Genomic DNA, 72089 nt, shown 5'->3' with positions numbered 1-72089 from the left:
AATCCTAACCCGTACGCTAACACTAACCCGCGCCCTCACACGCACGCTCCCCCTAAAACGTTGCCGTACCCTCACCTGGACCCTAAACCGTCCCCGTCCCCTAACCCTAACCCTAGCCCGAACCCTAACCCTAACCCTTCCCCGAAGCCTGACCCTCAGCCGTGCCCTAATCCTAACCCGTACGCTAACACTAACCCGCGCCCTCACACGCACGCTCCCCCTAAAGCGTTGCCGTACCCTCACCTGGACCCTAAACCGTCCCCGTTCCCTAACCCTAACCCTAGCCCGAACCCTAACCCTAACCCTTCCCCGAAGCCTGACCCTCACCCTTCCCCTAATCCTAACCCGTACGCTAACACTAACCCGCGCCCTCACACGCACGCTCCCCCTAAAACGTTGCCGTACCCTCACCTGGACCCTAAACCGTCCCCGTCCCCTAACCCTAACCCTAGCCCGAACGCTAACCCTAACCCTTCCCTGAAGCCTGACCCTCACCCGTGCCCTAATCCTAACCCGTACGCTAACACTATCCGGCGCCCTCACGCGCACGCTCCCCCTAAAGCGTTGCCGTACCCTCACCTGGACCCTAAACCGTCCCCGTCCCCTAACCCTAACCCTAGCCCGAATCCTAACCCTAACCCTTCCCCGAAGCCTGACCCTCACCCGTGCCCTAATCCTAACCCGTACGCTAACACTAACCCGCGCCCTCACACGCACGCTCCCCCTAAAGCGTTGCCGTACCCTCACCTGGACCCTAAACCGTCCCCGTCCCCTAACCCTAACCCTAGCCCGAACCCTAACCCTAACCCTTCCCCTAAGCCAGACCCTCACCCGTCCCCTAATCCTAACCCGTACGCTAACACTAACCTGCGCCCTGACACGCACGCTCCCCCTAAAGCGTTGCCGTACCCTCACCTGGACCCTATACCGTCCCTGTCCCCTAACCCTAACCCTAGCCCGAACCCTAACCCTAACCCTTCCCCGAAGCCTGACCCTCACCCGTCCCCTAATCCTAACCCGTACGCTAACACTAACCCGCGCCCTCACACGCATGCTCACCCCAAAGCGTTGCCGTACACTCACCTGGACCCTAAACCGTCCCCGTCCCCTAACCCTAACCCTAGCCCGAACCCTAACCCTAACCCTTCCCCGAAGCCTGACCCTAACCCATCCCCTAATCCTAACCCGTACGCTAACACTATCCCGCGCCCTCACGCGCACGCTCCCCCTAAAGCGTTGCCGTACCCTCACCTGGACCCTAAACCGTCCCCGTCCCCTAACCCTAACCCTAGCCCGAACCCTAACCCTAACCCTTCCCCGAAGCCTGACCTTCACCCGTCCCCAAATCCTAACCCGTACGCTAACACTAACCCGCGCCCTCACACGCACGCTCCCCCTAAAGCGTTGCCGTACCCTCACCTGGACCCTAAACCGTCCCCGTCCCCTAACCCTAACCCTAGCCCGAACCCTAACCCTAACCCTTCCCAGAAGCCTGACCCTCACCCGTCCCCTAATCCTAACCCGTACGCTAACACTAACCCACGCTCTCACACGCACGCTCCCCCTAAAGCGTTGCCGTACCCTCACCTGGACCCTAAACCGTCCCCATCCCCTAACCCTTACCCTAGCCCGAACCCTAACCCTAACCCTTCCCCGAAGCCTGACCCTCACCCGTCCCCTAATCCTAACCCATACGCTAACACTAACCCGCGCCCTCACACGCACGCTCCCCCTAAAGCGTTGCCGTACCCTGACCTGGACCCTAAACCGTCCCCGTCCCCTAACCCTAACCCTAGCCCGAACCCTAACCCTAACCCTTCCCCGAAGCCTGACCCTCACCCGTCCCCTAATCCTAACCCGTACGCTAACACTAACCCGCGCCCTCACACGCACGCTCCCCCTAAAGCGTTGCCGTACCCTCACCTGGACCCTAAACCGTCCCCGTCCCCTAACCCTAACCCTAGCCCGAACCCTAACCCTAACCCTTCCCCGAAGCCTGACCCTCACCCGTCCCCTAATCCTAACCCGTACGCTAACACTAACCCGCGCCCTCACACGCACGCTCCCCCTAAAGCGTTGCCGTACCCTCACCTGGACCCTAAACCGTCCCCGTCCCCTAACCCTAACCCTAGCCCGAACCCTAACCCTAACCCTTCCCCGAAGCCAGACCCTCAGCCGTCCCCTAATCCTAACCCGTACGCTAACACTAACCTGCGCCCTCACACGCACGCTCCCCCTAAAGCGTTGCCGTACCCTCACCTGGACCCTAAACCGTCCCTGTCCCCTAACCCTAACCCTAGCTCGAACCCTAACCCTAACCCTTCCCCGAAGCCTGACCCTCACCCGTCCCCTAATCCTAACCCGTACGCTAACACTAACACGCGCCCTCACACGCACGCTCCCCCTAAAACGTTGCCGTACCCTCACCTGGACCCTAAACCGTCCCCGTCCCCTAACCCTATCCCTAGCCCGAACCCTAACCCTAACCCTTCCCCGAAGCCTGACCCTAACCCATCCCCTAATCCTAACCCGTACGCTAACACTATCCCGCGCCCTCACGCGCACGCTCCCCCTAAAGCGTTGCCGTACCCTCACCTGGACCCTAAACCGTCCCCGTCCCCTAACCCTAACCCTAGCCCGAACCCTAACCCTAACCCTTCCCCGAAGCCTGACCTTCACCCGTCCCCTAATCCTAACCCGTACGCTAACACTAACCCGCGCCCTCACACGCACGCTCCCCCTAAAGCGTTGCCGTACCCTCACCTGGACCCTAAACCGTCCCCGTCCCCTAACCCTAACCCTAGCCCGAACCCTAACCCTAACCCTTCCCCGAAGCCTGACCCTCACCCGTCCCCTAATCCTAACCCGTATGCTAACACTAACCCACGCTCTCACACGCACGCTCCCCCTAAAGCATTGCCGTACCCTCACCTGGACCCTAAACCGTCCCCGTCCCCTAACCCTAACCCTAGCCCGAACCCTAACCCTAACCCTTCCCCGAAGCCTGACCCTCACCTGTCCCCTAATCCTAACCCGTACGCTAACACTAACCCGCGCCCTCACACGCACGCTCCCCCTAAAGCGTTGCCATACCCTCACATGGACCCTAAACCGTCCCCATCCCCTAACCCTAACCCTAGCCCGAACCCTAACCCTAACCCTTCCCCGAAGCCTGACCGTCAACCGTCCCCTAAACCAAACCCGTACGCTAACACTAACCCGCGCCCTCACACGCACGCTCCCCCTAAAGCGTTGCCGTACCCTCACCTGGACCCTAAACCGTCCCCGTCCCCTAACCCTAACCCTAGCCCGAACCCTAACCCTAACCCTTCCCCGAAGCCTGACCCTCACCCGTCCCCTAATCCTAACCCGTACGCTAACACTAATCCGCGCCCTCACACGCACGCTCCCCCTAAAGCGTTGCCGTACCCTCACCTGGACCCTAAACCGTCCCCGTCCCCTAACCCTAACCCTAGCCCGAACCCTAACCCTAACCCTTCCCCGAAGCCTGACCCTCAGCCGTGCCCTAATCCTAACCCGTACGCTAACACTAACCCGCGCCCTCACACGCACGCTCCCCCTAAAGCGTTGCCGTACCCTCACCTAGACCCTAAACCGTCCCTGTCCCCTAACCCTAACCCTAGCCCGAAACCTAACCCTAACCCTTCGACAAAGCCTGACCCTCACCCGTCCCCTAATCCTAACCCGTACGTTAACACTAACCCGCGCCCTCACACGCACGCTCCCCCTAAAGCATTGCCGTACCCTCACCTGGACCCTAAACCGTCCCCGTCCCCTAACCCTAACCCCAGCCCGAACCCTAACCCTAACCCTTCCCCGAAGCCTGACCCTCACCCGTGCCCTAATCCTAACCCGTACGCTAACACTAACCCGCGCCCTCACACGCACGCTCCCCCTAAAGCGTTGCCGTACCCTCACCTGGACCATAAACCGTCCCCGTCCCCTAACCCTAACCCTAGCCCGAACCCTAACCCTAACCCTTCCCCGAAGCCAGACCCTCACCCGTCCCCTAATCCTAACCAGTACGCTAACACTAACCTGCGCGCTCACACGCACGCTCCCCCTAAAGCGTTGCCGTACCTTCACCTGGACCCTAAACCGTCCCTGTCCCCTAACCCTAACCCTAGCCCGAACCCTAACCCTAACCCTTCCCCGAAGCCTGACCCTCACCCGTCCCCTAATCCTAACCTGTACGCTAACACTAACCCGCGCCCTCACACGCATGCTCACCCTAAAGCGTTGCCGTACCCTTACCTGGACCCTAAACCGTCCCCGTCCCCTAACCCTAACCCTAGCCCGAAACCTAACCCTAACCCTTCCCCGAAGCCTGACCCTCACCCGTGCCCTAATCCTAACCCGTACGCTAACACTAACCCGCGCCCTCACACGCACGCTCCCCCTAAAGCGTTGCCGTACACTCACCTGGACCATAAACCGTCCCCGTCCCCTAACCCTAACCCTAGCCCGAACCCTAACCCTAACCCTTCCCCGAAGCCAGACCCTCACCCGTCCCCTAATCCTAACCCGTACGCTAACACTAACCTGCGCCCTCACACGCACGCTCCCCCTAAAGCGTTGCCGTACCCTCACCTGGACCCTAAACCGTCCCTGTCCCCTAACCCTAACCCTAGCCCGAACCCTAACCCTAACCCTTCCCCGAAGCCTGACCCTCACCCGTCCCCTAATCCTAACCCGTACGCTAACACTAACCCGCGCCCTCACACGCATGCTCACCCTAAAGCGTTGCCGTACACTCACCTGGACCCTAAACCGTCCCCGTCCCCTAACCCTCACCCTAGCCCGAAACCTAACCCTAACCCTTCCCCGAAGCCTGACCCTCACCCGTCCCCTAATCCTAACCCGTACGCTAACACTAACCCGCGCCCTCACACGCACGCTCCCCCTAAAACTTTGCCGTACCCTCACCTGGACCCTAAACCGTCCCCGTCCCCTAACCCTAACCCTAGCCCGAACCCTAACCCTAACCCTTCCCCGAAGCCTGACCTTCACCCGTCCCCAAATCCTAACCCGTACGCTAACACTAACCCGCGCCCTCACACGCACGCTCCCCCTAAAGCGTTGCCGTACCCTCACCTGGACCCTAAACCGTCCCCGTCCCCTAACCCTAACCCTAGCCCGAACCCTAACCCTAACCCTTCCCAGAAGCCTGACCCTCACCCGTCCCCTAATCCTAACCCGTACGCTAACACTAACCCACGCTCTCACACGCACGCTCCCCCTAAAGCGTTGCCGTACCCTCACCTGGACCCTAAACCGTCCCCATCCCCTAAACCTTACCCTAGCCCGAACCCTAACCCTAACCCTTCCCCGAAGCCTGACCCTCACCCGTCCCGTAATCCTAACCCGTACGCTAACACTAACCCGCGCCCTCACACGCACGCTCCCCCTAAAGCGTTGCCGTACCCTGACCTGGACCCTAAACCGTCCCCGTCCCCTAACCCTAACCCTAGCCCGAACCCTAACCCTAACCCTTCCCCGAAGCCTGACCCTCACCCGTCCCCTAATCCTAACCCGTACGCTAACACTAACCCGCGCCCTCACACGCACGCTCCCCCTAAAGCGTTGCCGTACCCTCACCTGGACCCTAAACCGTCCCCGTCCCCTAACCCTAACCCTAGCCCGAACCCTAACCCTAACCCTTCCCCGAAGCCAGACCCTCACCCGTCCCCTAATCCTAACCCGTACGCTAACACTAACCTGCGCCCTCACACGCACGCTCCCCCTAAAGTGTTGCCGTACCCTCACCTGGACCCTAAACCGTCCCTGTCCCCTAACCCTAACCCTAGCCCGAACCTTAACCCTAACCCTTCCCCGAAGCCTGACCCTCACCCGTCCCCTAATCCTAACCCGTACGCTAACACTAACACGCGCCCTCACACGCACGCTCTCCCTAAAACGTTGCCGTACCCTCACCTGGACCCTAAACCGTCCCCGTCCCCTAACCCTATCCCTAGCCCGAACCCTAACCCTAACCCTTCCCCGAAGCCTGACCCTAACCCATCCCCTAATCCTAACCCGTACGCTAACACTATCCCGCGCCCTCACGCGCACGCTCCCCCTAAAGCGTTGCCGTACCCTCACCTGGACCCTAAACCGTCCCCGTCCCCTAACCCTAACCCTAGCCCGAACCCTAACCCTAACCCTTCCCCGAAGCCTGACCTTCACCCGTCCCCTAATCCTAACCCGTACGCTAACACTAACCCGCGCCCTCACACGCACGCTCCCCCTAAAGCGTTGCCGTACCCTCACCTGGACCCTAAACCGTCCCCGTCCCCTAACCCTAACCCTAGCCCGAACCCTAACCCTAACCCTTCCCAGAAGCCTGACCCTCACCCGTCCCCTAATCCTAACCCGTACGTTAACACTAACCCGCGCCCTCACACGCACGCTCCCCCTAAAGCATTGCCGTACCCTCACCTGGACACTAAACCGTCCCCGTCCCCTAACCCTAACCCCAGCCCGAACCCTAACCCTAACCCTTCCCCGAAGCCTGACCCTCATCCGTGCCCTAATCCTAACCCGTACGCTAACACTAACCCGCGCCCTCACACGCACGCTCCCCCTAAAGCGTTGCCGTACCCTCACCTGGACCATAAACCGTCCCCGTCCCCTAACCCTAACCCTAGCCCGAACCCTAACCCTAACCCTTCCCCGAAGCCAGACCCTCACCCGTCCCCTAATCCTAACCAGTACGCTAACACTAACCTGCGCCCTCACACGCACGCTCCCCCTAAAGCGTTGCCGTACCCTCACCTGGACCCTAAACCGTCCCTGTCCCCTAACCCTAACCCTAGCCCGAACCCTAACCCTAACTCTTCCCCGAAGCCTGACCCTCACCCGTCCCCTAATCCTAACCTGTACGCTAACACTAACCCGCGCCCTCACACGCATGCTCACCCTAAAGCGTTGCCGTACCCTCACCTGGACCCTAAACCGTCCCCGTCCCCTAACCCTAACCCTAGCCCGAAACCTAACCCTAACCCTTCCCCGAAGCCTGACCCTCACCCGTGCCCTAATCCTAACCCGTACGCTAACACTAACCCGCGCCCTCACACGCACGCTCCCCCTAAAGCGTTGCCGTACACTCACCTGGACCATAAACCGTCCCCGTCCCCTAACCCTAACCCTAGCCCGAACCCTAACCCTAACCCTTCCCCGAAGCCAGACCCTCACCCGTCCCCTAATCCTAACCCGTACGCTAAAACTAACCTGCGCCCTCACACGCACGCTCCCCCTAAAGCGTTGCCGTACCCTCACCTGGACCCTAAACCGTCCCTGTCCCCTAACCCTAACCCTAGCCCGAACCCTAACCCTAACCCTTCCCCGAAGCCTGACCCTCACCCGTCCCCTAATCCTAACCCGTACGCTAACACTAACCCGCGCCCTCACACGCATGCTCACCCTAAAGCGTTGCCGTACACTCACCTGGACCCTAAACCCTCCCCGTCCCCTAACCCTAACCCTAGCCCGAAACCTAACCCTAACCCTTCCCCGAAGCCTGACCCTCACCCGTCCCCTAATCCTAACCCGTACGCTAACACTAACCCGCGCCCTCACACGCACGCTCCCCCTAAAACTTTGCCGTACCCTCACCTGGACCCTAAACCGTCCCCGTCCCCTAACCCTAACCCTAGCCCGAACCCTAACCCTAACCCTTCCCCGAAGCCTGACCCTCACCCGTCCCCTAATCCTAACCCGTACGCTAACACTAACCCACGCTCTCACACGCACGCTCCCCCTAAAGCGTTGCCGTACCCTCACCTGGACCCTAAACCGTCCCCATCCCCTAACCCTTACCCTAGCCCGAACCCTAACCCTAACCCTTCCCCGAAGCCTGACCCTCACCCGTCCCCTAATCCTAACCCGTACGCTAACACTAACCCGTGCCCTCACACGCACGCTCCCCCTAAAGCGTTGCCGTACCCTCACCTGGACCCTAAACCGTCCCCGTCCCCTAACCCTAACCCTAGCCCGAACCCTAACCCTAACCCTTCCCCGAAGCCTGACCCTCACCCGTCCCCTAATCCTAACCCGTACGCTAACACTAACCCGCGCCCTCACACGCATGCTCACCCTAAAGCGTTGCCGTACACTCACCTGGACCCTAAACCGTCCCCGTCCCCTAACCCTAACCCTAGCCCGAAACCTAACCCTAACCCTTCCCCGAAGCCTGACCCTCACCCGTCCCCTAATCCTAACCCGTACGCTAACACTAACCCGCGCCCTCACACGCACGCTCCCCCTAAAACGTTGCCGTACCCTCACCTGGACCCTAAACCGTCCCCGTCCCCTAACCCTAACCCTAGCCCGAACCCTAACCCTAACCCTTCCCCGAAGCCTGACCCTCACCCGTCCCCTAATCCTAACCCGTACGCTAACACTAACCCACGCTCTCACACGCACGCTCCCCCTAAAGCGTTGCCGTACCCTCACCTGGACCCTAAACCGTCCCCATCCCCTAACCCTTACCCTAGCCCGAACCCTAACCCTAACCCTTCCCCGAAGCCTGACCCTCACCCGTCCCCTAATCCTAACCCGTACGCTAACACTAACCCGTGCCCTCACACGCACGCTCCCCCTAAAGCGTTGCCGTACCCTCACCTGGACCCTAAACCGTCCCCGTCCCCTAACCCTAACCCTAGCCCGAACCCTAACCCTAACCCTTCCCCGAAGCCTGACCCTCACCCGTCCCCTAATCCTAACCCGTACGCTAACACTAACCCGCGCCCTCACACGCACGCTCCCCCTAAAACGTTGCCGTACCCTCACCTGGACCCTAAACCGTCCCCGTCCCATAACCCTAACCCTAGCCCGAACCCTAACAAAACCCTTCCCCGAAGCCTGACCCTAACCCATCCCCTAATCCTAACCCGTACGCTAACACTATCCCGCGCCCTCACACGCACGCTCCCCCTAAAGCGTTGCCGTACCCTCACCTGGACCCTAAACCGTCCCCGTCCCCTAACCCTAACCCTAGCCCGAACCCTAACCCTAACCCTTCCCCGAAGCCTGACCCTCACCCGTCCCCTAATCCTAACCCGTACGCTAACACTAACCCGCGCCCTCACACGCATGCTCCCCCTAATGCGTTGCCGTACCCTCACATGGACCCTAAACCGTCCCCATCCCCTAACCCTAACCCTAGCCCGAACCCTAACCCTAACCCTTCCCCGAAGCCTGACCGTCAACCATCCCCTAATCCTAACCCGTACGCTAACACTAACCCGCGCCCTCACACGCACGCTCCCCCTAAAGCGTTGCCGTACCCTGACCTGGACCCTAAACCGTCCCCGTCCCCTAACCCTAACCCTAGCCCGAACCCTAACCCTAACCCTTCCCCGAAGCCTGACCCTCACCCGTCCCCTAATCCTAACCCGTATGCTAACACTAACTCGCGCCCTCACACGCACGCTACCCCTAAATCGTTGCCGTACCCTCACCTGGACGCTAAACCGTCCCCGTCCCCTAACCCTAACCCTAGCCCGAACCCTAACCCTAAAGCTTCCCCAAAGCCTGACCCTCACCCGTCCCCTAATCCTAACCCGTACGCTAACACTAAACCGCGCCCTCACACGCACGCTCCCCCTAAAGCATTGCCGTACCCTCACCTGGACCCTAAACCCTCCCCGTCCCCTAACCCTTACCCTAGCCCGAACCCTAACCCTAACCCTTCCCCGAAGCCTGACCCTCACCCGTCCCCTAATCCTAACCCGTACGCTAACACTAACCCGCGCCCTCACACGCACGCTCCCCCTAAAGCGTTGCCGTACCCTCACCTGGACCCTAAACCGTCCCCGTCCCCTAACCCTAACCCTAGCGCGAACCCTGACACTAACACTTCCCCGAAGCCTGACCCTCACCCGTCCCCTAATCCTAACCCGTACGCTAACACTAACCCGCGCCCTCACACGCACGCTCCCCCTAAAGCGTTGCCGTACCCTCACCTGGACCCTAAACCGTCCCCGTCCCCTAACCCTAACCCTAGCCCGAACCCTAACCCTAACCCTTCCCAGAAGCCTGACCCTCACCCGTCCCCTAATCCTAACCCGTACGCTAACACTAACCCACGCTCTCACACGCACGCTCCCCCTAAAGCGTTGCCGTACCCTCACCTGGACCCTAAACCGTCCCCATCCCCTAAACCTTACCCTAGCCCGAACCCTAACCCTAACCCTTCCCCGAAGCCTGACCCTCACCCGTCCCGTAATCCTAACCCGTACGCTAACACTAACCCGCGCCCTCACACGCACGCTCCCCCTAAAGCGTTGCCGTACCCTGACCTGGACCCTAAACCGTCCCCGTCCCCTAACCCTAACCCTAGCCCGAACCCTAACCCTAACCCTTCCCCGAAGCCTGACCCTCACCCGTCCCCTAATCCTAACCCGTACGCTAACACTAACCCGCGCCCTCACACGCACGCTCCCCCTAAAGCGTTGCCGTACCCTCACCTGGACCCTAAACCGTCCCCGTCCCCTAACCCTAACCCTAGCCCGAACCCTAACCCTAACCCTTCCCCGAAGCCAGACCCTCACCCGTCCCCTAATCCTAACCCGTACGCTAACACTAACCTGCGCCCTCACACGCACGCTCCCCCTAAAGTGTTGCCGTACCCTCACCTGGACCCTAAACCGTCCCTGTCCCCTAACCCTAACCCTAGCCCGAACCTTAACCCTAACCCTTCCCCGAAGCCTGACCCTCACCCGTCCCCTAATCCTAACCCGTACGCTAACACTAACACGCGCCCTCACACGCACGCTCTCCCTAAAACGTTGCCGTACCCTCACCTGGACCCTAAACCGTCCCCGTCCCCTAACCCTATCCCTAGCCCGAACCCTAACCCTAACCCTTCCCCGAAGCCTGACCCTAACCCATCCCCTAATCCTAACCCGTACGCTAACACTATCCCGCGCCCTCACGCGCACGCTCCCCCTAAAGCGTTGCCGTACCCTCACCTGGACCCTAAACCGTCCCCGTCCCCTAACCCTAACCCTAGCCCGAACCCTAACCCTAACCCTTCCCCGAAGCCTGACCTTCACCCGTCCCCTAATCCTAACCCGTACGCTAACACTAACCCGCGCCCTCACACGCACGCTCCCCCTAAAGCGTTGCCGTACCCTCACCTGGACCCTAAACCGTCCCCGTCCCCTAACCCTAACCCTAGCCCGAACCCTAACCCTAACCCTTCCCAGAAGCCTGACCCTCACCCGTCCCCTAATCCTAACCCGTACGTTAACACTAACCCGCGCCCTCACACGCACGCTCCCCCTAAAGCATTGCCGTACCCTCACCTGGACACTAAACCGTCCCCGTCCCCTAACCCTAACCCCAGCCCGAACCCTAACCCTAACCCTTCCCCGAAGCCTGACCCTCATCCGTGCCCTAATCCTAACCCGTACGCTAACACTAACCCGCGCCCTCACACGCACGCTCCCCCTAAAGCGTTGCCGTACCCTCACCTGGACCATAAACCGTCCCCGTCCCCTAACCCTAACCCTAGCCCGAACCCTAACCCTAACCCTTCCCCGAAGCCAGACCCTCACCCGTCCCCTAATCCTAACCAGTACGCTAACACTAACCTGCGCCCTCACACGCACGCTCCCCCTAAAGCGTTGCCGTACCCTCACCTGGACCCTAAACCGTCCCTGTCCCCTAACCCTAACCCTAGCCCGAACCCTAACCCTAACTCTTCCCCGAAGCCTGACCCTCACCCGTCCCCTAATCCTAACCTGTACGCTAACACTAACCCGCGCCCTCACACGCATGCTCACCCTAAAGCGTTGCCGTACCCTCACCTGGACCCTAAACCGTCCCCGTCCCCTAACCCTAACCCTAGCCCGAAACCTAACCCTAACCCTTCCCCGAAGCCTGACCCTCACCCGTGCCCTAATCCTAACCCGTACGCTAACACTAACCCGCGCCCTCACACGCACGCTCCCCCTAAAGCGTTGCCGTACACTCACCTGGACCATAAACCGTCCCCGTCCCCTAACCCTAACCCTAGCCCGAACCCTAACCCTAACCCTTCCCCGAAGCCAGACCCTCACCCGTCCCCTAATCCTAACCCGTACGCTAAAACTAACCTGCGCCCTCACACGCACGCTCCCCCTAAAGCGTTGCCGTACCCTCACCTGGACCCTAAACCGTCCCTGTCCCCTAACCCTAACCCTAGCCCGAACCCTAACCCTAACCCTTCCCCGAAGCCTGACCCTCACCCGTCCCCTAATCCTAACCCGTACGCTAACACTAACCCGCGCCCTCACACGCATGCTCACCCTAAAGCGTTGCCGTACACTCACCTGGACCCTAAACCCTCCCCGTCCCCTAACCCTAACCCTAGCCCGAAACCTAACCCTAACCCTTCCCCGAAGCCTGACCCTCACCCGTCCCCTAATCCTAACCCGTACGCTAACACTAACCCGCGCCCTCACACGCACGCTCCCCCTAAAACTTTGCCGTACCCTCACCTGGACCCTAAACCGTCCCCGTCCCCTAACCCTAACCCTAGCCCGAACCCTAACCCTAACCCTTCCCCGAAGCCTGACCCTCACCCGTCCCCTAATCCTAACCCGTACGCTAACACTAACCCACGCTCTCACACGCACGCTCCCCCTAAAGCGTTGCCGTACCCTCACCTGGACCCTAAACCGTCCCCATCCCCTAACCCTTACCCTAGCCCGAACCCTAACCCTAACCCTTCCCCGAAGCCTGACCCTCACCCGTCCCCTAATCCTAACCCGTACGCTAACACTAACCCGTGCCCTCACACGCACGCTCCCCCTAAAGCGTTGCCGTACCCTCACCTGGACCCTAAACCGTCCCCGTCCCCTAACCCTAACCCTAGCCCGAACCCTAACCCTAACCCTTCCCCGAAGCCTGACCCTCACCCGTCCCCTAATCCTAACCCGTACGCTAACACTAACCCGCGCCCTCACACGCATGCTCACCCTAAAGCGTTGCCGTACACTCACCTGGACCCTAAACCGTCCCCGTCCCCTAACCCTAACCCTAGCCCGAAACCTAACCCTAACCCTTCCCCGAAGCCTGACCCTCACCCGTCCCCTAATCCTAACCCGTACGCTAACACTAACCCGCGCCCTCACACGCACGCTCCCCCTAAAACGTTGCCGTACCCTCACCTGGACCCTAAACCGTCCCCGTCCCCTAACCCTAACCCTAGCCCGAACCCTAACCCTAACCCTTCCCCGAAGCCTGACCCTCACCCGTCCCCTAATCCTAACCCGTACGCTAACACTAACCCACGCTCTCACACGCACGCTCCCCCTAAAGCGTTGCCGTACCCTCACCTGGACCCTAAACCGTCCCCATCCCCTAACCCTTACCCTAGCCCGAACCCTAACCCTAACCCTTCCCCGAAGCCTGACCCTCACCCGTCCCCTAATCCTAACCCGTACGCTAACACTAACCCGTGCCCTCACACGCACGCTCCCCCTAAAGCGTTGCCGTACCCTCACCTGGACCCTAAACCGTCCCCGTCCCCTAACCCTAACCCTAGCCCGAACCCTAACCCTAACCCTTCCCCGAAGCCTGACCCTCACCCGTCCCCTAATCCTAACCCGTACGCTAACACTAACCCGCGCCCTCACACGCACGCTCCCCCTAAAACGTTGCCGTACCCTCACCTGGACCCTAAACCGTCCCCGTCCCATAACCCTAACCCTAGCCCGAACCCTAACAAAACCCTTCCCCGAAGCCTGACCCTAACCCATCCCCTAATCCTAACCCGTACGCTAACACTATCCCGCGCCCTCACACGCACGCTCCCCCTAAAGCGTTGCCGTACCCTCACCTGGACCCTAAACCGTCCCCGTCCCCTAACCCTAACCCTAGCCCGAACCCTAACCCTAACCCTTCCCCGAAGCCTGACCCTCACCCGTCCCCTAATCCTAACCCGTACGCTAACACTAACCCGCGCCCTCACACGCATGCTCCCCCTAATGCGTTGCCGTACCCTCACATGGACCCTAAACCGTCCCCATCCCCTAACCCTAACCCTAGCCCGAACCCTAACCCTAACCCTTCCCCGAAGCCTGACCGTCAACCATCCCCTAATCCTAACCCGTACGCTAACACTAACCCGCGCCCTCACACGCACGCTCCCCCTAAAGCGTTGCCGTACCCTGACCTGGACCCTAAACCGTCCCCGTCCCCTAACCCTAACCCTAGCCCGAACCCTAACCCTAACCCTTCCCCGAAGCCTGACCCTCACCCGTCCCCTAATCCTAACCCGTATGCTAACACTAACTCGCGCCCTCACACGCACGCTACCCCTAAATCGTTGCCGTACCCTCACCTGGACGCTAAACCGTCCCCGTCCCCTAACCCTAACCCTAGCCCGAACCCTAACCCTAAAGCTTCCCCAAAGCCTGACCCTCACCCGTCCCCTAATCCTAACCCGTACGCTAACACTAAACCGCGCCCTCACACGCACGCTCCCCCTAAAGCATTGCCGTACCCTCACCTGGACCCTAAACCCTCCCCGTCCCCTAACCCTTACCCTAGCCCGAACCCTAACCCTAACCCTTCCCCGAAGCCTGACCCTCACCCGTCCCCTAATCCTAACCCGTACGCTAACACTAACCCGCGCCCTCACACGCACGCTCCCCCTAAAGCGTTGCCGTACCCTCACCTGGACCCTAAACCGTCCCCGTCCCCTAACCCTAACCCTAGCGCGAACCCTGACACTAACACTTCCCCGAAGCCTGACCCTCACCCGTCCCCTAATCCTAACCCGTACGCTAACACTAACCCATGCCCTCACACGCACGCTCCCCCTAAAGCGTTGCCGTACCCTCACCTGGACCCTAAACCGTGCCCGTCCCCTAACCCTAACCCTAGCCCGAACCCTTACCCTAACCCTTCCCCGAAGCCTGACCCTCACCTGTCCCCTAATCCTAACCCGTACGCTAACACTAACCCGCGCCCTCACACGCACGCTCCCCCTAAAGCGTTGCCGTACCCTCACCTGGACCCTAAACCGTCCCCGTCCCCTAACCCTAACCCTAGCCCGAAACCTAACCCTAACCCTTCGCCGAAGCCTAACCCTCACCCGTCCCCTAATCCTAACCCGTACGCTAACACTAACCCGCGCCCTCACACGCACGCTCCCCCTAAAGCATTGCCGTACCCTCACCTGGACCCTAAACCGTCCCCGTCCCCTAACACTAACCCCAGCCCGAACCCTAACCCTAACCCTTCCCCGAAGCCTGACACTCACCCGTGCCCTAATCCTAACCCGTACGCTAACACTAACCCGCGCCCTCACACGCACGCTCCCCCTAAAGCGTTGCCGTACCCTCACCTGGACCCTAAACCGTCCCCGTCCCCTAACCCTAACCCTAGCCCGAACCCTAAACCTAACCCTTCCCCGAAGCCTGACCCTCACCCGTCCCCTAATCCTAACCCGTACGCTAACACTAACCCGCGCTCTCACACGCACGCTCCCCCTAAAGCGTTGCCGTACCCTCATCTGGACCCTAAACCGTCCCCGTCCCCTAACCCTAACCCTAGACCGAACCCTAACCCTAACCCTTCCCCGAAGCCTGACCCTCACCCGTGCCCTAATCCTAACCCGTACGCTAACACTAACCCGCGCCCTCACACGCACGCTCCCCCTAAAGCGTTGCCGTACCCTCACCTGGACCCTAAACCGTCCCCGTCCCCTAACCCTAACCCTAGCCCGAACCCTAACCCTAACCCTTCCCCGAAGCCTGACCCTCACCCGTCCCCTAATCCTAACCCGTACGCTAACACTAACCCGCGCCCTCACACGCACGCTCCCCCTAAAACGTTGCCGTACCCTCACCTGGACCCTAAACCGTCCCCGTCCCTAACCCTTACCCTAGCCCGAACCCTAACCCAAACCCTTCCCCGAAGCCAGACCCTCACCCGTCCCCTATTCCTAACCCGTACGCTAACACTAACCCGCGCCCTCACACGCACGCTCCCCCTAAAGCGTTGCCGTACCCTCACCTGGACCCTAAACCGTCCCCGTCCCCTAACCCTAACCCTAGCCCGAACCCTAACCCTAACCCTTCCCCGAAGCCTGACCCTCACCCGTGCCCTAATCCTAACCCGTACGCTAACACTAACCCGCGCCCTCACACGCACGCTCCCCCTAAAGCGTTGCCGTACCCTCACCTGGACCCTAAACCGTCCCCGTCCCCTAACCCTAACCCTAGCCCGAACCCTAACCCTAACCCTTCCCCGAAGCCTGACCCTCACCCGTGCCCTAATCCTAACCCGTACGCTAACACTAACCCGCGCCCTCACACGCACGCTCCCCCTAAAGCGTTGCCGTACCCTCACCTGGACCCTAAACCGTCCCCGTCCCCTAACCCTAACCCTAGCCCGAAGCCTAACCCTAACCCTTCCCCGAAGCCTGACCCTCACCCGTCCCCTAATCCTAACCCGTACGCTAACACTAACCCACGCTCTCACACGCACGCTCCCCCTAAAGCGTTGCCGTACCCTCACCTGGACCCTAAACCGTCCCCATCCCCTAACCCTTACCCTAGCCCGAACCCTAACCCTAACCCTTCCCCAAAGCCTGACCCTCACCCGTCCCCTAATCCTAACCCGTACGCTAACACTAACCCGCGCCCTCACACGCACGCTCCCCCTAAAGCGTTGCCGTACCCTCACCTGGACCCTAAACCGTCCCCGTCCCCTAACCCTAACCCTAGCCCGAACCCTAACCCTAACCCTTCCCCGAAGCCTGACCCTCACCCGTCCCCTAATCCTAACCCGTACGCTAACACTAACCCGCGCCCTCACACGCACGCTCCCCCTAAAGCGTTGCCGTACCCTCACCTGGACCCTAAACCGTCCCCGTCCCCTAACCCTAACCCTAGCCCGAACCCTAACCCTAACCCTTCCCCGAAGCCTGACCCTCACCCGTCCCCTAATCCTAACCCGTACGATAACACTAACCCGCGCCCTCACACGCACGCTCCCCCTAAATCGTTGCCGTACCCTCACCTTGACCCTAAACCGTCCCCGTCCCCTAACCCTAACCCGAACCCTAACCCTAACCCTTCCCCGAAGCCTGACCCTCACCCGTCCCCTAATCCTAACCCGTACGCTAACACTAACCCGCGCCCTCACACGCACGCTCCCCCTAAAGCGTTGCCGTACCCTCACATGGACCCTAAACCGTCCCCATCCCCTAACCTTAACCCTAGCCCGAACCCTAACCCTAACCCTTCCCCGAAGCCTGACCGTCAACCATCCCCTAATCCTAACCCGTACGCTAACACTAACCCGCGCCCTCACACGCACGCTCCCCCTAAAGCGTTGCCGTACCCTCACCTGGACCCTAAACCCTCCCCGTCCCCTAACCCTTACCCTAGCCCGAACCCTAACCCTAACCCTTCCCCGAAGCCTGACCCTCACCCGTCCCCTAATCCTAACCCGTACGCTAACACTAACCCACGCCCTCACACGCACGCTCCCTCTAAAGCGTTGCCGTACCCTCACCTGGACCCTAAACCGTCCCCGTCCCCTAAACCTAACCCTAGCCCGAACCCTAACCCTAAACCTTCCCCAAAGCCTGACACTCACCCGTCCCCTAATCCTAACCCGTACGCTAACACTAACCCGCGCCCTCACACGCACGCTCCCCCTAAAGCGTTGCCGTACCCTCACCTGGACGCTAAATCGTCCCGATCCCCTAACCCTAACCCTAGCCCGAACCCTAACCCTAACCCTTCCCCGAAGCCTGACCCTCACCCGTCCCCTAATCATAACCCGTACGCTAACACTAAGCTGCGCCCTCACACGCACGCTCCCCTTAAAGCGTTGCCGTACCCTCACCTGGACCCTAAACCGTCCCCGTCCCCTAACCCTAACCCTAGCCCGAACCCTAACCCTAACCCTTCCCCGAAGCCTGACCCTCACCCGTCCCCTAATCCTAACCCGTACGCTAACACTAACCCGCGCCCTCACACGCACGCTCCCCCTAAAGCGTTGCCGTACCCTCACCTGGACCCTAAACCGTCCCCGTCCCCTAACCCTAACCCTAGCGCGAACCCTGACACTAACACTTCCCCGAAGCCTGACCCTCACCCGTCCCCTAATCCTAACCCGTACGCTAACACTAACTCATGCCCTCACACGCACGCTCCCCCTAAAGCGTTGCCGTACCCTCACCTGGACCCTAAACCGTCCCCGTCCCCTAACCCTAACCCTAGCCCGAACCCTTACCCTAACCCTTCCCCGAAGCCTGACCCTCACCTGTCCCCTAATCCTAACCCGTACGCTAACACTAACCCGCGCCCTCACACGCACGCTCCCCCTAAAGCGTTGCCGTACCCTCACCTGGACCCTAAACCGTCCCCGTCCCTTAAACCTAACCCTAGCCCGAAACCTAACCCTAACCCTTCCCCGAAGTCTGACCCTCACCCGTCCCCTAATCCTAACCCGTACGCTAACACTAACCCGCGCCCTCACACGCACGCTCCCCCTAAAGCGTTGTCGTACCCTCACCTGGACCCTAAACCATCCCCGTCCCCTAACCCTAACCCTAGCCCGAACCCTAACCCTAACCCTTCCCCGAAGCCTGACCCTCACCCGTCCCCTAATCCTAACCCGTACGCTAACACTAACCCGTGCCCTCACACGCACGCTCCCCCTAAAGCGTTGCCGTACCCTCACCTGGACCCTAAACCATCCCCGTCCCCTAACCCTAACCCTAGCCCGAACCCTAACCCTAACCCTTCCCCGAAGCCTGACCCTCACCCGTCCCCTAATCCTAACCCGTACGCTAACACTAACCCGCGCCCTCACACGCACGCTCCCCCTAAAGCGTTGCCGTACCCTCACCTGGACCCTAAACCTTCCCCGTCCCCTAACCCTAACCCTAGCCCGAAACCTAACCCTAACCCTTCGCCGAAGCCTAACCCTCACCCGTCCCCTAATCCTAACCCGTACGCTAACACTAACCCGCGCCCTCACACGCACGCTGCCCCTAAAGCATTGCCGTACCCTCACCTGGACCCTAAACCGTCCCCGTCCCCTAACACTAACCCCAGCCCGAACCCTAACCCTAACCCTTCCCCGAAGCCTGACCCTCACCCGTGCCCTAATCCTAACCCGTACGCTAACACTAACCCGCGCCCTCACACGCACGCTCCCCCTAAAGCGTTGCCGTACCCTCACCTGGACCCTAAACCATCCCCGTCCCCTAACCCTAACCCTAGCCCGAACCCTAACCCTAACCCTTCCCCGAAGCCTGACCCTCACCCGTGCCCTAATCCTAACCCGTACGCTAACACTAACCTGCGCCCTCACACGCACGCTCCCCCTAAAGCGTTGCCGTACCCTCACCTGGACCCTAAACCGTCCCCGTCCCCTAACCCTAACCCTAGCCCGAACCCTAACCCTAACCCTTCCCCGAAGCCTGACCCTCACCCGTCCCCTAATCCTAACCCGTACGCTAACACTAACCCGCGCTCTCACACGCACGCTCCCCCTAAAGCGTTGCCGTACCCTCACCTGGACCCTAAACCGTCCCCGTCCCCTAACCCTAACCCTAGCCCGAACCCTAACCCTAACCCTTCCCCGAAGCCTGACCCTCACCCGTGCCCTAATCCTAACCCGTACGCTAACACTAACCCGCGCCCTCACACGCACGCTCCCCCTAAAGCGTTGCCGTACCCTCACCTGGACCCTAAACCGTCCCCGTCCCCTAACCCTAACCCTAGCCCGAACCCTAACCCAAACCCTTCCCCGAAGCCAGACCCTCACACGTCCCCTATTCCTAACCCGTACGCTAACACTATCCCGCGCCCTCACACGCACGCTCCCCCTAAAGCGTTGCCGTACCCTCACCTGGACCCTAAACCGTCCCCGTCCCCTAACCCTAACCCTAGCCCGAACCCTAACCCTATCCCTTCCCCGAAGCCTGACCCTCACCCGTGCCCTAATCCTAACCCGTACGCTAACACTAACCCGCGCCCTCACACGCACGCTCCCCCTAAAGCGTTGCCGTACCCTCACCTGGACCCTAAACCGTCCCCGTCCCCTAACCCTAACCCTAGCCCGAACCCTAACCCTAACCCTTCCCCGAAGCCTGACCCTCACCCGTGCCCTAATCCTAACCCGTACGCTAACACTAACCCGCGCCCTCACACGCACGCTCCCCCTAAAGCGTTGCCGTACCCTCACCTGGACCCTAAACCGTCCCCGTCCCCTAACCCTAACCCTAGCCCGAACCCTAACCCTAACCCTTCCCCGAAGCCTGACCCTCACCCGTCCCCTAATCCTAACCCGTACGCTAACACTAACCCGCGCCCTCACACGCACGCTCCCCCTAAAGCGTTGCCGTACCCTCACCTGGACCCTAAACCGTCCCCGTCCCCTAAGCCTAACCCTAGCCCGAACCCTAACCCTAAACCTTCCCTGAAGCCTGACCCTCACCCGTCCCCTAATCCTAACCAGTACGCAAACACTAAACCGCGCCCTCAACGCACGCTCCCCCTAAAGCGTTGCCATACCCTCACCTGGACCCTAAACCGTCCCCATCCCCTAACCCTTACCCTAGCCCGAACCCTAACCCTAACCCTTCCCCGAAGCCTGACCCTCACCCGTCCCCTAATCCTAACCCGTACGCTAACACTAAACCGCGCCCTCACACGCACGCTCCCCCTAAAGCGTTGCCGTACCCTCACCTGGACCCTAAACCGTCCCCGTCCCCTAACCCTAACCCTAGCCCGAACCCTAACCCTAACCCTTCCCCGAAACCTGACCCTCAACCGTCCCCTAATCCTAAACCGTACGCTAACACTAACCCGCGCCCTCACACGCACGCTCCCCCTAAAGCGTTGCCGTACCCTCACCTGGACCCTAAACCGTCCCCGTCCCCTAACCCTAACCCTAGCCCGAACCCTAACCCTAACCCTTCCCCGAAGCCTGACCCTCACCCGTCGCCTAATCCTAACCCGTACGCTAACACTAACCCGCGCCCTCACACGCACGCTCCCCCTAAATCGTTGCCGTACCCTCACCTGGACCCTAAACCGTCCCCGTCCCCTAACCCTAACCCTAGCCCGAACCCTAACCCTAACCCTTCCCCGAAGCCTGACCCTCACCCGTACCCTAATCCTAACCCGTACGCTAACACTAACCGCGCCCTCACACGCACGCTCCCCCTAAAGCGTTGCCGTACCCTCACCTGGACCCTAAACCGTCCCCGTCCCCTAACCCTAACCCTAGCCCGAACCCTAACCCTAACCCTTCTCCGAAGCCTGACCCTCACCCGTCCCCTAATCCTAACCCGTACGCTAACACTAACCCGCGCCCTCACACGCACGCTCCCCCTAAAGCGTTGCCGTACCCTCACCTGGACCCTAAACCGTCCCCGTCCCCTAACCCTAACCCTAGCCCGAACCCTAACCCTAACCCTTCCCCGAAGCCTGACCCTCACCCGTCCCCTAATCCTAACCCGTACGCTAACACTAACCCGCGCCCTCACACGCACGCTCCCCCTAAAGCGTTGCCGTACCCTCACCTAGACCCTAAACCGTCCCCGTCCCCTAACCCTAACCCTAGCCCGAACCCTAACCCTAACACTTCCCCGAAGCCTGACCCTCACCCGTCCCCTAATCCTAACCTGTACGCTAACACTAACCCGCGCCCCCACACGCACGCTCCCCCTAAAGCGTTGCCGTACCCTCACCTGGACCCTAAACCGTCCCCGTCCCCTAACCCTAACCCTAGCCCGAAACCTAACCCTAACCCTTCCCCGAAGCCTGACCCTCACCCGTCCCCTAATCCTAACCCGTACGCTAACACTAACCCGCGCCCTCACACGCACGCTCCCCCTAAAGCGTTGCCGTACCCTCACCTGGACCCTAAACCGTCCCCGTCCCCTAACCCTAACCCTAGCCCGAACCCTAACCCTAACCCTTCCCCGAAGCCTGACCCTCAACCGTGCCCTAATCCTAACCCGTACGCTAACACTAACCCGCGCCCTCACACGCACGCTCCCCCTAAAGTGCTGCCGTACCCTCACCTGGACCCTAAACCGTCCCCGTCCCCTAACCCTAACCCTAGCCCGAACGCTAACCCTACCCCTTCCCCAAAGCCTGACCCTCACCCGTCCCCTAATCCTAACCCGTACGCTAACACTAACCCGCGCCCTCACACGCACGCTCCCCCTAAAGCGTTGCCGTACCCTCACCTGGACCCTAAACCGTCCCCGTCCCCTAACCCTAACCCTAGCCCGAACCCTAACCCTAACCCTTCCCCGAAGCCTGACCCTCACCCGTCCCCTAATCCTAACCCGTACGCTAACACTAACCCGCGCCCTCACACGCACGCTCCCCCTAAAGCGTTGCCGTACCCTCACCTGGACCCTAAACCGTCCCCGTCCCCTAACCCTAACCCTAGCCCGAACCCTAACCCTAACCCTTCCCCGAAGCCTGACCCTCACCCGTCCCCTAATCCTAAACCGTACGCTAACACTAACCCGTGCCCTCACACGCACGATCCCCCTAAAGCGTTGCCGTACCCTCACCTGGACCCTAAACCGTCCCCGTCCCCTAACCCTAACCCTAGCCCGAACCCTAACCCTACCCCTTCCCCGAAGCCTGACCCTCACCCGTCCCCTAATCCTAACCCGTACGCTAACACTAACGCGCGCCCTCACACGCACGCTCCCCCTAAATCGTTGCCGTACCCTCACCTGGACCCTAAACCGTCCCCGTCCCCTAACCCTAACCCTAGCCCGAACCCTAACCCTAACTCTTCCCCGAAGCCTGACCCTCACCCGTCCCCTAATCCTAACCCGTACGTTAACACTAACCCGCGCCCTCACACGCACGCTCCCCCTAAAGCGTTGCCGTACCTTCACCTGGACCCTAAACCGTCCCCGTCCCCTAACCCTAACCCTAGCCCGAACCCTAACCCTAACCCTTCCCCGAAGCCTGACCCTCACCCGTCCCCTAATCCTAACCTGTACGCTAACACTAACCCGCGCCCTCACACGCACGCTCCCCCTAAAGCGTTGCCGTACCCTCACCTGGACCATAAACCCTGCCCGTCCCCTAACCCTTACCCTAGCCCGAACCCTAACCCTAACCCTTCCCCAAAGCCTGACCCTCACCCGTCCCCTAATCCTAACCCGTACGCTAACACTAACCCGCGCCCTCACACGCACGCTCCCCCTAAAGCGTTGCCGTACCCTCACCTGGACCCTAAACCGTCCCCGTCCCCTAACCCTAACCCTAGCCCGAACCCTAACCCTAACCCTTCCCCGAAGCCTGACCCTCACCCGTCCCCTAATCCTAACCCGTACGCTAACACTAACCCACGCTCTCACACGCACGCTCCCCCTAAAGCGTTGCCGTACCCTCACCTGGACCCTAAACCGTCCCCGTCCCCTAACCCTAACCCTAGCCCGAACCCTAACCCTAAACCTTCCCTGAAGCCTGACCCTCACCCGTCCCCTAATCCTAACCCGTACGCAAACACTAACCCGCGCCCTCAACGCACGCTCCCCCTAAAGCGTTGCCGTACCCTCACCTGGACCCTAAACCGTCCCCATCCCCTAACCCTTACCCTAGCCCGAACCCTAACCCTAACACTTCCCCGAAGCCTGACCCTCACCCGTCCCCTAATCCTAACCCGTACGCTAACACTAACCGGCGCCCTCACACGCACGCTCCCCCTAAAGCGTTGCCGTACCCTCACCTGGACCCTAAACCGTCCCCGTCCCCTAACCCTAACCCTAACCCGAACCCTAACCCTAACCCTTCCCCGAAGCCTGACCCTCACCCGTCCCCTAATCCTAACCCGTACGCTAACACTATCCCGCGCCCTCACGTGCACGCTCCACCTAAAGCGTTGCCGTACCCTCACCTGGACCCTAAACCGTCCCCGTCCCCTAATCCTAACCCTAGCCCGAACCCTAACCCTAACCCTTCCCCGAAGCCTAACCCTCAGCCGTGCCCTAATCCTAACCCGTACGCTAACACTAACCCGCACCCTCACACGCACGCTCCCCCTAAAGCGTTGCCGTACCCTCACCTGGACCCTAAACCGTCCCCGTCCCCTAACCCTAACCCTAGCCCGAACCCTAACCCTAACCCTTCCCCGAAGCCTGACCCTCACCCGTCCCCTAATCCTAACCCGTACACTAACACTAACCCGCGCCCTCACACGCACGCTCCCCCTAAAGCGTTGCCGTACCCTCACCTGGACCCTAAACCGTCCCCTTCCCCTAACCCTAACCCTAGCCCGAACCCTAACCCTAACCCTTCCCCGAAGCCTGACCCTCACCCGTCCCCTAATCCTAACCCGTACGCTAACACTAACCCGCGCCCTCACACGCACGGTCCCCCTAAAGCGTTGCCGTACCCTCACCTGGACCCTAAACCGTCCCCGTCCCCTAACCCTAACCCTAGCCCGAACCCTAACCCTAACCCTTCCCCGAAGCCTGACCCTCACCCGTCCCCTAATCCTAACCCGTACGCTAACACTAACCCGCGCCCTCACACGCACGCTCCCCCTAAAGCGTTGCCGTACCCTCACCTGGACCCTAAACCGTCCCCGTCCCCTAACCCTAACCCTAGCCCGAACCCTAACCCTAACCCTTCCCCGAAGCCTGACCCTCACCCGTGCCCTAATCCTAACCCGTACGCTAACACTAACCCGCGCCCTCACACGCACGCTCCCCCTAAAGCGTTGCCGTACCCTCACCTGGACCCTAAACCGTCCCCGTCCCCTAACCCTAACCCTAGCCCGAACCCTAACCCTAACCCTTCCCCGAAGCCTGACCCTCACCCGTCCCCTAATCCTAACCCGTACGCTAACACTAACCCGCGCCCTCACACGCACGCTCCCCCTAAAGCGTTGCCGTACCCTCACCTGGACCCTAAACCGTCCCCGTCCCCTAACCCTAACCCTAGCCCGAACCCTAACCCTAAACCTTCCCTGAAGCCTGACCCTCACCCGTCCCCTAATCCTAACCAGTACGCAAACACTAAACCGCGCCCTCAACGCACGCTCCCCCTAAAGCGTTGCCATACCCTCACCTGGACCCTAAACCGTCCCCATCCCCTAACCCTTACCCTAGCCCGAACCCTAACCCTAACCCTTCCCCGAAGCCTGACCCTCACCCGTCCCCTAATCCTAACCCGTACGCTAACACTAAACCGCGCCCTCACACGCACGCTCCCCCTAAAGCGTTGCCGTACCCTCACCTGGACCCTAAACCGTCCCCGTCCCCTAACCCTAACCCTAGCCCGAACCCTAACCCTAACCCTTCCCCGAAGCCTGACCCTCAACCGTCCCCTAATCCTAAACCGTACGCTAACACTAACCCGCGCCCTCACACGCACGCTCCCCCTAAAGCGTTGCCGTACCCTCACCTGGACCCTAAACCGTCCCCGTCCCCTAACCCTAACCCTAGCCCGAACCCTAACCCTAACCCTTCCCCGAAGCCTGACCCTCACCCGTCCCCTAATCCTAACCCGTACGCTAACACTAACCCGCGCCCTCACACGCACGCTCCCCCTAAATCGTTGCCGTACCCTCACCTGGACCCTAAACCGTCCCCGTCCCCTAACCCTAACCCTAGCCCGAACCCTAACCCTAACCCTTCCCCGAAGCCTGACCCTCACCCGTACCCTAATCCTAACCCGTACGCTAACACTAACCCGCGCCCTCACACGCACGCTCCCCCTAAAGCGTTGCCGTACCCTCACCTGGACCCTAAACCGTCCCCGTCCCCTAACCCTAACCCTAGCCCGAACCCTAACCCTAACCCTTCCCCGAAGCCTGACCCTCACCCGTCCCCTAATCCTAACCCGTACGCTAACACTAACCCGCGCCCTCACACGCACGCTCCCCCTAAAGCGTTGCCGTACCCTCACCTGGACCCTAAACCGTCCCCGTCCCCTAACCCTAACCCTAGCCCGAACCCTAACCCTAACCCTTCCCCGAAGCCTGACCCTCACCCGTCCCCTAATCCTAACCCGTACGCTAACACTAACCCGCGCCCTCACACGCACGCTCCCCCTAAAGCGTTGCCGTACCCTCACCTAGACCCTAAACCGTCCCCGTCCCCTAACCCTAACCCTAGCCCGAACCCTAACCCTAACACTTCACCGAAGCCTGACCCTCACCCGTCCCCTAATCCTAAACTGTACGCTAACACTAACCCGCGCCCCCACACGCACGCTACCCCTAAAGCGTTGCCGTACCCTCACCTGGACCCTAAACCGTCCCCGTCCCCTAACCCTAACCCTAGCCCGAACCCTAACTCTAACCCTTCCCCGAAGCCTGACCCTCACCCGTCCCCTAATCCTAACCCGTACGCTAACACTAACCCGCGCCCTCACACGCACGCTCCCCCTAAAGCGTTGCCGTACCCTCACCTGGACCCTAAACCGTCCCCGTCCCCTAACCCTAACCCTAGCCCGAACCCTAACCCTAACCCTTCCCCGAAGCCTGACCCTCACCCGTGCCCTAATCCTAACCCGTACGCTAACACTAACCAGCGCCCTCACACGCACGCTCCCCCTAAAGCGTTGCCGTACCCTCACCGGGACGCTAAACCGTCCCCGTCCCCTAACCCTAACCCTAGGCCGAACCCTAACCCTAACCCTTCCCCGAAGCCTGACCCTCACCCGTCCCCTAATCCTAACCCGTACGCTAACACTAACCCGCGCCCTCACACGCACGCTCCCCCTAAAGCGTTGCCGTACCCTCACCTGGACCCTAAACCGTCCCCGTCCCTTAAACCAAACCCTAGCCCGAACCCTAACCCTAACCCTTCCCCGAAGTCTGACCCTCACCCGTGCCCTAATCCTAACCCGTACGCTAACACTAACCCGCGCCCTCACACGCACGCTCCCCCTAAAGCGTTGCCGTACCCTCACCTGGACCCTAAACCGTCCCCGTCCCCTAACCCTAACCCTAGCCCGAACCGTAACCCTAACCCTTCCCCGAAGCCTGACCCTCACCCGTCCCCTAATCCTAACCCCTACGCTACACTAACGCATGCCCTCACACGCACGCTCCCCCTAAAGCGTTGCCGTACCCTCACCTGGACCCTAAACCATCCCCGTCCTCTAACCCTAACCCTAGCCCGAACCCTAACCCTAACCCTTCTCCGAAGCCTGACCCTCACCCGTCCCCTAATCCTAACCCGTACGCTAACACTAACCCGCACCCTCACACGCACGCTCCCCCTAAAGCGTTGCCGTACCCTCACCTGGACCCTAAACCGTCCCCATCCCCTAACCCTAACCCTAGCCCGAACCCTAACCCTAACCCTTCGCCGATGCCTGCCCTCACCCGTCCCCTAATCCTAACCCGTACGCTAACACTAACCCGCGCCCTCACACGCACGCTCCCCCTAAAGCATTGCCGTACCCTCATCTGGACCCTAAACCGTCCCCGTCCCCTAACCCTAACCCCAGCCCGAACCCTAAACCTAACCCTTCCCCGAAGCCTGACCCTCACCCGTGCCCTAATCCTAACCCGTACGCTAACACTAACCCGCGCCCTCACACGCACGCTCCCCCTAAAGCGTTGCCGTACCCTCACCTGGACCCTAAACCATCCCCGTCCCCTAACCCTAACCCTAGCCCGAACCCTAACCCTAACCCTTCCCCGAAGCCTGACCCTCACCCGTCCGCAAATCCTAACCCGTACGCTAACACTAACCCACGCTCTCACACGCACGCTCCCCCTAAAGCGTTGCCGTACCCTCACCTGGACCCTAAACCGTCCCCGTCCCCTAACCCTAACCCTAGCCCGAACCCTAACCCAAAACCTTCACTGAAGCCTGACCCTCACCCGTCCCCTAATCCTAACCCGTACGCAAACACTAAACCACGCCCTCAACGCACGTTCCCCTAAAGCGTTGCCGTACCCTCACCTGGACCCTAAACCGTCCCCATCCCCTAACCCTTACCCTAGCCCGAACCCTAACCCTAACCCTTCCCCGAAGCCTGACCCTCACCCGTCCCCTAATCCTAACCCGTACGCTAACACTAACCCGCGCCCTCACACGCACGCTCCCCCTAAAGCGTTGCCGTACGCTCACCTGGACCCTAAACCGTCCACATCCCCTAACCCTTACCCTAGCCCGAACCCTAACCCTAACCCTTCCCCGAAGCCTGACCCTCACCCGTCCCCTAATCCTAACCCGTACGCTAACACTAACCCGCGCCCTCACACGCACGCTCCCCCTAAAGCGTTGCCGTACCCTCACCTGGACCCTAAACCGTCCCTGTCCCCTAACCCTAACCCTAGCCCGAACCCTAACCCTAACCCTTCCCCGAAGCCTGACCCTCACCCGTCCCCTAATCCTAACCCGTACGCTAACACTAACCCGCGCGCACACACGCATACTCCCCCTAAAGCATTGCCGTACCCTCACCTGGACCCTAAACCGTCCCCGTCCCCTAACCCTAACCCTAGCCCGAACCCTAACCCTAAACCTTCCCCGAAGCCTGACCCTCACCCGTCCCCTAATCCTAACCCGTACGCTAACACTAACACGCGCCCTCACACGCACGCTCCCCCTAAAGCGTTGCCGTACCCTCACCTGGACCCTAAACCGTCCCCGTCACCTAACCCTAACCCTAGCCCGAACCCTAACCCTAACCCTTCCCCGAAGCCTGACCCTCACCCGTCCCCTAATCCTAACCCGTACGCTAACACTAACCCGCGCCCTCACACGCACGCTCCCCCTAAAGCGTTGCCGTACCCTCACCTGGACCCTAAACCGTCCCCATCCCCTAACCCTAACCCTAGCCCGAACCCTAACCCTAACCCTTCCCCGAAGCCTGACCCTCACCCGTCCCCTAATCGTAGCCCGTACGCTAACACTAACCCGCGCCCTCACACGCACGCTCCCCCTAAAGCGTTGCCGTACCCTCATCTGGACCCTAAACCGTCCCCATCCCCTAACCCTTACCCTAGCCCGAACCCTAACCCTAACCCTTCCCCGAAGCCTGACCCTCACCCGTCCCCTAATCCTAACCCGTACGCTAACACTAACCCGCGCCCTCACACGCACGCTCCCCCTAAAGCGTTGCCGTACCCTCACCTGGACCCTAAACCGTCCCCATCCCCTAACCCTTACCCTAGCCCGAACCCTAACCCTAACCCTTCCCCGAATCCTGACCCTCACCCGTCCCCTAATCCTAACCCGTACGCTAACACTAACCCGCGCCCTCACACGCACGCTCCCCCTAAAACGTTGCCGTACCCTCACCTGGACCCTAAACCGTCCCCGTCCCCTAACCCTAACCCTAGCCCGAACCCTAACCCTAACCCTTCCCCGAAGCCTGACCCTCACCCGTGCCCTAATCCTAACCCGTACGCTAACACTATCCCGCGCCCTCACGCGCACGCTCCCCCTAAAGCGTTGCCGAACCCTCACCTGGACCCTAAACCGTCCCCGTCCCCTAACCCTAACCCTAGCCCGAACCCTAACCCTAACCCTTCCCTGAAGCCTGACCCTCACCCGTCCCCTAATCCTAACCCGTACGCTAACACTAACCCGTGCCCTCACACGCACGCTCCCCCTAAAGCGTTGCCGTACCCTCACCTGGACCCTAAACCGTCCCCATCCCCTAACCCTAAGCCTAGCCCGAACCCTAACCCTAACCCTTCCCCGAAGCCTGACCCTCACCCGTGCCCTAATCCTAACCCGTACGCTAACACTAACCCGCGCCCTCACACGCACGCTCCCCCTAAAGCGTTGCCGTACCCTCACCTGGACCCTAAACCGTCCCCGTCCCCTAACCCTAACCCTAGCCCGAACCCTAACCCTAACCCTTCCCCGAAGCCTGACCCTCACCCGTCCCCTAATCCTAACCCGTACGCTAACACTAACCCGCGCCCTCACACGCACGCTCCCCCTAAAGCGTTGCCATACCCTCACCTGGACCCTAAACCGTCCCCGTCCCCTAACCCTAACCCTAGCCCGAACCCTAACCCTAACACTTCCCCGAAGCCTGACCCTCACCCGTCCCCTAATCCTAACCCGTACGCTAACACTAACCCACGCTCTCACACGCACGCTCCCCCTAAAGCGTTGCCGTACCCTCACCTGGACCCTAAACCGTCCCCGTCCCCTAACCCTAACCCTAGCCCGAACCCTAACCCTAAACCTTCCCTGAAGCCTGACCCTCACCCGTCCCCTAATCTTAACCCGTACGCAAACACTAAACCGCGCCCTCAACGCACGCTCCCCCTAAAGCGTTGCCGTACCCTCACCTGGACCCTAAACCGTCCCCATCTCCTAACCCTTACCCTAGCCCCAACCCTAACCCTAACCCTTCCCCGAAGCCTGACCGTCACCCGTCCCCTAATCCTAACCCGTACGCTAACACTAACCCGCGCCCTCACACGCACGCTCCCCCTAAAGCGTTGCCGTACCCTCACCTGGACCCTAAACCGTCCCCGTCCCCTAACCCTAACCCTAGCCCGATCCCTAACCCTAACCCTTCGCCGAAGCCTGACCCTCACCCGTCCCCTAATCCTAACCCGTACGCTAACACTAACCCGCGCCCTCACACGCACGCTCCCCCTAAAGCGTTGCCGTACCCTCACCTGGACCCTAAACCGTCCCCATCCCCTAACCCTAACCCGAACCCTAACCCTAACTCTTCCCCGAAGCCTGACCCTCACCCGTGCCCTAATCCTAACCCGTACGCTAACACTAACCCGCGCCCTCACACGCACGCTCCCCCTAAAGCGTTGCCGTACACTCACCTGGACCCTAAACCGTCCCCGTACCCTAACCCTAACCCTAGCCCGAACCCTAACCCTAACCCTTCCCCGAAGCCTGACCCTCACCCGTCGCCTAATCCTAACACGTACGCTAACACTAACCCGCGCCCTCACACGCACGCTCCCCCTAAAGCGTTGCCGTACCCTCACCTGGACCCTAAACCGTCCCCGTCCCCTAACCCTAACCCTAGCCCGAACCCTAACCCTAACCCTTCCCCGAAGCCTGACCCTCACCCGTCCCCAAATCCTAACCCGTACGCTAACACTAACCCGCGCCCTCACACGCACGCTCCCCCTAAATCGTTGCCGTACCCTCACCTGGACCCTAAACCGTCCCCGTCCCCTAACCCTAACCCTAGCCCGAACCCTAACCCTAACCCTTCCCCGAAGCCTGACCCTCACCCGTCCCGTAATCCTAACCTGTACGCTAACACTAACCAGCGCCCTCACACGCACGCTCCCCTTAAAACGTTGCCGTACCCTCACCTGGACCCTAAACCGTCTCCGTCCCCTAACCCTAACCCTAGCCCAAACCCTAACCCTAACCCTTCCCCGAAGCCTGACCCTCACCCGTCCCCTAATCCTAACCCGTACGCTAACACTAACCCGCGCCCTCACACGCACGCTCCCCCTAAAGCGTTGCCGTACCCTGACCTAGACCCTAAACCGTCCCCGTCCCCTAACCCTAACCCTAGCCCGAACCCTAACCCTAACCCTTCCCCGAAGCCTGACCCTCACCCGTCCCCTAATCCTAACCCGTATGCTAACACTAACTCGCGCCCTCACACGCACGCTCCCCCTAAATCGTTGCCGTACCCTCACCTGGACGCTAAACCGTCCCCGTCCCCTAACCCTAACCCTAGCCCTAACCCTAACCCTAAACCTTCCCCAAAGCCTGACCCTCACCCGTCCCCTAATTCTAACCCGTACGCTAACACTAAACCGCGCCCTCACACGCACGCTCCCCCTAAAGCGTTGCCGTACCCTCACCTGGACCCTAAACCGTCCCCGTCCCCTAACCCTAACCCTAGCCCGAACCCTAACCCTAACCCTTCGCCGAAGCCTGACCCTCACCCGTCCCCTAATCCTAACCCGTACGCTAACACTAACCAGCGCCCTCACACGCACGCTCCCCCTAAAGCATTGCCGTACCCTCACCTGGAACCTAAACCGTCCCCGTCCCCTAACCCTAACCCCAGCCCGAACCCTAACCCTAACACTTCCCCGAAGCCTGACCCTCACCCGTCCCCTAATCCTAACCCGTACGCTAACACTAACCCGCGCCCTCACACGCACGCTCCCCCTAAAGCGTTGCCGTACCCTCACCTGGACCCTAAACCATCCCCGTCCCCTAACCCTGACCCTAGCCCGAACCCTAACACAAACCCTTCCCCGAAGCCTGACCCTCACCCGTGCCTTAATCCTAACCCGTACGCTAACACTAACCCGCGCCCTCACACGCACGCTCCCCCTAAAGCGTTGCCGTACCCTCACCTGGACCCTAAACCGTCCCCGTCCCCTAACCCTAACCCTATCCCGAACCCTAAACCTAACACTTCCCCGAAGCCTGACCCTCACCCGTCCCCTAATCCTAACCCGTACGCTAACACTAACCCACGCCCTCACACGCACGCTCCCCCTAAAGCGTTGCCGTACCCTCACCTGGACCCTAAACCGTCCCCGTCCCCTAACCCTAACCCTAGCCCGAACCCTAACCCTAACCCTTCCCCGAAGCCTGACCCTCACCCGTCGCCTAATCCTAACCCGTACGCTAACACTAACCCGCGCCCTCACACGCACGCTCCCCCTAAAGCGTTGCCGTACCCTGACCTGGACCCTAAACCGTCCCCGTCCCCTAACGCTAACCCTAGCCCGAACCCTAACCCTAACCCTTCCCCGAAGCCTGACCCTCACCCGTCCCCTAATCCTAACCCGTACGCTAACACTAACCCGCGCCCTCACACGCACGCTCCCCCTAAAGCGTTGCCGTACCCTCACCTGGACCCTAAACCGTCCCCGTCCCCTAACCCTAACCCTAGCCCGAACCCTAACCCTAACCCTTCCCCAAAGCCTGACCCTCACCCGTGCCCTAATCCTAACCCGTACGCTAACACTAACCCGCGCCCTCACAGGCACGCTCCCCCTAAAGCGTTGCCGTACCCTCACCTGGACCCTAAACCGTCCCCGTCCCCTAACCCTAACCCTAGCCCGAACCCTAACCCTAACCCTTCCCCGAAGCCTGACCCTCACCCGTCCCCTAATCCTAACACGTACGCTAACACTAACCCGCGCCCTCACACGCACGCTCCCCCTAAAGCGTTGCCGTACCCTCACCTGGACCCTAAACCGTCCCCGTCCCCTAACCCTAACCCTAGCCCGAACCCTAACCCTAACCCTTCCCCGAAGCCTGACCCTCACCCGTCCCCTAATCCTAACCCGTACGCTAACACTAACCCGCGCCCTCACACGCACGCTCCCCCTAAATCGTTGCCGTACCCTCACCTGGACCCTAAACCGTCCCCGTCCCCTAACCCTAACCCTAGCCCGAACCGTAACCCTAACCCTTCCCCGAAGCCTGACCCTCACCCATCCCCTAATCCTAACCCGTACGCTAACACTAACCCGCGCCCTCACACGCACGCTCCCCCTAAAGCGTTGCCGTACCCTCACCTGGACCCTAAACCGTCCCCGTCCCCTAACCCTAACCCTAGCCCGAACCCTAACCCTAACCCTTCCCCGAAGCCTGACCGTCAACCGTCCCCTAATCCTAACCCGTACGCTAAAACTAACCCGCGCCCTCACACGCACGCTCCCCCTAAAGCGTTGCCGTACCCTCACCTGGACCCTAAACCGTCCCTGTCCCCTAACCCTAACCCTAGCCCGAACCCTAACCCTAACCCTTCCCCGAAGCCTGACCCTCACCCGTCCCCAAATCCTAACCCGTACGCTAACACTAACCCGCGCCCTCACACGCACGCTCCCCCTAAATCGTTGCCGTACCCTCACCTGGACCCTAAACCGTCCCCATCCCCTAACCCTAACCCTAGCCCGAACCCTAACCCTAACCCTTCCCCGAAGCCTGACCCTCACCCGTCCCCTAATCCTAACCTGTACGCTAACACTAACCCGCGCCCTCACACGCACGCTCCCCCTAAAACGTTGCCGTACCCTGACCTGGACCCTAAACCGTCCCCGTCCCCTAACCCTAACCCTAGCCCGAAACCTAACCCTAACCCTTCCCCGAAGCCTGACCCTCACCCGTCCCCTAATCCTAACCCGTACGCTAACACTAACCCGCGCCCTCACATGCACGCTCCCCCTAAAGCGTTGCCGTACCCTCACCTGGACCCTAAACCGTCCCCGTCCCCTAACCCTAACCCTAGCGCGAACCCTGACACTAACACTTCCCCGAAGCCTGACCCTCACCCGTCCCCTAATCCTAACCCGTACGCTAACACTAACCCATGCCCTCACACGCATGCTCCCCCTAAAGCGTTGCCGTACCCTCACCTGGACCCTAAACCGTCCCCGTCCCCTAACCCTAACCCTAGCCCGAACCCTTACCCTAACACTTCCCCGAAGCCTGACCCTCACCTGTCCCCTAATCCTAACCCGTACGCTAACACTAACCCGCGCCCTCACACGCACGCTCTCCCTAAAGCGTTGCCGTACCCTCACCTGGACCCTAAACCGTCCCCGTCCATTAAAACTAACCCTAGTCCGAACCCTAACCCTAACCCTTCCCCGAAGTCTGACCCTCACCCGTGCCCTAATCCTAACCCGTACGCTAACACTAACCCGTGCCCTCACACGCACGCTCCCCCTAAAGCGTTGCCGTACCCTCACCTGGACCCTAAACCATCCCCGTCCCCTAACCCTAACCCTAGCCCGAACCCTAACCCTAACACTTCCCCGAAGCCTGACCCTCACTCGTCCCCTAATCCTAACCCGTACGCTAACACTAACCCGCGCCCTCACACGCACGCTCCCCCTAAAGTGTTGCCGTACCCTCACCTGGACCCTAAACCGTCCCCGTCCCCTAACCCTAACCCTAGCCCGAACCCTAACCCTAACCCTTCGCCGAAGCCTGACCCTCACCCGTCCCCTAATCCTAACCCGTACGCTAACACTAACCAGCGCCCTCACACGCACGCTCCCCCTAAAGCATTGCCGTACCCTCACCTGGACCCTAAACCGTCCCCGTCCCCTAACCCTAACCCCAGCCCGAACCCTAACCCTAACACTTCCCCGAAGCCTGACCCTCACCCGTCCCCTAATCCTAACCCGTACGCTAACACTAACCCGCGCCCTCACACGCACGCTCCCCCTAAAGCGTTGCCGTACCCTCACCTGGACCCTAAACCATCCCCGTCCCCTAACCCTGACCCTAGCCCGAACCCTAACACAAACCCTTCCCCGAAGCCTGACCCTCACCCGTGCCTTAATCCTAACCCGTACGCTAACACTAACCCGCGCCCTCACACGCACGCTCCCCCTAAAGCGTTGCCGTACCCTCACCTGGACCCTAAACCGTCCCCGTCCCCTAACCCTAACCCTAGCCCGAACCCTAAACCTAACACTTCCCCGAAGCCTGACCCTCACCCGTCCCCTAATCCTAACCCGTACGCTAACACTAACCCACGCCCTCACACGCACGCTCCCCCTAAAGCGTTGCCGTACCCTCACCTGGACCCTAAACCGTCCCCGTCCCCTAACGCTAACCCTAGCCCGAACCCTAACCCTAACCCTTCCCCGAAGCCTGACCCTCACCCGTCCCCTAATCCTAACCCGTACGCTAACACTAACCCGCGCCCTCACACGCACGCTCCCCCTAAAGCGTTGCCGTACCCTCACCTGGACCCTAAACCGTCCCCGTCCCCTAACCCTAACCCTAGCCCGAACCCTAACCCTAACCCTTCCCCGAAGCCTGACCCTCACCCGTGCCCTAATCCTAACCCGTACGCTAACACTAACCCGCGCCCTCACAGGCACGCTCCCCCTAAAGCGTTGCCGTACCCTCACCTGGACCCTAAACCGTCCCCGTCCCCTAACCCTAACCCTAGCGCGAACCCTAACCCTAAGCCTTCCCCGAAGCCTGACCCTCACCCGTCCCCTAATCCTAACACGTACGCTAACACTAACCCGCGCCCTCACACGCACGCTCCCCCTAAAGCGTTGCCGTACCCTCACCTGGACCCTAAACCGTCCCCGTCCCCTAACCCTAACCCTAGCCCGAACCCTAACCCTAACACTTCCCCGAAGCCTGACCCTCACCCGTCCCCTAATCCTAACCCGTACACTAACACTAACCCGCGCCCTCACACGCACGCTCCCCCTAAATCGTTGCCGTACCCTCACCTGGACCCTAAACCGTCCCCGTCCCCTAACCCTAACCCTAGCCCGAACCGTAACCCTAACCCTTCCCCGAAGCCTGACCCTCACCAATCCACTAATCCTAACCCGTACGCTAACACTAACCCGCGCCCTCACACGCACGCTCCCCCTAAAGCGTTGCCGTACCCTCACCTGGACCCTAAACCGTCCCCGTCCCCTAACCCTAACCCTAGCCCGAACCCTAACCCTAACCCTTCCCCGAAGCCTGACCGTCAACCGTCCCCTAATCCTAACCCGTACGCTAACACTAACCCGCGCCCTCACACGCACGCTCCCCCTAAAGCGTTGCCGTACCCTCACCTGGACCCTAAACCGTCCCTGTCCCCTAACCCTAACCCTAGCCCGAACCCTAACCCTAACCCTTCCCCGAAGCCTGACCCTCACCCGTCCCCAAATCCTAACCCGTACGCTAACACTAACCCGCGCCCTCACACGCACGCTCCCCCTAAATCGTTGCCGTACCCTCACCTGGACCCTAAACCGTCCCCGTCCCCTAACCCTAACCCTAGCCCGAACCCTAACCCTAACCCTTCCCCGAAGCCTGACCCTCACCCGTCCCCTAATCCTAACCTGTACGCTAACACTAACCCGCGCCCTCACACGCACGCTCCCCCTAAAACGTTGCCGTACCCTGACCTGGACCCTAAACCGTCCCCGTCCCCTAACCCTAACCCTAGCCCGAAACCTAACCCTAACCCTTCCCCGAAGCCTGACCCTCACCCGTCCCCTAATCCTAACCCGTATGCTAACACTAACTCGCGCCCTCACACGCACGCTCCCCCTAAATCGTTGCCATACCCTCACCTGGACGCTAAACCGTCCCCGTCCCCTAACCCTAACCCTAGCCCGAACCCTAACCCTAAACCTTCCCCAAAGCCTGACCCTCACCCGTCCCCTAATCCTAACCCGTACGCTAACACTAAACCACGCCCTCACACGCACGCTCCCCCTAAAGCGTTGCCGTACCCTCACCTGGACCATAAACCCTCCCCATCCCCTAACCCTTACCCTAGCCCGAACCCTAACCCTAACCCTTCCCCGAAGCCTGACCCTCACCCGTCCCCTAATCCTAACCCGTACGCTAACACTAACCCACGCCCTCACACGCACGCTCCCCCTAAAGCGTTGCCGTACCCTCACCTGGACCCTAAACCGTCCCCGTCACCTAACCCTAACCCTAGCCCGAACCCTAACCCTAACACTTCCCCGAAGCCTGACCCTCACCCGTCCCCTAATCCTAACCCGTACGCTAACACTAACGCGCGCCCTCACTCGCACGCTCCCCCTAAATCGTTGCCGTACACTCACCTGGACCCTAAACCGTCCCTGTCCCCTAACCCTAACCCTAGCCCGAACCCTAACCCTAACACTTCCCCGAAGCCTGACCCTCACCCGTCCCCTAATCCTAACCCGTACGCTAACACTAACCCGCGCCCTCACATGCACGCTCCCCCTAAAGCGTTGCCGTACCCTCACCTGGACCCTAAACCGTCCCCGTCCCCTAACCCTAACCCTAGCGCGAACCCTGACACTAACACTTCCCCGAAGACTGACCCTCACCCGTCCCCTAATCCTAACCCGTACGCTAACACTAACCCATGCCCTCACACGCATGCTCCCCCTAAAGCGTTGCCGTACCCTCACCTGGACCCTAAACCGTCCCCGTCCCCTAACCCTTACCCTAGCGCGAACCCTAACCCTAACCCTTCCCCGAAGCCTGACCCTCACCCGTCCCCTAATCCTAACCCGTACGCTAACACTAACCCGCGCCCTCACACGCACGCTCCCCCTAAAGCGTTGCCGTACCCTCACCTGGACCCTAAACCGTCCCCGTCCCCTAACCGTAACCCTAGCCCGAACCCTAACCCTAAACCTTCCCTGAAGCCTGACCCTCACCCGTCCCCTAATCCTAACCCGTACGCAAACACTAAACCGCGCCCTCAACGCACGCTCCCCCTAAAGCGTTGCCGTACCCTCACCTGGACCCTAAACCGTCTCCATCTCCTAACCCTTACCCTAGCCCGAACCCTAACCCTAACCCTTCCCCGAAGCCTGACCCTCACCCGTCCCCAATCCTAACCCGTACGCTAACACTAACCCGCGCCCTCACACGCACGCTCCCCCTAAAGCGTTGCCGTACCCTCACCTGGACCCTAAGCCGTCCCGTCCCCTAACCCTAACCCTAGCCCAAACCCTAACCCTAACCCTTCCCCGAAGCCTGACCCTCACCCGTCCCCTAATCCTAACCCGTACGGTAACACTAACCTGCGCCCTCACACGCACGCTCCCCTTAAAGCGTTGCCGTACCCTCACCTGGACCATAAACCGTCCCCGTCCCCTAACCCTAACCCTAGCCCGAACCCTAACCCTAACTCTTCCCCGAAGCCTGACCCTCACCCGTGCCCTAATCCTAACCCGTACGCTAACACTAACCCGCGCCCTCACACGCACGCTCCCCCTAAAGCGTTGCCGTACACTCACCTGGACCCTAAACCGTCCCCGTCCCCTAACCCTAACCCTAGCCCGAACCCTAACCCTAACCCTTCCCCGAAGCCTGACCCTCACCCGTCGCCTAATCCTAACACGTACGCTAACACTAACCCGCGCCCTCACACGCACGCTCCCCCTAAAGCGTTGCCGTACCCTCACCTGGACCCTAAACCGTCCCCGTCCCCTAACCCTAACCCTAGCCCGAACCCTAACCCTAAACCTTCCCTGAAGCCTGACCCTCACCCGTCCCCTAATCCTAACCCGTACGCAAACACTAAACCGCGCCCTCAACGCACGCTCCCCCTAAAGCGTTGCCGTACCCTCACCTGGAACCTAAACCGTCCCCATCTCCTAACCCTTACCCTAGCCCGAACCCTAACCCTAACCCTTCCCCGAAGCCTGACCCTCACCCGTCCCCTAATCCTAACCCGTACGCTAACACTAACCCGCGCCCTCACACGCACGCTCCCCCTAAAGCGTTGCCGTACCCTCACCTGGACCCTAAACCGTCCCCGTCCCCTAACCGTAACCCTAGCCCGAACCCTAACCCTAAACCTTCCCTGAAGCCTGACCCTCACCCGTCCCTTAATCCTAACCCGTACGCAAACACTAAACCGCGCCCTCAACGCACGCTCCCCCTAAAGCGTTGCCGTACCCTCACCTGGACCCTAAACCGTCTCCATCTCCTAACCCTTACCCTAGCCCGAACCCTAACCCTAACCCTTCCCCGAAGCCTGACCCTCACCCGTCCCCAATCCTAACCCGTACGCTAACACTAACCCGCGCCCTCACACGCACGCTCCCCCTAAAGCGTTGCCGTACCCTCACCTGGACCCTAAACCGTCCCCGTCCCCTAACCCTAACCCTAGCGCGAACCCTGACACTAACACCTCCCCGAAGCCTGACCCTCACCCGTCCCCTAATCCTAACCCGTACGCTAACACTAACCCATGCCCTCACACGCATGCTCCCCCTAAAGCGTTGCCGTACCCTCACCTGGACCCTAAACCGTCCCCGTCCCCTAACCCTAACCCTAGCCCGAACCCTTACCCTAACACTTCCCCGAAGCCTGACCCTCACCTGTCCCCTAATCCTAACCCGTACGCTAACACTAACCCACGCCCTCACACGCACGCTCCCCCTAAAGCGTTGCCGTACCCTCACCTGGACCCTAAACCGTCTCCGTCCCTTAAACCTAACCCTAGACCGAACCCTAACCCTAACCCTTCCCCGAAGTCTGACCCTCACCCGTCCCCTAATCCTAACCCGTACGCTAACACTAACCCGCGCCCTCACATGCACGCTCCCCCTAAAGCGTTGTCGAACCCTCACCTGGACCCTAAACCGTCCCTGTCCCCTAACCCTAACCCTAGCCCGAACCCTAACCCTAACCCTTCCCCGAAGCCTGACCCTCACCCGTCCCCTAATCCTAACCCGTACGCTACACTAACCCGTGCCCTCACACGCACGCTCCCCCTAAAGCGTTGCCGTACCCTCACCTGGACCCTAAACCATCCCCGTCCCCTAACCCTAACCCTAGCCCGAACCCTAACCCTAACCCTTCCCCGAAGCCTGACCCTCACTCGTCCCCTAATCCTAACCCGTACGCTAACACTAACCCGCGCCCTCACACGCACGCTCCCCCTAAAGTGTTGCTGTACCCTCACCTGGACCCTAAACCGTCCCCGTCCCCTAACCCTAACCCTAGCCCGAACCCTAACCCTAACCCTTCGCCGAAGCCTGACCCTCACCCGTCCCCTAATCCTAACCCGTACGCTAACACTAACCAGCGCCCTCACACGCACGCTCCCCCTAAAGCATTGCCGTACCCTCACCTGGACCCTAAACCGTCCCCGTCCCCTAACCCTAACCCCAGCCCGAACCCTAACCCTAACACTTCCCCGAAGCCTGACCCTCACCCGTCCCCTAATCCTAACCCGTACGCTAACACTAACCCGCGCCCTCACACGCACGCTCCCCCTAAAGCGTTGCCGTACCCTCACCTGGACCCTAAACCATCCCCGTCCCCTAACCCTGACCCTAGCCCGAACCCTAACACAAACCCTTCCCCGAAGCCTGAACCTCACCCGTGCCTTAATCCTAACCCGTACGCTAACACTAACCCGCGCCCTCACACGCACGCTCCCCCTAAAGCGTTGCCGTACCCTCACCTGGACCCTAAACCGTACCCGTCCCCTAACCCTAACCCTAGCCCGAACCCTAAACCTAACACTTCCCCGAAGCCTGACCCTCACCCGTCCCCTAATCCTAACCCGTACGCTAACACTAACCCACGCCCTCACACGCACGCTCCCCCTAAAGCGTTGCCGTACCCTCACCTGGACCCTAAACCGTCCCCGTCCCCTAACCCTAACCCTAGCCCGAACCCTAACCCTAACCCTTCCCCGAAGCCTGACCCTCACCCGTCCCCTAATCCTAACACGTACGCTAACACTAACCCGCGCCCTCACACGCACGCTCCCCCTAAAGCGTTGCCGTACCCTCACCTGGACCCTAAACCGTCCCCGTCCCCTAACCCTAACCCTAGCCCGAACCCTAACCCTAACCCTTCCCCGAAGCCTGACCCTCACCCGTCCCCTAATCCTAACCCGTACGCTAACACTAACCCGCGCCCTCACACGCACGCTCCCCCTAAATCGTTGCCGTACCCTCACCTGGACCCTAAACCGTCCCCGTCCCCTAACCCTAACCCTAGCCCGAACGGTAACCCTAACCCTTCCCCGAAGCCTGACCCTCACCCATCCCCTAATCCTAACCCGTACGCTAACACTAACCCGCGCCCTCACACGCACGCTCCCCCTAAAGCGTTGCCGTACCCTCACCTGGACCCTAAACCGTCCCCGTCCCCTAACCCTAACCCTAGCCCGAACCCTAACCCTAACCCTTCCCCGAAGCCTGACCGTCAACCGTCCCCTAATCCTAACCCGTACGCTAAAACTAACCCGCGCCCTCACACGCACGCTCCCCCTAAAGCGTTGCCGTACCCTCACCTGGACCCTAAACCGTCCCTGTCCCCTAACCCTAACCCTAGCCCGAACCCTAACCCTAACCCTTCCCCGAAGCCTGACCCTCACCCGTCCCCAAATCCTAACCCGTACGCTAACACTAACCCGCGCCCTCACACGCACGCTCCCCCTAAATCGTTGCCGTACCCTCACCTGGACCCTAAACCGTCCCCGTCCCCTAACCCTAACCCTAGCCCGAACCCTAACCCTAACCCTTCCCCGAAGCCTGACCCTCACCCGTCCCCTAATCCTAACCTGTACGCTAACACTAACCCGCGCCCTCACACGCACGCTCCCCCTAAAACGTTGCCGTACCCTGACCTGGACCCTAAACCGTCCCCGTCCCCTAACCCTAACCCTAGCCCGAAACCTAACCCTAACCCTTCCCCGAAGCCTGACCCTCACCCGTCCCCTAATCCTAACCCGTACGCTAACACTAACCCGCGCCCTCACATGCACGCTCCCCCTAAAGCGTTGCCGTACCCTCACCTGGACCCTAAACCGTCCCCGTCCCCTAACCCTAACCCTAGCGCGAACCCTGACACTAACACTTCCCCGAAGCCTGACCCTCACCCGTCCCCTAATCCTAACCCGTACGCTAACACTAACCCATGCCCTCACACGCATGCTCCCCCTAAAGCGTTGCCGTACCCTCACCTGGACCCTAAACCGTCCCCGTCCCCTAACCCTAACCCTAGCCCGAACCCTTACCCTAACACTTCCCCGAAGCCTGACCCTCACCTGTCCCCTAATCCTAACCCGTACGCTAACACTAACCCGCGCCCTCACACGCACGCTCCCCCTAAAGCGTTGCCGTACCCTCACCTGGACCCTAAACCGTCCCCGTCCCTTAAACCTAACCCTAGTCCGAACCCTAACCCTAACCCTTCCCCGAAGTCTGACCCTCACCCGTGCCCTAATCCTAACCCGTACGCTAACACTAACCCGTGCCCTCACACGCACGCTCCCCCTAAAGCGTTGCCGTACCCTCACCTGGACCCTAAACCATCCCCGTCCCCTAACCCTAACCCTAGCCCGAACCCTAACCCTAACACTTCCCCGAAGCCTGACCCTCACTCGTCCCCTAATCCTAACCCGTACGCTAACACTAACCCGCGCCCTCACACGCACGCTCCCCCTAAAGTGTTGCCGTACCCTCACCTGGACCCTAAACCGTCCCCGTCCCCTAACCCTAACCCTAGCCCGAACCCTAACCCTAACCCTTCGCCGAAGCCTGACCCTCACCCGTCCCCTAATCCTAACCCGTACGCTAACACTAACCAGCGCCCTCACACGCACGCTCCCCCTAAAGCATTGCCGTACCCTCACCTGGACCCTAAACCGTCCCCGTCCCCTAACCCTAACCCCAGCCCGAACCCTAACCCTAACACTTCCCCGAAGCCTGACCCTCACCCGTCCCCTAATCCTAACCCGTACGCTAACACTAACCCGCGCCCTCACACGCACGCTCCCCCTAAAGCGTTGCCGTACCCTCACCTGGACCCTAAAGCATCCCCGTCCCCTAACCCTGACCCTAGCCCGAACCCTAACACAAACCCTTCCCCGAAGCCTGACCCTCACCCGTGCCTTAATCCTAACCCGTACGCTAACACTAACCCGCGCCCTCACACGCACGCTCCCCCTAAAGCGTTGCCGTACCCTCACCTGGACCCTAAACCGTCCCCGTCCCCTAACCCTAACCCTAGCCCGAACCCTAAACCTAACACTTCCCCGAAGCCTGACCCTCACCCGTCCCCTAATCCTAACCCGTACGCTAACACTAACCCACGCCCTCACACGCACGCTCCCCCTAAAGCGTTGCCGTACCCTCACCTGGACCCTAAACCGTCCCCGTCCCCTAACGCTAACCCTAGCCCGAACCCTAACCCTAACCCTTCCCCGAAGCCTGACCCTCACCCGTCCCCTAATCCTAACCCGTACGCTAACACTAACCCGCGCCCTCACACGCACGCTCCCCCTAAAGCGTTGCCGTACCCTCACCTGGACCCTAAACCGTCCCCGTCCCCTAACCCTAACCCTAGCCCGAACCCTAACCCTAACCCTTCCCCGAAGCCTGACCCTCACCCGTGCCCTAATCCTAACCCGTACGCTAACACTAACCCGCGCCCTCACAGGCACGCTCCCCCTAAAGCGTTGCCGTACCCTCACCTGGACCCTAAACCGTCCCCGTCCCCTAACCCTAACCCTAGCGCGAACCCTAAACCTAAGCCTTCCCCGAAGCCTGACCCTCACCCGTCCCCTAATCCTAACACGTACGCTAACACTAACCCGCGCCCTCACACGCACGCTCCCCCTAAAGCGTTGCCGTACCCTCACCTGGACCCTAAACCGTCCCCGTCCCCTAACCCTAACCCTAGCCCGAACCCTAACCCTAACCCTTCCCCGAAGCCTGACCCTCACCCGTCCCCTAATCCTAACCCGTACGCTAACACTAACCCGCGCCCTCACACGCACGCTCCCCCTAAATCGTTGCCGTACCCTCACCTGGACCCTAAACCGTCCCCGTCCCCTAACCCTAACCCTAGCCCGAACCGTAACCCTAACCCTTCCCCGAAGCCTGACCCTCACCCACCCACTAATCCTAACCCGTACGCTAACACTAACCCGCGCCCTCACACGCACGCTCCCCCTAAAGCGTTGCCGTACCCTCACCTGGACCCTAAACCGTCCCCGTCCCCTAACCCTAACCCTAGCCCGAACCCTAACCCTAACCCTTCCCCGAAGCCTGACCGTCAACCGTCCCCTAATCCTAACCCGTACGCTAACACTAACCCGCGCCCTCACACGCACGCTCCCCCTAAAGCGTTGCCGTACCCTCACCTGGACCCTAAACCGTCCCTGTCCCCTAACCCTAACCCTAGCCCGAACCCTAACCCTAACCCTTCCCCGAAGCCTGACCCTCACCCGTCCCCAAATCCTAACCCGTACGCTAACACTAACCCGCGCCCTCACACGCACGCTCCCCCTAAATCGTTGCCGTACCCTCACCTGGACCCTAAACCGTCCCCGTCCCCTAACCCTAACCCTAGCCCGAACCCTAACCCTAACCCTTCCCCGAAGCCTGACCCTCACCCGTCCCCTAATCCTAACCTGTACGCTAACACTAACCCGCGCCCTCACACGCACGCTCCCCCTAAAACGTTGCCGTACCCTGACCTGGACCCTAAACCGTCCCCGTCCCCTAACCCTAACCCTAGCCCGAAACCTAACCCTAACCCTTCCCCGAAGCCTGACCCTCACCCGTCCCCTAATCCTAACCCGTATGCTAACACTAACTCGCGCCCTCACACGCACGCTCCCCCTAAATCGTTGCCATACCCTCACCTGGACGCTAAACCGTCCCCGTCCCCTAACCCTAACCCTAGCCCGAACCCTAACCCTAAACCTTCCCCAAAGCCTGACCCTCACCCGTCCCCTAATCCTAACCCGTACGCTAACACTAAACCGCGCCCTCACACGCACGCTCCCCCTAAAGCGTTGCCGTACCCTCACCTGGACCATAAACCCTCCCCATCCCCTAACCCTTACCCTAGCCCGAACCCTAACCCTAACCCTTCCCCGAAGCCTGACCCTCACCCGTCCCCTAATCCTAACCCGTACGCTAACACTAACCCACGCCCTCACACGCACGCTCCCCCTAAAGCGTTGCCGTACCCTCACCTGGACCCTAAACCGTCCCCGTCCCCTAACCCTAACCCTAGCCCGAACCCTAACCCTAACACTTCCCCGAAGCCTGACCCTCACCCGTCCCCTAATCCTAACCCGTACGCTAACACTAACGCGCGTCCTCACTCGCACGCTCCCCCTAAAGCGTTGCCGTACACTCACCTGGACCCTAAACCGTCCCCGTCCCCTAACCCTAACCCTAGCCCGAACCCTAACCCTAAACCTTCCCCGAAGCCTGACCCTCACCCGTCCCCTAATCCTAACCCGTACGCTAACACTAACCCGCGCCCTCACATGCACGCTCCCCCTAAAGCGTTGCCGTACCCTCACCTGGACCCTAAACCGTCCCCGTCCCCTAACCCTAACCCTAGCGCGAACCCTGACACTAACACTTCCCCGAAGACTGACCCTCACCCGTCCCCTAATCCTAACCCGTACGCTAACACTAACCCATGCCCTCACACGCATGCTCCCCCTAAAGCGTTGCCGTACCCTCACCTGGACCCTAAACCGTCCCCGTCCCCTAACCCTTACCCTAGCGCGAACCCTAACCCTAACCCTTCCCCGAAGCCTGACCCTCACCCGTCCCCTAATCCTAACCCGTACGCTAACACTAACCCGCGCCCTCACACGCACGCTCCCCCTAAAGCGTTGCCGTACCCTCACCTGGACCCTAAACCGTCCCCGTCCCCTAACCGTAACCCTAGCCCGAACCCTAACCCTAAACCTTCCCTGAAGCCTGACCCTCACCCGTCCCCTAATCCTAACCCGTACGCAAACACTAAACCGCGCACTCAACGCACGCTCCCCCTAAAGCGTTGCCGTACCCTCACCTGGACCCTAAACCGTCTCCATCTCCTAACCCTTACCCTAGCCCGAACCCTAACCCTAACCCTTCCCCGAAGCCTGACCCTCACCCGTCCCCAATCCTAACCCGTACGCTAACACTAACCCGCGCCCTCACACGCACGCTCCCCCTAAAGCGTTGCCGTACCCTCACCTGGACCCTAAGCCGTCCCGTCCCCTAACCCTAACCCTAGCCCAAACCCTAACCCTAACCCTTCCCCGAAGCCTGACCCTCACCCGTCCCCTAATCCTAACCCGTACGGTAACACTAACCTGCGCCCTCACACGCACGCTCCCCTTAAAGCGTTGCCGTACCCTCACCTGGACCCTAAACCGTCCCCGTCCCCTAACCCTAACCCTAGCCCGAACCCTAACCCTAACTCTTCCCCGAAGCCTGACCCTCACCCGTGCCCTAATCCTAACCCGTACGCTAACACTAACCCGCGCCCTCACACGCACGCTCCCCCTAAAGCGTTGCCGTACACTCACCTGGACCCTAAACCGTCCCCGTCCCCTAACCCTAACCCTAGCCCGAACCCTAACCCTAACCCTTCCCCGAAGCCTGACCCTCACCCGTCGCCTAATCCTAACACGTACGCTAACACTAACCCGCGCCCTCACACGCACGCTCCCCCTAAAGCGTTGCCGTACCCTCACCTGGACCCTAAACCGTCCCCGTCCCCTAACCCTAACCCTAGCCCGAACCCTAACCCTAAACCTTCCCTGAAGCCTGACCCTCACCCGTCCCCTAATCCTAACCCGTACGCAAACACTAAACCGCGCCCTCAACGCACGCTCCCCCTAAAGCGTTGCCGTACCCTCACCTGGAACCTAAACCGTCCCCATCTCCTAACCCTTACCCTAGCCCGAACCCTAACCCTAACCCTTCCCCGAAGCCTGACCCTCACCCGTCCCCTAATCCTAACCCGTACGCTAACACTAACCCGCGCCCTCACACGCACGCTCCCCCTAAAGCGTTGCCGTACCCTCACCTGGACCCTAAACCGTCCCCGTCCCCTAACCGTAACCCTAGCCCGAACCCTAACCCTAAACCTTCCCTGAAGCCTGACCCTCACCCGTCCCCTAATCCTAACCCGTACGCAAACACTAAACCGCGCCCTCAACGCACGCTCCCCCTAAAGCGTTGCCGTACCCTCACCTGGACCCTAAACCGTCTCCATCTCCTAACCCTTACCCTAGCCCGAACCCTAACCCTAACCCTTCCCCGAAGCCTGACCCTCACCCGTCCCCAATCCTAACCCGTACGCTAACACTAACCCGCGCCCTCACACGCACGCTCCCCCTAAAGCGTTGCCGTACCCTCACCTGGACCCTAAACCGTCCCCGTCCCCTAACCCTAACCCTAGCGCGAACCCTGACACTAACACCTCCCCGAAGCCTGACCCTCACCCGTCCCCTAATCCTAACCCGTACGCTAACACTAACCCATGCCCTCACACGCATGCTCCCCCTAAAGCGTTGCCGTACCCTCACCTGGACCCTAAACCGTCCCCGTCCCCTAACCCTAACCCTAGCCCGAACCCTTACCCTAACACTTCCCCGAAGCCTGACCCTCACCTGTCCCCTAATCCTAACCCGTACGCTAACACTAACCCACGCCCTCACACGCACGCTCCCCCTAAAGCGTTGCCGTACCCTCACCTGGACCCTAAACCGTCTCCGTCCCTTAAACCTAACCCTAGACCGAACCCTAACCCTAACCCTTCCCCGAAGTCTGACCCTCACCCGTCCCCTAATCCTAACCCGTACGCTAACACTAACCCGCGCCCTCACATGCACGCTCCCCCTAAAACGTTGTCGAACCCTCACCTGGACCCTAAACCGTCCCTGTCCCCTAACCCTAACCCTAGCCCGAACCCTAACCCTAACCCTTCCCCGAAGCCTGACCCTCACCCGTCCCCTAATCCTAACCCGTACGCTACACTAACCCGTGCCCTCACACGCACGCTCCCCCTAAAGCGTTGCCGTACCCTCACCTGGACCCTAAACCATCCCCGTCCCCTAACCCTAACCCTAGCCCGAACCCTAACCCTAACCCTTCCCCGAAGCCTGACCCTCACTCGTCCCCTAATCCTAACCCGTACGCTAACACTAACCCGCGCCCTCACACGCACGCTCCCCCTAAAGTGTTGCTGTACCCTCACCTGGACCCTAAACCGTCCCCGTCCCCTAACCCTAACCCTAGCCCGAACCCTAACCCTAACCCTTCGCCGAAGCCTGACCCTCACCCGTCCCCTAATCCTAACCCGTACGCTAACACTAACCAGCGCCCTCACACGCACGCTCCCCCTAAAGCATTGCCGTACCCTCACCTGGACCCTAAACCGTCCCCGTCCCCTAACCCTAACCCCAGCCCGAACCCTAACCCTAACACTTCCCCGAAGCCTGACCCTCACCCGTCCCCTAATCCTAACCCGTACGCTAACACTAACCCGCGCCCTCACACGCACGCTCCCCCTAAAGCGTTGCCGTACCCTCACCTGGACCCTAAACCATCCCCGTCCCCTAACCCTGACCCTAGCCCGAACCCTAACACAAACCCTTCCCCGAAGCCTGAACCTCACCCGTGCCTTAATCCTAACCCGTACGCTAACACTAACCCGCGCCCTCACACGCACGCTCCCCCTAAAGCGTTGCCGTACCCTCACCTGGACCCTAAACCGTACCCGTCCCCTAACCCTAACCCTAGCCCGAACCCTAAACCTAACACTTCCCCGAAGCCTGACCCTCACCCGTCCCCTAATCCTAACCCGTACGCTAACACTAACCCACGCCCTCACACGAACGCTCCCCCTAAAGCGTTGACGTACCCTCACCTGGACCCTAAACCGTCCCCGTCCCCTAACCCTAACCCTAGCCCGAACCCTAACCCTAACCCTTCCCCGAAGCCTGACCCTCACCCGTCCCCTAATCCTAACCCGTACGCTAACACTAACCCGCGCCCTCACACGCACGCTCCCCCTAAAGCGTTGCCGTACCCTGACCTGGACCCTAAACCGTCCCCGTCCCCTAACGCTAACCCTAGCCCGAACCCTAACCCTAACCCTTCCCCGAAGCCTGACCCTCACCCGTCCCCTAATCCTAACCCGTACGCTAACACTAACCCGCGCCCTCACACGCACGCTCCCCCTAAAGCGTTGCCGTACCCTCACCTGGACCCTAAACCGTCCCCGTCCCCTAACCCTAACCCTAGCCCGAACCCTAACCCTAACCCTTCCCCAAAGCCTGACCCTCACCCGTGCCCTAATCCTAACCCGTACGCTAACACTAACCCGCGCCCTCACAGGCACGCTCCCCCTAAAGCGTTGCCGTACCCTCACCTGGACCGTAAACCGTCCCCGTCCCCTAACCCTAACCCTAGCCCGAACCCTAACCCTAACCCTTCCCCGAAGCCTGACCCTCACCCGTCCCCTAATCCTAACACGTACGCTAACACTAACCCGCGCCCTCACACGCACGCTCCCCCTAAAGCGTTGCCGTACCCTCACCTGGACCCTAAACCGTCCCCGTCCCCTAACCCTAACCCTAGCCCGAACCCTAACCCTAACCCTTCCCCGAAGCCTGACCCTCACCCGTCCCCTAATCCTAACCCGTACGCTAACACTAACCCGCGCCCTCACACGCACGCTCCCCCTAAATCGTTGCCGTACCCTCACCTGGACCCTAAACCGTCCCCGTCCCCTAACCCTAACCCTAGCCCGAACCGTAACCCTAACCCTTCCCCGAAGCCTGACCCTCACCCATCCCCTAATCCTAACCCGTACGCTAACACTAACCCGCGCCCTCACACGCACGCTCCCCCTAAAGCGTTGCCGTACCCTCACCTGGACCCTAAACCGTCCCCGTCCCCTAACCCTAACCCTAGCCCGAACCCTAACCCTAACCCTTCCCCGAAGCCTGACCGTCAACCGTCCCCTAATCCTAACCCGTACGCTAAAACTAACCCGCGCCCTCACACGCACGCTCCCCCTAAAGCGTTGCCGTACCCTCACCTGGACCCTAAACCGTCCCTGTCCCCTAACCCTAACCCTAGCCCGAACCCTAACCCTAACCCTTCCCCGAAGCCTGACCCTCACCCGTCCCCAAATCCTAACCCGTACGCTAACACTAACCCGCGCCCTCACATGCACGCTCCCCCTAAATCGTTGCCGTACCCTCACCTGGACCCTAAACCGTCCCCATCCCCTAACCCTAACCCTAGCCCGAACCCTAACCCTAACCCTTCCCCGAAGCCTGACCCTCACCCGTCCCCTAATCCTAACCTGTACGCTAACACTAACCCGCGCCCTCACACGCACGCTCCCCCTAAAACGTTGCCGTACCCTGACCTGGACCCTAAACCGTCCCCGTCCCCTAACCCTAACCCTAGCCCGAAACCTAACCCTAACCCTTCCCCGAAGCCTGACCCTCACCCGTCCCCTAATCCTAACCCGTACGCTAACACTAACCCGCGCCCTCACATGCACGCTCCCCCTAAAGCGTTGCCGTACCCTCACCTGGACCCTAAACCGTCCCCGTCCCCTAACCCTAACCCTAGCGCGAACCCTGACACTAACACTTCCCCGAAGCCTGACCCTCACCCGTCCCCTAATCCTAACCCGTACGCTAACACTAACCCATGCCCTCACACGCATGCTCCCCCTAAAGCGTTGCCGTACCCTCACCTGGACCCTAAACCGTCCCCGTCCCCTAACCCTAACCCTAGCCCGAACCCTTACCCTAACCCTTCGCCGAAGCCTGACCCTCACCTGTCCCCTAATCCTAACCCGTACGCTAACACTAACCCGCGCCCTCACACGCACGCTCCCCCTAAAGCGTTGCCGTACCCTCACCTGGACCCTAAACCGTCCCCGTCCCTTAAACCTAACCCTAGTCCGAACCCTAACCCTAACCCTTCCCCGAAGTCTGACCCTCACCCGTGCCCTAATCCTAACCCGTACGCTAACACTAACCCGTGCCCTCACACGCACGCTCCCCCTAAAGCGTTGCCGTACCCTCACCTGGACCCTAAACCATCCCCGTCCCCTAACCCTAACCCTAGCCCGAACCCTAACCCTAACACTTCCCCGAAGCCTGACCCTCACTCGTCCCCTAATCCTAACCCGTACGCTAACACTAACCCGCGCCCTCACACGCACGCTCCCCCTAAAGTGTTGCCGTACCCTCACCTGGACCCTAAACCGTCCCCGTCCCCTAACCCTAACCCTAGCCCGAACCCTAACCCTAACCCTTCGCCGAAGCCTGACCCTCACCCGTCCCCTAATCCTAACCCGTACGCTAACACTAACCAGCGCCCTCACACGCACGCTCCCCCTAAAGCATTGCCGTACCCTCACCTGGACCCTAAACCGTCCCCGTCCCCTAACCCTAACCCCAGCCCGAACCCTAACCCTAACACTTCCCCGAAGCCTGACCCTCACCCGTCCCCTAATCCTAACCCGTACGCTAACACTAACCCGCGCCCTCACACGCACGCTCCCCCTAAAGCGTTGCCGTACCCTCACCTGGACCCTAAACCATCCCCGTCCCCTAACCCTGACCCTAGCCCGAACCCTAACACAAACCCTTCCCCGAAGCCTGACCCTCACCCGTGCCTTAATCCTAACCCGTACGCTAACACTAACCCGCGCCCTCACACGCACGCTCCCCCTAAAGCGTTGCCGTACCCTCACCTGGACCCTAAACCGTCCCCGTCCCCTAACCCTAACCCTAGCCCGAACCCTAAACCTAACACTTCCCCGAAGCCTGACCCTCACCCGTCCCCTAATCCTAACCCGTACGCTAACACTAACCCACGCCCTCACACGCACGCTCCCCCTAAAGCGTTGCCGTACCCTCACCTGGACCCTAAACCGTCCCCGTCCCCTAACGCTAACCCTAGCCCGAACCCTAACCCTAACCCTTCCCCGAAGCCTGACCCTCACCCGTCCCCTAATCCTAACCCGTACGCTAACACTAACCCGCGCCCTCACACGCACGCTCCCCCTAAAGCGTTGCCGTACCCTCACCTGGACCCTAAACCGTCCCCGTCCCCTAACCCTAACCCTAGCCCGAACCCTAACCCTAACCCTTCCCCGAAGCCTGACCCTCACCCGTGCCCTAATCCTAACCCGTACGCTAACACTAACCCGCGCCCTCACAGGCACGCTCCCCCTAAAGCGTTGCCGTACCCTCACCTGGACCCTAAACCGTCCCCGTCCCCTAACCCTAACCCTAGCGCGAACCCTAACCCTAAGCCTTCCCCGAAGCCTGACCCTCACCCGTCCCCTAATCCTAACACGTACGCTAACACTAACCCGCGCCCTCACACGCACGCTCCCCCTAAAGCGTTGCCGTACCCTCACCTGGACCCTAAACCGTCCCCGTCCCCTAACCCTAACCCTAGCCTGAACCCTAACCCTAACCCTTCCCCGAAGCCTGACCCTCACCCGTCCCCTAATCCTAACCCGTACGCTAACACTAACCCGCGCCCTCACACGCACGCTCCCCCTAAATCGTTGCCGTACCCTCACCTGGACCCTAAACCGTCCCCGTCCCCTAACCCTAACCCTAGCCCGAACCGTAACCCTAACCCTTCCCCGAAGCCTGACCCTCACCCATCCACTAATCCTAACCCGTACGCTAACACTAACCCGCGCCCTCACACGCACGCTCCCCCTAAAGCGTTGCCGTACCCTCACCTGGACCCTAAACCGTCCCCGTCCCCTAACCCTAACCCTAGCCCGAACCCTAACCCTAACCCTTCCCCGAAGCCTGACCGTCAACCGTCCCCTAATCCTAACCCGTACGCTAACACTAACCCGCGCCCTCACACGCACGCTCCCCCTAAAGCGTTGCCGTACCCTCACCTGGACCCTAAACCGTCCCTGTCCCCTAACCCTAACCCTAGCCCGAACCCTAACCCTAACCCTTCCCCGAAGCCTGACCCTCACCCGTCCCCAAATCCTAACCCGTACGCTAACACTAACCCGCGCCCTCACACGCACGCTCCCCCTAAATCGTTGCCGTACCCTCACCTGGACCCTAAACCGTCCCCGTCCCCTAACCCTAACCCTAGCCCGAACCCTAACCCTAACCCTTCCCCGAAGCCTGACCCTCACCCGTCCCCTAATCCTAACCTGTACGCTAACACTAACCCGCGCCCTCACACGCACGCTCCCCCTAAAACGTTGCCGTACCCTGACCTGGACCCTAAACCGTCCCCGTCCCCTAACCCTAACCCTAGCCCGAAACCTAACCCTAACCCTTCCCCGAAGCCTGACCCTCACCCGTCCCCTAATCCTAACCCGTATGCTAACACTAACTCGCGCCCTCACACGCACGCTCCCCCTAAATCGTTGCCATACCCTCACCTGGACGCTAAACCGTCCCCGTCCCCTAACCCTAACCCTAGCCCGAACCCTAACCCTAAACCTTCCCCAAAGCCTGACCCTCACCCGTCCCCTAATCCTAACCCGTACGCTAACACTAAACCGCGCCCTCACACGCACGCTCCCCCTAAAGCGTTGCCGTACCCTCACCTGGACCATAAACCCTCCCCATCCCCTAACCCTTACCCTAGCCCGAACCCTAACCCTAACCCTTCCCCGAAGCCTGACCCTCACCCGTCCCCTAATCCTAACCCGTACGCTAACACTAACCCACGCCCTCACACGCACGCTCCCCCTAAAGCGTTGCCGTACCCTCACCTGGACCCTAAACCGTCCCCGTCCCCTAACCCTAACCCTAGCCCGAACCCTAACCCTAACCCTTCCCCGAAGCCTGACCCTCATCCGTCCCCTAATCCTAACCCGTACGCTAACACTAACCCGCGCCCTCACACGCACGCTCCCCCTAAAGCGTTGCCGTACCCTCACCTGGACCATAAACCGTCCCCGTCCCCTAACCCTAACCCTAGCCCGAACCCTAACCCTAACCCTTCCCCGAAGCCTGACCCTCAACCGTCCCCTAATCCTAACCCGTACGCTAACACTAACCCATGCCCTCACACGCATGCTCCCCCTAAAGCGTTGCCGTACCCTCACCTGGACCCTAAACCGTCCCCGTCCCCTAACCCTAACCCTAGCCCGAACCCTTACCCTAACCCTTCGCCGAAGCCTGACCCTCACCTGTCCCCTAATCCTAACCCGTACGCTAACACTAACCCGCGCCCTCACACGCACGCTCCCCCTAAAGCGTTGCCGTACCCTCACCTGGACCCTAAACCGTCCCCGTCCCTTAAACCTAACCCTAGTCCGAACCCTAACCCTAACCCTTCCCCGAAGTCTGACCCTCACCCGTGCCCTAATCCTAACCCGTACGCTAACACTAACCCGTGCCCTCACACGCACGCTCCCCCTAAAGCGTTGCCGTACCCTCACCTGGACCCTAAACCATCCCCGTCCCCTAACCCTAACCCTAGCCCGAACCCTAACCCTAACACTTCCCCGAAGCCTGACCCTCACTCGTCCCCTAATCCTAACCCGTACGCTAACACTAACCCGCGCCCTCACACGCACGCTCCCCCTAAAGTGTTGCCGTACCCTCACCTGGACCCTAAACCGTCCCCGTCCCCTAACCCTAACCCTAGCCCGAACCCTAACCCTAACCCTTCGCCGAAGCCTGACCCTCACCCGTCCCCTAATCCTAACCCGTACGCTAACACTAACCAGCGCCCTCACACGCACGCTCCCCCTAAAGCATTGCCGTACCCTCACCTGGACCCTAAACCGTCCCCGTCCCCTAACCCTAACCCCAGCCCGAACCCTAACCCTAACACTTCCCCGAAGCCTGACCCTCACCCGTCCCCTAATCCTAACCCGTACGCTAACACTAACCCGCGCCCTCACACGCACGCTCCCCCTAAAGCGTTGCCGTACCCTCACCTGGACCCTAAACCATCCCCGTCCCCTAACCCTGACCCTAGCCCGAACCCTAACACAAACCCTTCCCCGAAGCCTGACCCTCACCCGTGCCTTAATCCTAACCCGTACGCTAACACTAACCCGCGCCCTCACACGCACGCTCCCCCTAAAGCGTTGCCGTACCCTCACCTGGACCCTAAACCGTCCCCGTCCCCTAACCCTAACCCTAGCCCGAACCCTAAACCTAACACTTCCCCGAAGCCTGACCCTCACCCGTCCCCTAATCCTAACCCGTACGCTAACACTAACCCACGCCCTCACACGCACGCTCCCCCTAAAGCGTTGCCGTACCCTCACCTGGACCCTAAACCGTCCCCGTCCCCTAACGCTAACCCTAGCCCGAACCCTAACCCTAACCCTTCCCCGAAGCCTGACCCTCACCCGTCCCCTAATCCTAACCCGTACGCTAACACTAACCCGCGCCCTCACACGCACGCTCCCCCTAAAGCGTTGCCGTACCCTCACCTGGACCCTAAACCGTCCCCGTCCCCTAACCCTAACCCTAGCCCGAACCCTAACCCTAACCCTTCCCCGAAGCCTGACCCTCACCCGTGCCCTAATCCTAACCCGTACGCTAACACTAACCCGCGCCCTCACAGGCACGCTCCCCCTAAAGCGTTGCCGTACCCTCACCTGGACCCTAAACCGTCCCCGTCCCCTAACCCTAACCCTAGCGCGAACCCTAACCCTAAGCCTTCCCCGAAGCCTGACCCTCACCCGTCCCCTAATCCTAACACGTACGCTAACACTAACCCGCGCCCTCACACGCACGCTCCCCCTAAAGCGTTGCCGTACCCTCACCTGGACCCTAAACCGTCCCCGTCCCCTAACCCTAACCCTAGCCTGAACCCTAACCCTAACCCTTCCCCGAAGCCTGACCCTCACCCGTCCCCTAATCCTAACCCGTACGCTAACACTAACCCGCGCCCTCACACGCACGCTCCCCCTAAATCGTTGCCGTACCCTCACCTGGACCCTAAACCGTCCCCGTCCCCTAACCCTAACCCTAGCCCGAACCGTAACCCTAACCCTTCCCCGAAGCCTGACCCTCACCCATCCACTAATCCTAACCCGTACGCTAACACTAACCCGCGCCCTCACACGCACGCTCCCCCTAAAGCGTTGCCGTACCCTCACCTGGACCCTAAACCGTCCCCGTCCCCTAACCCTAACCCTAGCCCGAACCCTAACCCTAACCCTTCCCCGAAGCCTGACCGTCAACCGTCCCCTAATCCTAACCCGTACGCTAACACTAACCCGCGCCCTCACACGCACGCTCCCCCTAAAGCGTTGCCGTACCCTCACCTGGACCCTAAACCGTCCCTGTCCCCTAACCCTAACCCTAGCCCGAACCCTAACCCTAACCCTTCCCCGAAGCCTGACCCTCACCCGTCCCCAAATCCTAACCCGTACGCTAACACTAACCCGCGCCCTCACACGCACGCTCCCCCTAAATCGTTGCCGTACCCTCACCTGGACCCTAAACCGTCCCCGTCCCCTAACCCTAACCCTAGCCCGAACCCTAACCCTAACCCTTCCCCGAAGCCTGACCCTCACCCGTCCCCTAATCCTAACCTGTACGCTAACACTAACCCGCGCCCTCACACGCACGCTCCCCCTAAAACGTTGCCGTACCCTGACCTGGACCCTAAACCGTCCCCGTCCCCTAACCCTAACCCTAGCCCGAAACCTAACCCTAACCCTTCCCCGAAGCCTGACCCTCACCCGTCCCCTAATCCTAACCCGTATGCTAACACTAACTCGCGCCCTCACACGCACGCTCCCCCGAAATCGTTGCCATACCCTCACCTGGACGCTAAACCGTCCCCGTCCCCTAACCCTAACCCTAGCCCGAACCCTAACCCTAAACCTTCCCCAAAGCCTGACCCTCACCCGTCCCCTAATCCTAACCCGTACGCTAACACTAAACCGCGCCCTCACACGCACGCTCCCCCTAAAGCGTTGCCGTACCCTCACCTGGACCATAAACCCTCCCCATCCCCTAACCCTTACCCTAGCCCGAACCCTAACCCTAACCCTTCCCCGAAGCCTGACCCTCACCCGTCCCCTAATCCTAACCCGTACGCTAACACTAACCCACGCCCTCACACGCACGCTCCCCCTAAAGCGTTGCCGTACCCTCACCTGGACCCTAAACCGTCCCCGTCCCCTAACCCTAACCCTAGCCCGAACCCTAACCCTAACCCTTCCCCGAAGCCTGACCCTCATCCGTCCCCTAATCCTAACCCGTACGCTAACACTAACCCGCGCCCTCACACGCACGCTCCCCCTAAAGCGTTGCCGTACCCTCACCTGGACCATAAACCGTCCCCGTCCCCTAACCCTAACCCTAGCCCGAACCCTAACCCTAACCCTTCCCCGAAGCCTGACCCTCAACCGTCCCCTAATCCTAACCCGTACGCTAACACTAACCTGCGCCCTCACACGCACGCTCCCCCTAAAACGTTGCCGAACCCTCACCTGCACCCTAAACCGTCCCCGTCCCCTAACCCTAATCCTAGCCCGAACCCTAACACAAACCGTTCCCCGAAGCCTGACCCTCACCCGTGCCCTAATCCTAACCCGTACGCTAACACTAACCCGCGCCCTCACACGCACGCTCCCCCTAAAGCGTTGCCGTACCCTCACCTGGACCCTAAACCGTCCCCGTCCCCTAACCCTAACCCTAGCCCGAACCCTAAACCTAACACTTCCCCGAAGCCTGACCCTCACCCGTCCCCTAATCCTAACCCGTACGCTAACACTAACCCACGCCCTCACACGCACGCTCCCCCTAAAGCGTTGCCGTACCCTCACCTGGACCCTAAACCGTCCCCGTCCCCTAACCCTAACCCCAGCCCGAACCCTAACCCTAACCCTTCCCCGAAGCCTGACCCTCACCCGTGCCCTAATCCTAACCCGTACGCTAACACTAACCCATGCCCTCACACGCACGCTCCCCCTAAAGCGTTGCCGTACCCTCACCTGGACCCTAAACCATCCCCGTCCCCTAACCCTAACCCTAGCCCGAGCCCTAAACCTAACCCTTCCCCGAAGCCTGACCCTCACCCGTCCCCTAATCCTAACCCGTACGCTAACACTAACCTGCGACCTCACACGCACGCTCCCCCTAAAGCGTTGCCGTACCCTCACCTGGACCCTAAACCGTCCCTGTCCCCTAACCCTAACCCTAGCCCGAACCCTAACCCTAACCCTTCCCCGAAGCCTGACCCTCACCCGTCCCCTAATCCTAACCCGTATGCTAACACTAACCCGCGCCCTCACACGCACGCTCCACCTAAAGCGTTGCCGTACCCTCACCTGGACCCTAAACCGTCCCCGTCCCCTAACCCTAACCCTAGCCCGAACCCTAACCCTAAACCTTCCCCGAAGCCTGACCCTCACCCGTCCCCTAATCCTAACCCGTACGCTAACACTAACCCGCGCCCTCACATGCACGCTCCCCCTAAAGCGTTGCCGTACCCTCACCTGGACCCTAAACCGTCCCCGTCCCCTAACCCTAACCCTAGCCCGAACCCTAACCCTAACCCTTCCCCAAAGCCTGACCCTCACCCGTCCCCTACCTAACCCGTACGCTAACACTAACCCGCGCCCTCACACGCACGCTCCCCCTAAAGCGTTGCCGTACCCTCACCTGGACCCTAAACCGTCCCCGTCCCCTAACCCTAACCCTAGCCCGAACCCTAACCCTAACCCTTCCCCGAAGCCTGACCCTCACCCGTCCCCTAATCCTAACCCGTACGCTAACACTAACCCACGCTCTCACACGCACGCTCCCCCTAAAGCGTTGCCGTACCTTCACCTGGACCCTAAACCGTCCCCGTCCCCTAACCCTAACCCTAGCCCGAACCCTAACCCTAACCCTTCCCCGATGCCTGACCCTCACCCGTCCCCTAATCCTAACCCGTACCCTAACACTAACCCGCGCCCTCACACGCACGCTCCCCCTAAAGCGTTGCCATACCCTCACCTGGACCCTAAACCGTCCCCGTCCCCTAACCCTAACCCTAGCCCGAACCCTAACCCTAACCCTTCCCCGAAGCCTGACCCTCACCCGTCCCCTAATCCTAACCCGTACTCTAACACTAACCTGCGCCCTCACACGCACGCTCCCCTTAAAGCGTTGCCGTATCCTGACCTGGACCCTAAACCGTCCCCGTCCCCTAACCCTAACCCTAGCCCGAACCCTAACCCTAACCCTTCCCCGAAGCCTGACCCTCACCCGTCCCCTAATCCTAACCCGTACGCTAACATTAACCCGTGCCCTCACACGCACGCTCCCCCTAAAGCGTTGCCGTACCCTCACCTGGACCCTAAACCGTCCCCGTCCCCTAACCCTAACCCTAGCGCGAACCCTGACACTAACACTTCCCCGAAGCCTGACCCTCACCCGTCCCCTAATCCTAACCCGTACGCTAACACTAACCCATGCCTTCACACGCACGCTCCCCCTAAAGCGTTGCCGTACCCTCACCTGGACCCTAAACCGTCCCCGTCCCCTAACCTTAACCCTAGCCCGAACCCTTACCCTAACCCTTCCCCGAAGCCTGACCCTCACCTGTCCCCTAATCCTAACCCGTACGCTAACACTAACCCGCGCCCTCACACGCACGCTCCCCCTAAAGCGTTGCCGTACCCTCACCTGGACCCTAAACCGTCCCCGTCCCCTAACCCTAACCCTAGCCCGAACCCTAACCCTAACCCTTCCCCGAAGCCTGACCCTCACCCGTCCCCTAATCCTAACCCGTACGCTAACACTAACCCGCGCCCTCACACGCACGCTCCCCCTAAAGCGTTGTCGTACCCTCACCTGGACCCTAAACCGTCCCCGTCCCCTAACCCTAACCCTAGCCCGAAACCTAACCCTAACCCTTCCCCGAAGCCTGACCCTCACCCGTCTCCTAATCCTAACCCGTACGCTACACTAACCCGTGCCCTCACACGCACGCTCCCCCTAAAGCGTTGCCGTACCCTCACCTGGACCCTAAACCATCCCCGTCCCCTAACCCTAACCCTAGCCCGAACCCTAACCCTAACCATTCCCCGAAGCCTGACCCTCACCCGTCCCCTAATCCTAACCCGTACACTAATACTAACCCGCGCCCTCACACGCACGCTCCCCCTAAAACGTTGCCGTACCCTCACCTGGACCCTAAACCGTCCCCGTCCCCTAACCCTAACCCTAGCCCGAACCCTAACCCTAACCCTTCGCCGAAGCCTGACCCTCACCCGTCCCCTAATCCTAACCCGTACGCTAACACTAACCCGCGCCCTCACACGCACGCTCCCCCTAAAGCATTGCCGTACCCTCACCTGGACCCTAAACCGTCCCCGTCCCCTAACCCTAACCCTAGCCCGAACCCTAACCCTAAGCCTTCCCTGAAGCCTGACCCTCACCCGTCCCCTAATCCTAACCCGTACGCTAACACTAACCCGCGCCCTCACACGCACGCTCCCCCTAAAGCTTTGCCGTACCCTCACCTGGACCCTAAACCGTCCCCGTCCCCTAACCCTAACCCTAGCCCGAACCCTAACCCTAACCCTTCCCCGAAGCCTGACCATCACCCGTCCCCTAATCCTAACCCCTACGCTACACTAACCCGTGCCCTCACACGCACGCTCCCCCTAAAGCGTTGCCGTACCCTCACCTGGACCCTAAACCATCCCCGTACCCTAACCCTAACCCTAGCCCAAACCCTAACCCTAACCCTTCCCCGAAGCCTGACCCTCACCCGTCCCCTAATCCTAACCCGTACGCTAACACTAACCCGCGCCCTCACACGCACGCTCCCCCTAAAGCGTTGCCGTACCCTCACCTGGACCTTAAACCGTCCCCGTCCCCTAACCCTAACCCTAGCCCGAAACCTAACCCTAACCCTTCGCCGAAGCCTGACCCTCACCCGTCCCCTAATCCTAACCCGTACGCTAACACTAACCCGCGCCCTCACACGCACGCTCCCCCTAAAGCATTGCTGTACCCTCACCTGGACCCTAAACCGTCCCCGTCCCCTAACCCTAACCCCAGCCCGAACCCTAACCCTAACCCTTCCCCGAAGCCTGACCCTCACCCGTCCCCTAATCCTAACCCGTACGCTTACACTAACCCGCGCCCTCACACGCACGCTCCCCGTAAAGCGTTGCCGTACCCTCACCTGGACCCTAAACCGTCCCCGTCCCCTAACCCTAACCCTAGCCCGAACCCTAACCCTAACACTTCCCCGAACCCTGACCCTCACCCGTCCCCTAATCCTAACCCGTACGCTAACACTAACCCGCGCCCTCACACGCACGCTCCCCCTAAAGCATTGCCGTACCCTCACCTGGACCCTAAACCGTCCCCGTCCCCTAACCCTAACCCTAGCCCGAACCCTAACCCTAAACCTTCCCTGAAGCCTGACCCTCACCCGTCCCCTAATCCTAACCCGTACGCTAACACTAACCCGCGCCCTCACACGCACGCTCCCCCTTAAGCGTTGCCGTACCCTCACCTGGACCCTAAACCGTCCCCGTCCCCTAACCCTAACCCTAGCCCGAAACCTAACCCTAACCCTTCGCCGAAGCCTGACCCTCACCCGTCCCCTAATCCTAACCCGTACGCTAACACTAACCCGCGCCCTCACACGCACGCTCCCCCTAAAGCATTGCCGTACCCTCACCTGGACCCTAAACCGTCCCCGTCCCCTAACCCTAACCCCAGCCCGAACCCTAACCCTAACCCTTCCCCGAAGCCTGACCCTCACCCGTGCCCTAATCCTAACCCGTACGCTAACACTAACCCGCGCCCTCACACGCACGCTCCCCCTAAAGCGTTGCCGTACCCTCACCTGGACCCTAAACCATCCCCGTCCCCTAACCCTAACCCTAGCCCGAACCCTAACCCTAACCCTTCCCCGAAGCCTGACCCTCACCCGTCCCCTAATCCTAACCCGTACGCTAACACTAACCTGCGCCCTCACACGCACGCTCCCCCTAAAGCGTTGCCGTACCCTCACCTGGACCCTAAACCGTCCCCGTCCCCTAACCCTAACCCTAGCCCGACCCTAACCCTAACCCTTCCCCGAAGCCTGACCCTCACCCGTCCCCTAATCCTAACACGTACGCTAACACTATCCCTCGCCCTCACGCGCACGCTCCCCCTAAAGCGTTGCCGTACCCTCACCTGGACCCTAAACCGTCCCCGTCCCCTAACCCTAACCCTAGCCCGAACCCTAACCCTAACCCTTCCCCGAAGCCTGACCCTCACCCGTCCCCTAATCCTAACCCGTACGCTAACACTAACCCGCGCCCTCACACGCACGCTCCCCCTAAAGCATTGCCGTACCCTCACCTGGACCCTAAACCGTCCCCGTCCCCTAACCCTAACCCTAGCCCGAACCCTAACCCTAACCCTTCCCCGAAGCCTGACCCTCACCCGTCCCCTAATCCTAACCCGTACGCTAACACTAACCCACGCTCTCACATGCACGCTCCCCCTACAGCGTTGCCGTACCCTCACCTGGACACTAAACCGTCCCCGTCCCCTAACCCTAACCCTAGCCCGAACCCTAACCCTAACCCTTCCCCGAAGCCTGACCCTCACCCGTCCCCTAATCCTAACCCGTACGCTAACACTAACCCGCGCCCTCACACGCACGCTCCCCCTAAAGCGTTGCCGTACCCTCACCTGGACCCTAAACCGTCCCCGTCCCCTAACCCTAACCCTAGCCCGAACCCTAACCCTAACCCTTCCCGGAAGCCTGACCCTCACCCGTGCCCTAATCCTAACCCGTACGCTAACACTAACCCACGCCCTCACATGCACGCTCCCCCTAACGCGTTGCCGTACCCTCACCTGGACCCTAAACCGTCCCCGTCCCCTAACCCTAACCCTAGCCCGAACCCTAACCCTAACCCTTCCCCGAAGCCTGACCCTCACCCGTCCCCTAATCCTAACCCGTACGCTAACACTAACCCGCGCCCCCACACGCACGCTCCCCCTAAAGCGTTGCCGTACCCTCACCTGGACCCTAAACCGTCCCCGTCCCCTAACCCTAACCCTAGCCCGAACCCTAACCCTAACCCTTCCCCGAAGCCTGACCCTCACCCGTCCCCTAATCCTAACTCGTACGCTAACACTAACCCGCGCCCTCACACGCACGCTCCCCCTAAAGCGTTGCCGTACCCTCACCTGGACCCTAAACCGTCCCCATCCCCTAACCCTAACCCTAGACCGAACCCTAACCCTAACCCTTCCCCGAAGCCTGACCCTCACCCGTCCCCTAATCCTAACCCGTACGCTAACACTAATCCGCGCCCTCACACGCACGCTCCACCTAAAGCGTTGCCGTACCCTCACCTGGACCCTAAACCGTCCCCGTCCCCTAACCCTAACCCTAGCCCGAACCCTAACCCTAACCCTTCCCCGAAGCCTGACCCTCACCCGTCCCCTAATACTAACCCATACGCTAACACTAACCCGCGCCCTCACACGCACACTCCCCCTAAAGCGTTGCCGTACCCTCACCTGGACCCTAAACCGTCCCCGTCCCCTAACCCTAACCCTAGCCCGAACCCTAACCCTAACCCTTCCCCGAAGCCTGACGCTCACCCGTCCCCTAATCCTAACCCGTACGCTAACACTAACCCGCGCCCTCACACGCACGCTCCCCCTAAAGCGTTGCCGTACCCTCACCTGGACCCTAAACCGTCCCCGTCCCCTAACCCTAACCCTAGCCCGAACCCTAACCCTAACCCTTCCCCGAAGCCTGACCCTCACCCGTGCCCTAATCCTAACACATACGCTAACACTAACCCGCGCCCTCACACGCACGCTCCCCCTAAAGAGTTGCCGTAACCTCACCTGGACCCTAAACCGTCCCCGTCCCCTAACCCTAACCCTAGCCCGAACCCTAACCCTAACCCTTCCCCGAAGCCTGACACTCACCCGTCCCCTAATCCTAACCCGTACGCTAACACTAACCCGCACCCTCACACGCACGCTCCCCCTAAATCGTTGCCGTACCCTCACCTGGACCCTAAACCGTCCCCGTCCCCTAACCCTAACCCTAGCCCGAACCCTAACCCTAACCCTTCCCCGAAGCCTGACCCTCACCCGTGCCCTAATCCTAACCCGTACGCTAACACTATCCCGCGCCCTCACACGCACGCTCCCCCTAAAGCGTTGCCGTACCCTCACCTGGACCCTAAACCGTCCCCGTCCCTTAAACCTAACCCTAGCCCGAACCCTAACCCTAACCCTTTCCCGAAGTCTGACCCTCACCCGTCCCCTAATCCTAACCCGTACGCTAACACTAACCCGCGCCCTCACACGCACGCTCCCCCTAAATCGTTGTCGTACCCTCACCTGGACCGTAAGCCGTCCTCGTCCCCTAACCCTAACCCTAGCCCGAACACTAACCCTAACCCTTCCCCGAAGCCTGACCCTCACCCGTCCCCTAATCCTAACCCCTACGCTACACTAACCCGTGCCCTCACACGCACGCTCCCCCTAAAGCGTTGCCGTACCCTCACCTGGATCCTAAACCATCCCCGTCCCCTAACCCTAACCCTAGCCCGAACCCTAACCCTAACCCTTCCCCGAAGCCTGACCCTCACCCGTCCCCTAATCCTAACCCGTACGCTAACACTAACCCGCGCCCTCACACGCACGCTCCCCCTAAAGCGTTGCCGTACCCTCACCTGGACCCTAAACCGTCCCCGTCCCCTAACCCTAACCCTAGCCCGAACCCTAACCCTAACCCTTCCCCGAAGCCTGACCCTCAGCCGTGCCCTAATCCTAACCCGTACGCTAACACTAACCCGCGACCTCACACGCACACTCCCCCTAAAGCGTTGCCGTACCCTCACCTGGACCCTAAACCGTCCCCGTCCCCTAACCCTAACCCTAGCCCGAACCCTAACCCTAACCCTTCCCCGAAGCCTGACCCTCACCCGTCCCCTAATCCTAACCCGTACGCTAACACTAACCCGCGCCCTCACACGCACGCTCCCCCTAAAACGTTGCCGTACCCTCACCTGGACCCTAAACCGTCCCCGTCCCCTAACCCTAACCCTAGCCCGAACCCTAACCCTAACCCTTCCCCGAAGCCTGACCCTCACCCGTGCCCTAATCCTAACACGTACGCTAACACTATCCCGCGCCCTCACGCGCACGCTCCCCCTAAAGCGTTGCCGTACCCTCACCTGGACCCTAAACTGTCCCCGTCCCCTAACCCTAACCCTAGCCCGAACCCTAACCCTAACCCTTCCCCGAAGCCTGACCCTCACGCGTCCCCTAATCCTAACCCGTACGCTAACACTAACCCGCGCCCTCACACGCACGCTCCCCCTAAAGCGTTGCCGTACCCTCACCTGGACCTAAACCGTCCCCGTCCCCTAACCCTAACCCTAGCCCGAACCCTAACCCTAACCCTTCCCCGAAGCCTGACCCTCACCCGTGCCCTAATCCTAACCCGTACGCTAACACTAACCCGCGCCCTCACACGCACGCTCCCCCTAAAGCGTTGCCGTACCCTCACCTGGACCCTAAACCGTCCGCGTCCCCTAACCCTAACCCTAGCCCGAACCCTAACCCTAACCCTTCCCCGAAGCCTGACCCTCACCCGTCCCCTAATCCTAACCCGTACGCTAACACTAACCCACGCTCTCACACGCACACTCCCCCTAAAGCGTTGCCGTACCCTCACCTGGACCCTAAACCGTCCCCGTCCCCTAACCCTAACCCTAGCCCGAACCCTAACCCTAAGCCTTCCCCGAAGCCTGACCCTCACCCGTCCCCTAATCCTAACCAGTACGCAAACACTAAACCGCGCCCTCAACGCACGCTCCCCCTAAAGCGTTGCCGTAACCTCACCTGGACCCTAAACCGTCCCCATCCCCTAAACCTTACCCTAGCCCGAACCCTAACCCTAACACTTCCCCGAAGCCTGACCCTCACCCGTCCCCTAATCCTAACCCGTACGCTAACACTAACCCGTGCCCTCACACGCACGCTCCCCCTAAAGGGTTGCCGTACCCTCACCTGGACCCTAAACCGTCCCCGTCCCCTAACCCTAACCCTAGCCCGAACCCTAACCCTAACCCTTCCCCGAAGCCTGACCCTCACCCGTCCCCTAATCCTAACCCGTACGCTAACACTAACCCGCGCCCTCACACGCACGCTCCCCCTAAAGCGTTGCCGTACCCTCACCTGGACCCTAAACCGTCCCCGTCCCCTAACCCTAACCCTAGCCCGAACCCTAACCCTAACCCTTCCCCGAAGCCTGACCCTCACCCGTCCCCTAATCCTAACCCGCACGCTAACACTAACCCACGCTCTCACACGCACGCTCCCCCTAAAGCGTTGCTGTACCCTCACCTGGACCCTAAACCGTCCCCGTCCCCTAAACCTAACCCTAGCCCGAACCCTAACCCTAACCCTTCCCCGAAGCCTGACCCTCACCCGTCCCCTAATCCTAACCCGTACGCTAACACTAACCCACTCCCTCACACGCACGCTCCCCCTAAATCGTTGCCGTACCCTCATCTGGACCCTAAACCGTCCCCGTCCCCTAACCCTAACCCTAGCCCGAACCCTAACCCTAACCCTTCCCCGAAGCCTGACCCTCACCCGTCCCCTAATCCTAACCCGTACGCTAACACTAACCCGTGCCCTCACACGCACGCACCCCCTAAAGCGTTGCCGTACCCTCACCTGGACCCTAAACCGTCCCCGTCCCCTAACCCTAACCCTAGCCCGAACCCTAACCCTAACCCTTCCCCGAAGCCTGACCCTCACCCGTGCCCTAATCCTAACCCGTACGCTAACACTAACCCACGCCCTCACACGCACGCTCCCCCTAAAGCGTTGCCGTACCCTCACCTGGACCCTAAACCGTCCCCGTCCCCTAACCCTAACCCTAGCCCGAACCCTAACCCTAACCCTTCCCCGAAGCCTGACCCTCACCCGTCCCCTAATCCTAACCTGTACGCTAACACTAACCCGCGCCCCCACACGCACGCTCCCCCTAAAGCGTTGCCGTACCCTCACCTGGACCCTAAACCGTCCCCGTCCCCTAACCCTAACCCTAGCCCGAACCCTAACCCTAACCCTTCCCCGAAGCCTGACCCTCACCCGTCCCCTAATCCTAACCCGTACGCTAACACTAACCCGCGCCCTCACACGCACGCTCCCCCTAAAGCGTTGCCGTACCCTCACCTGGACCCTAAACCGTCCCCATCCCCTAACCCTAACCCTAGCCGGAACCCTAACCCTAACCCTTCCCCGAAGCCTGACCCTCACCCGTCCCCTAATCCTAACCCGTACGCTAACACTAACCCGCGCCCTCACACGCACGCTCCCCCTAAAACGTTGCCGTACCCTCACCTGGACCCTAAACCGTCCCCGTCCCCTAACCCTAACCCTAGCCCGAACCCTAACCCTAACCCTTCCCCGAAGCCTGACCCTCACCCGTCCCCTAATCCTAACCCGTACGCTAACACTAACCCACGCCCTCACACGCACGCTCCCCCTAAAGCGTTGCCGTACCCTCACCTGGACCCTAAACCGTCCCCGTCCCCTAACCCTAACCCTAGCCCGAACCCTAACACTAACCCTTCCCCGAAGCCTGACCCTCACCCGTCCCCTAATCCTAACCCGTACGCTAACACTAACCCGTGCCCTCACACGCACGCTCCCCCTAAAGCGTTGCCGTACCCTCACCTGGACCCTAAACCGTCCCCGTCCCCTAACCCTAACCCTAGCCCGAACCCTAACCCTAACCCTTCCCCGAAGCCTGACCCTCACCAGTCCCCTAATCCTAACCCGTACGCTAACACTAACCCGCGCCCTCACACGCACGCTCCCCCTAAAGCGTTGCCGTACCCTCACCTGGACCTTAAACCGTCCCCGTCCCCTAACCCTAACCCTAACCCTAGCGCGAACCCTAACCCTAACCCTTCCCCGAAGCCTGACCCTCACCCGTGCCCTAATCCTAACCCGTACGCTAACCCTAACCCGCGCCCTCACATGCACGCTCCCCCTAAAGCGTTGCCGTACCCTCACCTGGACCATAAACCCTGCCCGTCCCCTAACCCTTACCCTAGCCCGAACCCTAACACTAACCCTTCCCCGAAGCCTGACCCTCACCCGTCCCATAATCCTAACCCGTACGCTAACACTATCCCGCGCCCTCACGCGCACGCTCCCCCTAAAGCGTTGCCGTACCCTCACCTGGACCCTAAACCGTCCCCGTCCCCTAACCCTAACCCTAGCCCGAACCCTAACCCTAACCCTTCCCCGAAGCCTGACCCTCACCCGTCCTCTAATCCTAACCCGTACGCTAACACTAACCCGCGCCCTCACACGCACGCTCCCCCTAAAGCGTTGCCGTACCCTCACCTGGACCCTAAACCGTCCCCGTCCCCTAACCCTAACCCTAGCCCGAACCCTAACCCTAACCCTTCCCCGAAGCCTGACCCTCACCCGTCCCCTAATCCTAACCCGTACGCTAACACTAACCCGCGCCCTCACACGCACGCTCCCCCTAAAACGTTGCCGTACCCTCAACTGGACCCTAAACCGTCCCCGTCCCCTAACCCTAGCCCTAGCCCGAACCCTAACCCTAACCCTTCCCCGAAGCCTGACCCTCACCCGTCCCCTAATCCTAACCCGTACGCTAACACTAACCCGCGCCCTCACACGCACGCTCCCCCTAAAACGTTGCCGTACCCTCACCTGGACCCTAAACCGTCCCCGTCCCCTAACCCTAACCCTAGCCCGAACCCTAACCCTAACACTTCCCCGAAGCCTGACCCTCACCCGTCCCCTAATCCTAACCCGTACGCTAACACTAAACCGCGCCCTCACACGCACGCTCCCCCTAAAGCGTTGCCGTACCCTCACCTGGACCCTAAACCGTCCCCGTCCCCTAAACCTAACCCTAGCCCGAACCCTAACCCTAACCCTTCCCCGAAGCCTGACCCTCACCCGTCCCCTAATCCTAACCCGTACGCTAACACTAACCCACTCCCTCACACGCACGCTCCCCCTAAATCGTTGCCGTACCCTCATCTGGACCCTAAACCGTCCCCGTCCCCTAACCCTAAACCTAGCCCGAACCCTAACCCTAACCCTTCCCCGAAGCCTGACCTTCACCCGTCCCCTAATCCTAACCCGTACGCTAACACTAACCCGCGCCCTCACACGCACGCACCCCCTAAAGCGTTGCCGTACCCTCACCTGGACCCTAAACCGTCCCCGTCCCGTAACCCTAACCCTAGCCCGAACCCTAACCCTAACCCTTCCCCGAAGCCTGACCCTCACCCGTGCCCTAATCCTAACCCGTACGCTAACATTAACCCACGCCCTCACACGCACGCTCCCCCTAAAGCGTAGCCGTACCCTCACCTGGACCCTAAACCGTCCCCGTCCCCTAACCCTAACCCTAGCCCGAACCCTAACCCTAACCCTTCCCCGAAGCCTGACCCTCACCCGTCCCCTAATCCTAACCTGTACGCTAACACTAACCCGCGCCCCCACACGCACGCTCCCCCTAAAGCGTTGCCGTACCCTCACCTGGACCCTAAACCGTCCCCGTCCCCTAACCCTAACCCTAGCCCGAACCCTAACCCTAACCCTTCCCCGAAGCCTGACCCTCACCCGTCCCCTAATCCTAACCCGTACGCTAACACTAACCCGCGCCCTCACACGCACGCTCCCCCTAAAGCGTTGCCGTACCCTCACCTGGACCCTAAACCGTCCCCATCCCCTAACCCTAACCCTAGCCGGAACCCTAACCCTAACCCTTCCCCGAAGCCTGACCCTCACCCGTCCCCTAATCCTAACCCGTACGCTAACACTAACCCGCGCCTTCACACGCACGCCCCCCCTAAAACGTTGCCGTACCCTCACCTGGACCCTAAACCGTCCCCGTCCCCTAACCCTAACCCTAGCCCGAACCCTAACCCTAACCCTTCCCCGAAGCCTGACCCTCACCCGTCCCCTAATCCTAACCCGTACGCTAACACTAACCCGCGCCCTCACACGCACGCTCCCCCTAAAGCGTTGCCGTACCCTCACCTGGACCCTAAACCGTCCCCGTCCCCTAACCCTAACCCTAGCCCGAACCCTAACACTAACCCTTCCCCGAAGCCTGACCCTCACCCGTCCCCTAATCCTAACCCGTACGCTAACACTAACCCGTGCCCTCACACGCACGCTCCCCCTAAAGCGTTGCCGTACCCTCACCTGGACCCTAAACCGTCCCCGTCCCCTAACCCTAACCCTAGCCCGAACCCTAACCCTAACCCTTCCCCGAAGCCTGACCCTCACCCGTCCCCTAATCCTAACCCGTACGCTAACACTAACCCGCGCCCTCACACGCACGCTCCCCCTAAAGCGTTGCCGTACCCTCACCTGGACCTTAAACCGTCCCCGTCCCCTAACCCTAACCCTAACCCTAGCGCGAACCCTAACCCTAACCCTTCCCCGAAGCCTGACCCTCACCCGTGCCCTAATCCTAACCCGTACGCTAACCCTAACCCGCGCCCTCACATGCACGCTCCCCCTAAAGCGTTGCCGTACCCTCACCTGGACCATAAACCCTGCCCGTCCCCTAACCCTTACCCTAGCCCGAACCCTAACACTAACCCTTCCCCGAAGCCTGACCCTCACCCGTCCCATAATCCTAACCCGTACGCTAACACTATCCCGCGCCCTCACGCGCACGCTCCCCCTAAAGCGTTTTCGTACCCTCACCTGGACCCTAAACCGTCCCCGTCCCCTAACCCTATCCCTAGGCCGAACCCTAACCCTAACCCTTCCCCGAAGCCTGACCCTCACCCGTCCCCTAATCCTAACCCGTACGCTAACACTAACCCGCGCCCTCACACGCACGCTCCACCTAAAGTGTTGCCGTACCCTCACCTGGACCCTAAACCGTCCCCGTCCCCTAACCCTAACCCTAGCCCGAACCCTAACCCTAACCCTTCGCCGAAGCCTGACCCTCACCCGTCCCCTAATCCTAACCCGTACGCTAACACTAACCCGCGCCCTCACACGCACGCTCCCCCTAAAGCATTGCCGTACCCTCACGTGGACCCTAAACCGTCCCCGGCCCCTAACCCTAACCCCAGACCGAACCCTAACCCTAACCCTTCCCCGAAGCCTGACCCTCACCCGTGCCCTAATCCTAACCCGTACGCTAACACTAACCCGCGCCCTCACACGCACGCTCCCCCTAAAGCGTTGCCATACCCTCACCTGGACCCTAAACCATCCCCGTCCCCTAACCCTGACCCTAGCCCGAACCCTAACACAAACACTTCCCCGAAGCCTGACCCTCACCCGTGCCCTAATCCTAACCCGTACGCTAACACTAACCCGCGCCCTCACACGCACGCTCCCCCTAAAGCGTTGCCGTACCCTCACCTGGACCCTAAACCGTCCCCGTCCCCTAACTCTAACCCTAGACCGAACCCGAAACCTAACACTTCCCCGAAGCCTGACCCTCACCCGTCCCCTAATCCTAACCCGTACGCTAACACTAACCCACGCCCTCACACGCACGCTCCCCCTAAAGCGTTGCCGTACCCTCACCTGGACCCTAAACCGTCCCCGTCCCCTAACCCTAACCCTAGCCCGAAGCCTAACCCTAACCCTTCCCCGAAGCCTGACCCTCACCCGAGCCCTAATCCTAACCCGTACGCTAACACTAACCCGCGCCCTCACACGCACGCTCCCCCTAAAGCGTTGCCGTACCCTCACCTGGACCCTAAACCGTCTCCGTCCCCTAACCCTAACCCTAGCCCGAACCCTAACCCTAACCCTTCCCCAAAGCCTGACCGTCACCCGTCCCCTAATCCTAACCCGTACGCTAACACTAACCCGCGCCCTCACACGCACGCTCCC

The sequence above is a fragment of the Delphinus delphis genome, chromosome 13 (assembly GCF_949987515.2).
Source record: "Delphinus delphis chromosome 13, mDelDel1.2, whole genome shotgun sequence".
NCBI classification, from domain to species: domain Eukaryota; kingdom Metazoa; phylum Chordata; class Mammalia; order Artiodactyla; family Delphinidae; genus Delphinus; species Delphinus delphis.
Note: the sequence above shows the minus strand (reverse complement) of the source record.